We start from the raw sequence: 72,089 nt of genomic DNA, 5'->3' as shown, positions 1-72,089 counted from the left end.
TTGTACAAGGACTCAGACATTCTTTGTTTGTTTCCTTGGTTTCCTTTTGGCTCTGGCAGCATTCATTGTCGAATGGTTTAGAGGTAAAAACTAGTTTTGTCATCTATTTTTGTTTGCTGGGTTTTGCAAGGATATTGCATAAATTACATTTTGCTTGCTTTTGCTAAACATGTTGATATCGCTGTTGTTTCAAAGAAACCATTTGTGGGAGCGTCTGTTGGTTACTTTTCTTTCTTGTTTCTTCTTGCTGGGAGAGCATTGACTGTAAGCTGCTTTTGTATTTTTTATATAATGTTTTAAATGTCATTACTTTGGGTTCATTTCTTATTTCTTTTTGATCCATTTTCTTTGTTTCTTTGCAGGTTCTTCTTTCACCACCTATTGTAGTTTACTCTCCCCGAGTTCTCCCTGTATATGTTTATCGTTCTCATGCAGAATGTAGAAAGAATGTCACGTTAGTCTTGATGATAGCCAATGTCATTGCTATCTTACTGATTGATCATATCACCATAGACAACACATGATGTGACATTATTAGTTATTGATGTGTTCTCACTTGAATTCCTTTTTAGTGTTGCATTTTTTATGCTCTATGGGATTGCATTGGCAACCGAAGGCTGGGGTGTTGTTGCCAGTTTGAAAATTTATCCTCCATTTGCTGGTGCTGCAGTATCAGCAGTACCCTTGTTGTTTCCTTTGGTTTTGTTGTGTCCCGTCCCTACTTGACTCTCAAGGTTTGTTCACATCATTCTCAATTTGAAAGCTCAATATTTCATCAAGTGGGATGTATTACCAGTTGTTCACCTTTATTAGTAAAATAAATATTATACAATTCAATAAGTTTGTTAAAATAAATGTCATTTTATTTTATATTTTTATATGATGGAAGATGTCGTTCACTTCTCAGCAAGGAAACTATTATTCAAGCTATTGCTAGATCTGCCACAAAGGTACGAATACTGTTGTGAGATACTCCAACTTGCATGTTGAAGAAACTATTCTTCCGTGCTTGTGTGTGCACGCTTACTTTACATTTTGTTGTGGTGCACATAACTTTAGTTCAAGGTCCTTAATTTTATAATTATGGTATTTTGGTGCTAATGTTTCCAAAGGATGGATAAGAGTGTCTTCATCAGTTAAGAATTGTATCTAATACCGTTGTCAAGATCCATATCTTTCTTGTATTTTTCCTTTTACTTGCGTGAGATGGAATTTTGATATGGAATTACAGCATATATTCCGATGGCAGGAGAAATTTTCTTGATTTTGAATGCATCAGAATATATGTGAACATGTTGAGTTTTGACACTTGAATTCAAGTATTCAACTTTTCTAATGTGCAAGTAAATACGTGTATATATTTTTACTTACCTTCAAATGCTCATAAAAGGAAAATCGTTCTTTTACGATGTATGAGACTGTGCAGTGTCTTGTGCAAGTTTCTAAATACTCTTGTATGTACCAATTTGCAGTTACATAAGAGAGAAAGAGATGGAAGAGGAGTTATTAATGCAAAGACGTGAAGAGGAGGGTAGAGGTAAAGAAAGACGAAAGGCCTTCTTGGAGAAGGAAGAACGTAAATGGAAGGAGATAGAAGCTTCTCTCATATCCTCTATTCCTAATGCTGGAAACAGGGAAGCAGCAGTTGTTGTTAGTGCTGTAGGAGGTGATTCTGTTCTTGATGATTCTTTTGCTCGAGAGAGAGTTTCTAGCATTGCTCGCAGGATACGTTCAACTCAGTTAGCTCGTCGAGCCCTTCAGGTTTGTTTATTATTATCACTATATAAAAGTGTTTAAGCTGTGTAAGACACTTGAGACTCTGTAATTAGTAAGTTATACATCAGCCTCTTCAGCATGCTATTGCTTAAATTTTCATGTTTTAAATCAAACAAGGTGCGATTGCATTAAAGCTCATTATTTCTTTCTCGCATCCACATACTATCCAATGGGGTTTGAATCTTAATTAGCCATCTCAATACTGACTTGAACAAATTAGCTCCAACAAATTTTTGGCCCTAAGAGCATGATAATCTCCACTCTTACCTTTCATTTTGTATGTGGTATTTATGTTGCCTCCATCTAGGATAAGAATAGATAAGTGGACCTAATGTTGTTTCTTCAATAGTGTGCAACTCTTTTTATTGTCTATTTGTTTATATCCCTTTTCTTTATGTATTTTTTTTGGCCACGTTAATGGTAATTAGTAAAATTTATTGTATTTATTGACAGACGGGTATTGCGGATGCTGTTTGTGTTCTTGATGATGAACCAACTATAAGTGGGAGACATTACGATCCGATTGATCCCAGCATATGTCAAACTAAAAAAGTTAGTTTTTCAATTGCTGTGATGATTCAACCTGAGTCTAGACCTGTTTGCCTTCTAGGCACTGAATTTCAGCAGAAAATTTGTTGGGAAATCCCTTACTGCAAGGGGCGAAACACATTTTACTGATCAGGAGTTCCCTCCAAGTGATCAATCATTATTTTTAGATCCAGACAATCCCCCTCAAAAGTTACAGGTAAGTTTATGAAAAATATTCCTTTTTCTTTTTTGGTACTTTGAATCTATTTTCTTAATCTCTAATTTTTGTATTTGCTTGTTATCTATGTTGTTTCTGATTGGATGAGGCCTGATGATACAGCAAAGGAGAGCCAGCTTGATGCTTGACCATGCTTATTTAAAGGGGTTGCCAATCCTTCTGATGTTTTTCAGGTCCAGATTGTTTTACAACTTGACATTGAGGTTTTTCTTTGCTTAACTTCTTCTATAATAGGTTTATTTGTGTTGAAACAGGGTCGATTGGGTGATTGTGGTTTCTGAGTGTTGTTGCTGTTTTAACAGAAGTTTCACAAATATTAGAAGTAATTATTACTTCAGAGTACAACGATGAAGGGATCTACACTGTTCGTTTCTGTATTCAGATATGGATTCTATGACCAAGGTACCTTTTGCAAGAGAAAAAAAGAGGAAAAGCCCTAGATTCTGTAGCAAACTTTCACTTGCAAAATGGAGCAGTATGTCATTCTATTAAAAGTTCTTGGATTGTAAAAAAATTTTGGCTTAAATTTTTTATTTGGTCAAATGGAAGAATTCTGAGTCAAGACAGCGGTAAAATATGTTGCAATTACTATATTGACTTTACACACGGGCAAAATTATAAGCATTTATAAAGCAAAAAGTAGATGTTGTTCAAGTTTGGTAAACACTAATTGAATTCTGTTTGCGCAGATGATTGAACGAATAAATTGGATGGATGATCGTTCAGAAAAAGGCCTACGACAAAGTGGGGGAACCATGGTAAATTTACAGGTAATTTTTCTAATCACAACGAACTTTTTTTTTTCAAACTGGGCACATCCAAAAATTTTGTTTCTCTGAAAAAGTTTATGTTCCAAAATTATCTTATGAAATTGAATGGGACCCAACTCATTAGTTATTATTGCTTTCATGGAAGGTCTGCTGCCTTGTCACTTGCTAACTATATGCTTTATATTAACTCACATTGGATTGGGGCTAGACTAATTATTTTGATCTTGCCGATATTTTTTTTCAAAGTATGAACTTTACTTAAAAAATATATTATCAGGAGTTTTCCTAAAATATTTCGAACAATGCTTTGCAGGGTAGAGAGCATTGAAGAATATGCTCAGTCATATTTCAGCACAGGGCACATACATGCTTCTAGCAACCTTCGGCACTATGTTGAGGTATGCATATGTTATGGTTGAGGTATATATATTTTTTTTGTTACATATTGTTTTTAAGTTGTTGAAATATTGTTTATTTTAGTTTTTTAGTAGCTGAATTGAAGATAGAATGAACGGAAATGATGATGATTATGAAAATGATGATTTTTTTGGACATTTGAGTTGGAATATGTTTCTTTATGTTAAGTTTGAACCATTAATGAATATAGTTTATGATTTTAAGACTCGTAACAAGTAATTTCATGAATTTTATGGTTTTATTATATCATTTAATTTTAATTTTGTATTAATCTTTTAGGTATTGATTATATTCTTTAGGTTGTGGATCGAATTGGCGAGGAGCATAGCAAAGTTAATTAACTTGATTATTAATTGTAAGAGGTACGAAAGTGTGTTCTCTTAACTCTTTTATTAATATCATACAAATGTTAGAGGAGTTTGAATATCTTAAATATTCATTCATAGAGAAGTAGGTTCTGAGATTAAACTTGTGTGCTGCGGTGATAACGAAAGGTTGAAAACTTGTGTGTCTTAGAGAAGTGGGTTCTGGAAAATTTGTTTGTGTGTTGCGATGATATAAGGAAGAAAACTTATTGTGTGTTGTTTGAATTTTTTCACTTGGTATTGATAGATGGTTAGGTAATCTTTTATATGGGAAATGATGTCAGATTTTATCTAGAATTAAGTATTATCTTCTTACAAATAAATTGTGTTTACTTGAATTGGTTTGATTATATTGATAGATATCTCACCTGGGGTGTGAATAAGGGTAGTTTTCATGTCCCCAACCTTAGGGTTTGAATAATAAAACATTATACATATGAGTTGTGATTGGAAAAACGCATAATCTGATAATGCCTCCATGAGCTCTTCACACCTAACCCTGCTTGTGTTTAAACATGGCTAGTCTAAATCAGATAATGAACATTCAGTTATAGAAAAACTGAATGGAAACCATACCAAATTTCAGGGATTTTTGTACACATAATTTCAGGGATAGAAAAACATGTTTGTAGTAATTGTTATCATATATACATAAGAACTCTTATATTCTTTAATTTTTATCCTCTGTAATGTTCTAGCACTGTATCATATATACATAAATGCCCACAATATTCCACAATCCAACAATATTCCTTCTCCTAAGGTAAATCTTCAAAAAAAAAGTCTTTATTTTTAAGGAAACAAATACAAAAATTAATATACTGTCTTCAAAATTAAGTTTGTACAGTGTTGGAGTTAAAAAGGGCCATAACTTTACAGAAGCAAGGAATGCTTGCTAGTTGCTCGATTGGTCAGATGCAATTATTGCTGAAGGCCGTTGGGATTCTAGTGATCCAAACTTAGAGGTGCACGGAATTTTTCTTGGACTAGATTTTATGCGTGTATGGGTTGATGTTACCGTTGTGCCTGGTGCTTATTTATTTCGTCTTAACTATGCGATGCTTACTATACGAGAAGTTGTTGGTTCAACAGTTGCATGGCCTTCTCAAAAGGTTATTCCAAGAGGTATTTATTTGGTTATTTGATTATATAATGCTTTTTCAACATTAACCGATATGCAATCCAAGATTATGATAGCGTTATTGACTATTTTAGATGAATGATATGATATTTCATGACCTCATTAGTTTTTCTTTTATGTTTTATTTACCAGATTCAACAAGTCAAGTGCAAAAGAAAATCTGATCTGGAAGGCTTTGGTGTGCTGACATTTCGAAGATCATGTATTTCTACCTTTACTTTTGAATATGCAACTTTTTAAGACTATTTTGTTGACTATTGTGAGAATGTTTTGTTTATGTTAATTAGGAAGTGTTGAATATCTTAAGACTTTTGGATTATTTTTTAGATACTCTTGAATGTATTTTGACACAATTATTTGGTTATATGTGTTATGAACCATATAATTGGTACTCAAAAATATATTTGTACAATGTTAAGGGTGTCTTAAGTATATTAAATGAAGCGGGTTTGAATTAAAGAAATAAAAAATAATTATAATGTATAGGTTTATATAATAATAATTCAAGCTTATCCAAATATTAGAATAATACAAAAAATGTGTTATTGCATCTTTTACAATAACATTGGTTTATAAGCATAAAATTATGTTATGCAAACAATTTTCTACAATGCAGAAAGTGTGTTATTATAAAGTGTATCATAACACTACTTTATAAGTACAAAAAAGTGTTATATAATCTACTTATAAATAGCATAATGAAATACTTATCTAGCTATTAAAATAACACAACAAAAGTGTTATCGTAGGCTATACCATAACACATGTCTATAACTATGGAAAAATGTTATGCAAAGTGCTCTGACTTACTATAACACCGCTTTCCTTAACACATCAAAAAGTGTTATGGTATAAATTTGATAATACGTTTTCGGTCTTATTGAAAGTATTTTTTCTTGTAGTGTTTTGTCATAGCCGTCGTCATGGACCACCTTCGGATCAACCGGTGGAGGTGGTCGGCTTGGTTCTCCTCCCTCAACGATGGTAGGAGGAAGGGTTTCTTCAATAACATTGTGCCTAATAGTCACCATGGTCGTATCTTCAAAGCTTGCTTCAAACTCTCAATGAAAGCACCAAAATGTTGACTCACTTTTTTGCTATCAACTAATTGAACAAAGCTTTAAAGAAATGCAGTAGAGAACATAGATTTTTACGTGGTTCAGGTTATTAATTAACCCTAGTCCACGGGTCACTTAGGATTTGAGAAGCTTGGGGTCTCAAGCTTCTGAGTTCATGCAGCGTTTTAGTAATGCTCTGAATATAAAAAGTGGGGATCGGATCTTTTACAATGTGTTCCTTACCTTTATTTATAGATGGTTGAGGACAATTAATTCCCTTAATCGTGAGTTTTTACAAACATTCTCCCTCAATGGGATATTAATGAATAATAAATATGCATTCCCTTAGTTAAAGAGCTGGTGGGCGGAAGGGTATTACAGTGGGCACATTTATGAGGTTACAACCCACAACTTTTTGGGCTAGCACGCTTTCCATTGTAGGCGATGTCAGAAGACATCCTACTTGTCGCTTGTACGGACTCAACACCATGACTTGGGTAACAATGAAATGTCAAATAGTTGCTTGTTGACCAAGGTCGCTCCGCTTTACACCTGGCACTCTACTCCAGGCCTGAAGGATGGTTCTCGCAGACCTAGAGGAATTGGATGGAGAGGACATGGAGGGCATCCTATCCGTAGGCCTCGAGACGTAGTCCTCCTTTAGGACATACTTATCCAGAGGCGGTGAACGGTCAACAAGAGGAGAGGCTTTCCTCCCGAGGAGCTCTAGGCAAGCTCAAAAGGGCTTCATTTTCTTCTTGTGGAGCTTAGTTACTCCTTAATGAATGCCAAGTGTCACTTGGAGAAAACACAGACAACAACATTATTTTTATGACCAAAGAGTTGAAAAAAACTTCATTGATGGCTTTGTCCAAACATGCATGATTCTTTCTTTCAACACCTAACCACAAGCCCAGCCCTGGGCATAGGCGGGCTGAGCCGGGCCAGGCTTGTGCCTAGGGCCCCTACACAATAAGGCCTCGAAATTTTAAAATAACCATTTTTATTACATATAAAAAGGTCCCAAAATTTTAAAAATTGTCACTTTATATATATTTTTTAAAATAGCATATTTTGTGTAGAACCCCCATAACTCAAGATCGACCTTGCCTAACCATGCGTGTTAATATATGTGGGTATGTCTACACATGGGTTATACATAGACGTAATGTGATAATGTTATTATGCATTAAATTTTAAGTTTATGTATATAAAAATATATTATTGATGGGATGTTATGTTATGTATGCATTAAAATTTAATGTATTATATATATTATGGATAGAGGAATTGTATAGAACAAACCAAACCGATATATTATTTATCAAAGAAACTTTAACAAAATGTACCCAATTAATATTTGGTAGTAATTGTATAGTTTATTTTGAGTATATTTGGCCCTTTTGTGTATGTGTGAGTATTTGTGTAATTTGGTAAAAAAAATTGGTTGATTTTTTTGTTTTAGTTTAGCTTAAGTTTTTTTTTAATATACTTTTGCTATACCTTGGGTAGATTTTGGATATAGTCTTAATTATTTTTTTTTTGTCAAGCCTCGGATATAGTCTTAATTATTTATATTAAGCATACATTGAGTCGATTTTTGGTCCTTTTTTAAAGTTTAATTTAGGTATATTTTGAGTATATACTAATATAATTTTAGTTTAGTTTGAGTATACTTTGAATATATTTTTTTTAATTTTTAATTTTTATGTCTACTAAAAATATGGATTAAAATAAAAATATTTGTTATAAATTAGGGAGGAACAAAAGCTCGGCTTGGAGTAGAAGAGTGCTTGGGTAAGATTACAAGGATTAGAGTATACTTCTAATAAGGTTTAGCTTTTTGATTAGCGTACCAGGAGGGCACGTGGAATAATTATGTGAATTATATTATCATATAATTGAGTATGGATGAATATGTGTATTAAATGTGTTTAAAGACTCGATTTTGCTAAAAATTGGCATTTTTGTAATTTTGATCAGTTGGTGGTATATTTGTAAATATTACTTGTTATGTGCATTGAGACCACATCATTAAGTGAACATTTTTTATTTTCGGCACAAGTGGATCATTTCGAGTAATTTTAGCGAAAAAGTCACAACGGGGATAAATACCCAGATCGAATCGAGCCTAAGGAAATTTTTGAAATTTTTTCGTATTTTGGAGAATATTGATTAGATTAAATTATTGGGTGAAATAATGATGTTTAGTAATTCTAGTGATAATTTGGAGAATTTTATTATATTAGAATTTAAGATAAATGACTAAACTACCCTTGGGGTTAATAAAAATAGGGAATTAGATGGAGGGCAAAATTCTAGTCGGGTTTGTAGAAAATTATGGTAGGTTGTGGTTTAAGGAAAACAAAACCTATGTTATATCATTGTGACTAGGGTTTTTTAGAGGCTCGAGAGAGGATTGCACTCGAGGTCGTCTTTGCTCTAGCGCAGGACCTGAGGTAAGAAAACTGGCATATGCACATAGAGCAGGGTGTTTGCTCGGCTATATTGGGATACGGTTATAACCGTATATCTAAGTTTGTTAGGGTTGAGTTTCCCTTCATGCATAATATTGTTTACTATGCTTATTTGTGTTGATTTGTCTCTAGATGATCGACACGATCTGTATTCGGCAATCGTGCGGAACGTTGGCCGTGATGACGGGGTCAACATGAAGGTGCGGTACCCACTCACCGGGCATGGACCGTAAGATTGGTGTCAGGAGATGCACCTGTAGGATCTTGGAATTTAAATCTAGATGCATGATTCCTATTAATTTTTCAAATACATAATAGAAACATAGAATAACATGACATACATATGAACATTAGATTCGTAAATTAACATAAACACAATGATGTAGAAACTTACGAATACGCAGCGGAACTGGAACAACTCCATCCTTCAATCTCTCTAACCCTTGATTCCTTTCTATAGCAGAGTATTATCAAGAGATTGAACAAGATCAGCAACACAGTCTTCCTCACCAAGCCTTTGATCAATCTAGAACTAGTGTGGGCTGGTTCTCAACACATGAGATAGAAATCTTGCAGAGAAGAAGAAGAGAGAATGGCCAATAAAGGTTAGACTGTCTAGGTTTTCACTTACCAATCAACTGAAACTCACTTCCTTATGAAAACCCTAGATATCATATTCCTTATATAGGCAACTTAATGGGATTTATTTAAATTTAAATTAATTAAAAATAATAAACAAAAATAAAAGCCTTGGGCTGCCATAAATGGACTTGGGCCAAATCTCTTTGTTTTGAATTTAAATCCCAACTGAGCCTAAATTCAAAAACCTTTTATTTTATTTTTTTAATTAATTAATTAAATCCTTATTCAAATTAACTAATTATAATTTGAAACTTGATTTAATATTATTTATTTATATTGATACCAATTTATCAATATTAATAAATTTACCCAAAGATTCTCTTTTATTCTCTAAATCTCATATCTTTGTAAATTTTCCAAAATTGACCTAGTCAACTTTAAAAATCGTAATTGATAATTAAATCAATTAATTGAGACATTCTAGATGATTTACTCAAAGGTGATGCGGGGACCATGGATCCATGAAATCAAGCTCCAACAAGTTACCGTGAATTTATTTACGAATAATTTCACTACCTTATTAATTCCTCGTGACTCCACTACAGACTTGGAATTGAACTCTTGAATTCATAGAACGTATTTTCAAAACCATAAATACGTTATCCATTGTTATAACCATTACAATCAGTCAATCCTCTATCGATGACTTGCTAACGAGCTGGGTGCAAATTACCGTTTTACCCCTCATCAATATTTTATCCTTAACTCCCACTAAGTTCCTTATAAATGATATTTCTGTGAACTTAATCACAGAAATGAGATCTCAATCATTTAACCTTTTGAACAAAGCAATTAAGGAAATCATCTTTTCACTTCTCATACAGAAGTTATAGATTTCGTATCTATGAATAATACTCCCACTCAATTACACTAATAAATCTCCAAGATGTAAGTATGGGCTAGACCGTAGGGTAAGCTGGTAACGAACAAGTCAAAAGATTTAAATAATATAATTAGTAGAATATTATCACTCAGAATTAAGATCGACTTAATATATGGTCAACGTTGTGACATTGATTAGATTTGATAACAACGATACTTATTTATCAATCAATAATCAATATCGGTCCTAGTCCGATGTAACTAAATACATCTGATCTTATCTACTTGGTCGATGCCTTGGACAAGACATCATACCCTGAATGTGTAAGTAGATCATATCGTAGATTGCCTAATCAGTGAAAATCCAATGCACTGATCTAATCTAAGGACTCGTTCTTTTGAACATATAATTAAAACTATAATCCACTGTGACCTAGTCACTATAATTGTAACTATCCATATGTTCGAGATTTTATAAATGTTTGTATCATTTCAATAATCATGTAATAAAACAAGCAAGCAACACAGTTGTCAAACTAAATGATTTCTACTACTTTTATTGATAATATGAAATCGTGCTACATGTTTGACATGGTTTTATAAGGGCATAAAACCCAACAGCACCATGCTCGATTGGGCCGTTCGGAAAGGCTGCTTGGCTTGGCCATGTAAATGGTTTATGCGTTTGAAATGAGCATATTTATAATTGATAAATGAGTTTTAGGCCCGTTTAGGATTTAGTTTTTATGAAGGTTTTCATTAGTTTAGGGCTATTTTATTGTAGAATTACACTCGTTTGTTCATGTTTCGGGTTTTTCACGCTAAGATGGTGAAAAGAGTGGAATACAGTGAAAGTGGAAGAAAATGGAGTTATTTTGGGGAAATTGGCGTCTTTCGGGAGCATTATGTTCGACTAATGATTCTGTAAATAGAACTACAGCGCTAACAAAGTAGCGCTACTATTGACCTAGATTTTGGACAACTGACACGGAGTCAAAATATGCTTGATGTGAATGAATGCGTTGAAAAGAATCCAATGACAAAAGTAATAAGAACACGATGTTTTATAGTGGTTCGGCCCCAGGATCTGGTAATAACCTACGTCCACTTAGATTGTTATTGATGTGAGAATAAAATGAGTGATCAAAGAACAAAGGTTCAATGAGTTTCACTAACCTCTAAAGAACAATACAATATTTCGGGTAGAATTACTCTAGTCTAAAATAATTCAAAAGCCAAAAGTCCCTCCCTTGAGCTATCTTTCTCTATTTATAGGCTCAAGGGGGATTACACGAGATTGTTACAGATATTCTCTCCTGAATAATCGGATACTCAGGAGATTGTGTGAGTTAATTTCTGGATTTACAAAGATCTTTATTGTAACATTATGTTGTATGCGGAACCATCCACCAGACTGGTCGCAGGAAAGACTGGGCCGCCTCCTGCTTATAATGTACCTTCTGGTCGATACACTAGCAGAGTTCCTCCAGATGTCAGCCACATGTCCAGGGATCACTTGCCACGTCATCAATGCCAATTTTTTGGATAACATTTGCCCCCCAAGTTTATTTATTACGAGCAATAAATAAACTTCTGAGCGAACGACCCTTCGGTGACCCCGCCATACGTGTCAAAACCCTTCGTGTGTTCTTGGAAAAAGCAACCTACTCCTGTCTAATCATGTTTTTTCGGTTCCCTAGTAATAATTCGACGGCTATCCCGCTTCCCCATACTTCGAAAAAGGGAAACTGATGATTACACCTTTTTAATGCCACAGACAAACTTATATAACATCTCCGAAGTTTTCTTTTTCTTTTTACGCACGCTATTACTCATTTCAGAAACCCTAAAACCAGAGCTTCCATCATCTCCTGGAGACCGCTCTTCTGCACTTTCAAGACTCGGCCAGAGAGTTCCTCGATTTCCGAAGACCCTTTACCAATCTCCACGATCTTCTTTCTGGTAAGTTTTTGAATCCTTATGCTTCATATTTTCGTAATGCATGCTTCTGTATGTTGACTGTTTGAGTTCATCTTCTTCTGGTTTGAGATGTTTGTCAGTAGAATGACTTTTAGGCGAAAAAGGTTATGAGTTAGTTTGATAGTTGGGATCATACTTTTAGGATGTAAAACCGAAGTAAAAATTCAATTTTTAGGCCAGCCGAAAAATAGATTTTTCCCGCCCTAAGGGGAGTTGAAAAAGCTTTTATGAAAAAACTGTTTGCTTTCACCCTTTGATCCGTTTCTCAAATTGTTCGTGTGGAAAATTTTAATTTTTGTTAGAATGCTACTGTATAAAAGCTTGGCTTTTATACTCGACCAGCGTTATTCTAAAAAGCCTTTTAAAAATTCTCTGTCTCACCTCCCCATTCTTCTGTTTGCAGACTTTGATGCCAGATTTTTGGGGAGGTGAACGGCCCATCGACGACGATCTTCTCACCCAGCTGCTCGAAGGCGAAGAACAACCGACCAACCGAATCCACGAGATTCCTTTTTCACGATCTTCATCCAGACCTCGTCCTTCTCCTCCTCAAATGGCTCGTTCCAAATCCTTAGGCAAGAAAAGACCTGAATCCGACGATAGTCCAAACCCTCCTGCCCAACCTGATTCACAGGCCAGGGTTCCTTCGACCAGTGGCCGAGAAAATCCTGCTCCTGACCCTAACATCCAAACTAGAGCCCGCCCTCGCCATTAGAATCTGCCTGATGTCGAGTGGTATTTCTCCCCGACCAGCCTAGTGACTCCTAGGATGCTTGCTAACTACCTTAGGAAAGAAATAACTTCTGATAATCTCCGTTAAAATATAGAAGTTCAACATTCATAAATTGATGGTCATTTAAGACTTGACCTCAATCCTTAAGTGAGTAATGAACTCCTATTTGTGCTTTTATGACTTTTGACTTATCAGGTAAGGTTCAATATTCCTACGACCGAATTCCTGATATCTTGGAGTCATAGAACTATAATTGGCTGGGAACATACTTCACAGATATGGAATCTACTTCTTACTTAAATGAAAGAAGATTAGATGTTCATTTTAGTGTTGATTCGGGGCTTGAACATAGAGTGCTCAATTTCTGTTGGAGAACAGAAATTGCATTATGTAATTAAATTTATAGAATATTTTTCATTAGAGGATCAATGGAACTAATTGATAAAACGTAATTAGAGAGGTTAACGAACATTAGCTATAATTATGAACAACTAGCAGATGATCATAACTCATGCAATGAGTAAATCAATGGATGGTTTTATAGTTATAGCTTCTAATAATATAAGTGTAGTTTGGAGAGTTCAACTATGAATTTCTAGTGGAATAATTCATAGTTAATAAATTAATTAATGGAACTTAGAGTTAGTGAAATTAATTAAATTATTAGAGTTTAGAACTACGGGTCCATTAGGTCCCCGTACTAGCTTGATAACATAGAGGTATGATTTTGGTATTATTATAAAATAATTAAAAATACTAAAGTATTAATTTTAATCTCACAAATTAATATTATTTGTGAAATAATATTTTAAATGTTATTTATGAAATAATATTTTATGGCAAATAAATTTATATTAATAATTTTGTGAAATTAATTTTTATTGAAAATTAATTTAATCATATTTAATTTTGTGGTATAGTGGTATACTACATAAAATAATATGATAAAAACCCAACAAATAACATTTTATAGAGATAAAATATCACAGAGCCCAAAGCCTTATAGTTGGCGCCAACCACAGTCCAAATGGATTGTGACCCATGCATAGGCCCAATGAGATTAGGGTTAGGTATTATTTCTATTGTTATATTAATAGAATATATCATCAAGAGAAGACATTATATGCATTTCACGTTATTTTTGCAGGAGAGAAAGATAGAGAATTATGTTCTCTCAATATTGTGAGAAGAACACTCTCTCATGTGTTGAGATTAAAAAAGTGTGTTCTTGTGTATCCTACCAAATAGCATAGAAATTCACCTCTCTCCTTCTCTTTGTGCGAGCCATGGTATGGAAGATGGTGGGTTAGGAGGCTAAGAGACTATTTGATCTACAAGTGTTCTACATCTACGAAAATGTATTTGTATTATTCTTTTTATTCAAATTCATGTCACATGAGAAAGATCTCATTCTAGTTATGGTTCCTAGAGTAATTCGTTCTTATACTTTAATTATTATTATTATTATTATTATTGTTGTTGTTGTTGTTGTTGTTGTTGTTGTTGTTGTTGTTGTTGTTGTTGTTGTTGTTATTATTATTATTGTTGTTGTTGTTGTTGTTGTTGTTGTTGTTGTTGTTGTTGTTGTTGTTGTTGTTGTTGTTGTTGTTGCATTTAAATGTTATCTCATGCTTCCACTGCACTATCAATCACATGATCAAAAACCAACTGTAAGGGCAAGGGAAAAGTTAATCGGGCATGAGTTGCGGGGCATTGGAGCGACACATACATGTTCAACCTGCTCGGCCACCTCGGTCGGGATATTTGGAGGGACTTAGAGTAGAAATCCACTTTTGTCGCTTAGGTCCACTATTTTGAGAACATTAAATGTAATTGTATTTTATTTGAACTCTTTTGGGATCCCCTATAATTGTTTAAAGTTTTAATGGAAAAGTTTATACATTTTGACCAAAAAATTTAGTACCTAAACCTTTATTTTACTTTTAATTATACTTTTGAGTCTAAATGACGCATTTAACAAATTAAGTACTATTTTAAACACACAGTGTAGCGGTACTGGATTAGTAGGGTGTTACAGTGATTCTTAGCTGAGACAAGGTAATTAGCTCTCGAAACCATGCTCTAGAAGCAACCAACAAAAGATGAAATAGTTTAAGCTTGACCACACAATGCAATCTACATTCATTAGCATTTAGTGTCTTCTTTATTGTTGCTTAGTTAAGTGTGTAAAATAGGAAAATATTGTTTAATATGTTTAAATGTATGAGATTTAATTACCCGAATTCGAATGTTTGAATTGTAACAAATTGGGCTAACATCTTTCTTGATCATAGAGAAACCTAGTACAAATGTCACTCTATAAATAGGGATGTGATTTTTTTTCTTCAAAATTTGTAAAATAATTAAAAAAAAAATTAATACTTTTCAAATATAAAATAATAAAAATAAAATTATATCATTAGAAATATATTTTTATATATAAATTATTATACCATCTATATTTTAAATAATATTTATAAAAAAATAAACTTAAAATATAAATAGGGAGAGTTTGGGGTGGGTGTCATGTCCTTTGCTCTCACCCCATTAGGAGCGGGTATCCGCGGGTTAAATGACAACCCAATTTATAAATAAGAGGGTCTTGGTGAAGAATGTAAGTCAATTTTGAGTATTAAAACATACTGCCAAAATTGCACTATAAAAGCAAATAAAAATCATCTAAGCACGTAGGTCACTTTTAATGGTCGAACTACTATATATTTGGTATCTATACATCTCTTGAATCTTTATGATTCATAAACTATATCTTTTATAATTTTTGGCTTGATGAAATTGTGAATCAACAGTATTAAATTGTATTTTATCAATCTTAAACATTCAAAATAAAAATAAAATAATCTCCATTGAAAAAATAATTAAACCGAAAGAAAAATAAGAACACCCACAATTTACGTGGTTCGGTGGTTAAAATTCACCTAGTCCACGAGTCACTATTATTAATCTGTTTAGAAACTCAAGGCAAAAGAATTTATGGCAATTTTAGCAGAGTTTTTGCATACAGAGTGTTGATCTCTTTTACTATCCATTCCTCTTGTATTTATAGAAATTATGGTGGACAATATTGGGTAACCGTAATAAAAATGGTAACGTACAATATTGGGTAACTTCCCAAGTTAATGGACATTTAAATATCCTAATAAAGCCTATTTCTATTTTACATCAATCTATAAAAGTATATAGCGGTAATATGCATTTATTTCGCATATTAGGCTTCCAAGTCTATAGGGATTCTCCCATCCGAGCAAGATGTTATTCTCGAGCTGGATATGACTGGAACAGGATAGTTTGACTTAGATAATGTACGGGCTTGATGTAGGCGATCTGGATGCTAGGTACTTCGATCTCCGTCATTTGCATCTCTGACGATTTGGAAGATCCTAGGCTGTTCCGGACTCACTGACACAACCTTGAGCTATTAGGTCCGGGGTTAAGGAATCATCTCTAAAGTCTTGCCTCCTTTATTTATTTCGCACCAGCTGTACCCCGAGCTAGATTGTTGAGCTCATGTTTTTATGGTACAACATTTTCCCCCCCAAGCTCCTGCTTGTGCATTACATCACTTCTGACACGCACGATAGGGGCTTTTCAGGTTTTGTCAAGAGAAAATGTGCCCACCCACTCACTCGAGTATGGGACACATGTCTGCTTGTTATAGGTGACTGTTCGGGTTTTGAATACTATGAAAATTGTCTTGTCAACAACTTTTGCCACTTTTTGGTTTATTTAATTCTGACCATCAGATCTCTTCCTGCTTTAATCGTATGGCTCAAATTTGTCCCCAAAGTTTACGTATAAATAGAAGATCAGAATTTGTGTCTAGCCACCTTTGCACTCAAAATTTTCCTTTTGTCTCTCTTCCTCTCAAAACATTCAAACTCTCTTAAATCCTTCGGTTCCCAAAAATTTTCAGGTCCACGCTTGGATTTTTCAGGCATTTTCATCTCTTACTCACTCGTCCATCAAAAAACCAATCTATAAGTATGCTTGCCCGTAGTTTAAAATTCATTCTCTCATTTTTCAATAAGTTTTATGAAATTTTCCAGCGCGTTTTCCTTACTTTGGCTCTGTATTAGTTTAGTGTAGGATTTTACTAGGCCAAAAACAATAACACTAGAAACGATTAGAAACAATGATAAAAAAAATGAGCTATTTTCTGGGTTTTCTGGGTTTAAAAGATGAATGTTTGAATTTCTAGGTTTGAAGATTCAAGGGTCTTAAGTTCAGTTTTTGGTAGCTTAAGGGTTAGGGTATTGGAGCGGTTTTGCATTAAATTGCCTCTCGAAACCACTGCGTCTGACACACGAATCCTGAAATGTCAATACCTTCTCGAGATTCATGAACATGAACTAGAAATGTGCGTGGGACCACGCGTTAGGGTATTAAGCCTACGCTTGACTTGTAGATGCCTTAGGTCAAGTGATAAAGCCATGGGATTTCAAGTCGCACTTTCTTCCTTTAATAGAAGTATGGGCTAGGCTTTGGGGCTGTGATCTTTGGAGTAATTGAAGGAGTTCAGCTGGAAATTTAGCTCCCAAGTTGAGGTAAGGTTTAAGATTTTTGAGTTTGCTGAGTTTTTGTTGAGGTTGATTTCTGAGTTTGGATTTTGGATGGAAGTTTAAGGACTCAAGCTTGGGAATTGGAGGGATTAAAGCTTGGAAGGCCACTGAAGGCAACCTAGAGTCGAATTCATCCAACTGAGGTAACAATTTATGGCCTTAATTGTCTTGGGTTTTCTGGTTTTAGTTAGTGTTCTTGAGCTTCAAAGCTCAATTTTGATTTCTGTGTTTGATGAGGTTGTTAGCCAAGTTTTGGTGTTATTTGGGTGTTCTAGGTGAGCTATAGTGATTTATGGGTTCAATTTTGAGTTTGGCTAAGGTTTGGGGAGGATATTTGAAGCTTTGGCTCAGGAGATGCGAAGGGAGAAACCCAGAAAAATTGCATGTTCTGGTTGCAGCGCTGTAGCGCTAGGTTGGGAGCACTACAGTGCAAGGCTGTGTTCTTGGGGGGCTGGAGTCTTTGACTCTAGCACTGTAGCGCCCATCAGGTAGCGTTGTAGCGCTACTCAGCTTTCAAAACTTGGTTTTTGGGTACTTTTTAGGGTTTTTACTTTGGGGCTCGGGGGACGGTTTCACCACTTTGTTTGGTGGAATTAGAGGTCTCGAGAGTGTGAGTTTGGTCCCGGGATTGTCCTTTGGAATATAAACTCATCGAAGTACCATTTATGGATTGTGACTAGGTGTACGCTAGGGCTCGGAATGGGATCGTGCTTGAGGGTCATTCGTAGTAACTAAAGCACTCGGAATTAACGGTAAGAAAACTGCACCCTTATGTGACTATGTGGGACTGAGATTCCCTGTATTTGAATGCATATGTTGTGTGATTGTGATATGCCATGTGAGCATGAAATAAATGGCCTAAGAATGCCAGAATTGATATTTGCGCACAGGATGCGGCTCAGCCATTGGTATCTGGGGACAGCTAAATAATCACTGAGCTCAGCTTAAGCGGGTCGTAGTCAGTGGGTTAAACACTGGGCTCGACCTAAGTGAGCCGGAGACAATGGGTTAAATAGAGGGTGCAGCCTAAGGGCGTCGACCCTGAGTATTGTATGATGAATATTGATATGTTATCATTGTTGTCTATTGTTTATAGATTGTTTAATACTAAGATGAATGGTTTGTGAATAATTGATTGACCTCTCTGATTAGATGACTGTTATGGCATGCTGAATACATGGTTAATAGCTTTATGGATTATTTGATTGTCTATATTGTTTATGCTCTGCATTATGGTTTTCTTGCTGGGCCTTGGCTCACGGGTGCTACGTGGTACAGGTAAAGGCAAGGGCAAGGTGGACCAATCTTGAAGTTGGAGAGCTCTGGGGCAAAATGTACATAGTCAGCTCCTCGTCCGCCACGGCCGAGGGATAGTGCAGGGACAGGAAAACCTGAAATCCGTATTTTGCCATTAGAGTGGCTTGTGGTTGTATATAACTTTGAAATTTTTTGTAAACTTCCCTTTAAAACCTGTTTTTGGGATCCCATGTACTAAATGTTTATTTAAATGAGAAATTTCCCGTTTATGACCAAAATCTGTTAACCCTAACCTGATTATAACTTTAGAATCACGTTTTCAACTATATGACTTGATTAGCAAGTCTTGCACATTTATAATCACACTATGTAATGGCCTTGATTATCCAGGGTGTTACATTGGACCTGGTTTAGTTCCAAGATTCTTTTACCTAGTTAAATTTTAGGATTTTGTTTGTTATGCTTTGAATTTTCTTAACTTAGTTCATATTCTGAATTTCTTTGAAAACTCGGGCTTGAAGAAGCCGTAGAGTAATCAATTTTCCAAATTCTAAGTTGCAAATATTTTTAAACCTAAATTTGTCGAATGTTGCAAAGAATGTTCGAGATTTATATGCCCCCCAAGCAATCAGAATTTATAAATATTTTAGATCGCTTTTACATAATTAACTCATGTTAAATTAGAAGAATAAAATGAACTGATACCACGTTTAAAATGCGTTGCAACTCTTTATTATTCAAGTTCGAATAGAATGAAATGGAATTTACAAATAAGCCTTACAAAAAACAAACCTCAATAAATCTAACAAAGACATCCCATTACTGATAATACTTATTTAGATGTAGAGCGTTCCAAGTTCGTGAAACTAATTCTCTACTTAGCCGAGCTAGTTTTAAGGTTCCTTCCCGTAAGGTCTCCGCAATCTGATAGGGTCCTTCCCAATACACCGTCTTTAGGGTCTTTGTTAGATAGAAACACCCTCCGAAGCACCAAATCCCCCAGCTCGAGTCTACGCCCTTTGACTTTTGAATTAAAATACCGAGCTACTCTTTGCTGGTAATGGGCGAGTTGGAACTAAGATTCCTCCTATTGCTCTTTAATTAGATCCAGGGATGCATTAAGCAGGTCATGATTCTGATCCTAGTTGTAGGTCCATTGCCTATGTGACGACACCTGAGCCTCAGCTGGGAGAGGAGTATGCCTAGTAAAAGTGTGATGTGAGGTCATGTAGGCCCAGAGCACTTGCGGGAGTTGTTCAGGCCATAGCTCTTTAGCATCTTCTAGGCGCTTCTTTAAGCTTACCTTTAGGGTTTTGTTTACTGCTTCGACCTGCCCATTGGCTTGAGGGTATGCCACTGAAGAGAAACTCTTCATTATGTTGTATTTCTCGCAAAAAGTTGTGAATAGGTCGCTATCAAATTGAGTTCCGTTATCTGACATGATCTTCTTTGGGAGTCCAAAACGGCACACGATGTTTTTCACGAAGAAATCTAGCACTCTTTTTGAGGTGATAGTAACCAGAGTCTCAGCCTCAACCAACTTAGTAAAATAGTCGATTGCGACAACTGCGTAGCGAACTCCTCCTTTTCCAATAGGCAACAAGCCAATTAAGTCTATCCCCCATATAGAAAATGGCCATGGTGAGGAAATCATAGTTAGCTCCATGGGTGCAGCATGGGCAATGGTGGAAAAACGCTGGCATTTGTCACACATAGGAAAAATGAGGTCGAGTCCTTTTTCAGTGTGGGCCAAAAATAACCTTGCCTTAATACCTTTAGAGAAAATTTTTGTCCCCCAGTGTGGTCTCCAAAAAATTCCTCGTGGATTTCTCGAAGGGTATCCTAAGCTTCCTCGGGCAAAATGTACCTTAGGAGGGGCAAAGAATGACCTCGCCTGTAGAGAATTTTGTCGACTATAACGTACTACAGTTGTTGATACAACAACTTTCGTGCATTCTTTCGATCTTCTGGCATCTTTTCAGTCGTGAGGTATTCAACTATGAGATTCCTCCAAGTCAATTTTTCACAAATCACTCCGACCTCTACTAGCTCTTCATTGATGCTTGGTTTGTCCAAGAATTCTACGGGGACCACATTTAATGTGTTCTCTTCTTTTGTTGTGATGAGTCGGGTTAAAGCATTTGCATTCGTATTCTACTCGTGGGGGAACTGCTTGATGGAATAAAACTAGAATTCTGATAGTTCACCTTTAACCTGAGCTAGATAAGTTTCCATTTTGATTCATCGAGCTTGGTATTCTCTTAATACTCGGTTAACCACAAGCTGAGAATCACTAAAGCATTGGATTGCTCTTGCTTTCAGCTCCTTCGCTACCCGAACTACAGCCAATAATGCCTCGTACTCCTCTTTGTTATTGGAAGCATCAAAACCAAATCTGAGAGCAGTATGGAAGTGATGTCCTTTGGGTGAGATTAGAATTATTCCAGCTCTAGATTCGTTCTCGTTGACGATCCGTCAACGAAGTGTTTCCAAAATTCTTGTACTAGCTCTTTCATTGGTTCCTCCTGAAACCCAATACATTCAGCCACAAAGTCAGCGAGCGCTTGGCCTTTGATTGTTGTTTGTGGTTTATGTAGTATCTTGAACTAACCGAGTTTGATGGCCCACTTTAACAAATGTCCCAATGTCTCAGGCTTTTGTAAGACCTGCCTTAAAGGTCGATCAGTCAAGACGTGTACAGTGTGGGATTGGAAATACAGCCTGAGTTTCCTCGAGGCCAAGATCAAACAGAATGTGAGTTTTTCAATTAGAGGATATCTAGATTCAGCTCCCAAAGGCCTCTTACTCACATAATACACTGGTTTCTGTGTTCGATTTTCTTCACAAACTAACAAAGCGTTGAGCGCATTTTCTGTTACTGTTAGGTATAAGTATAAACATTCTGTAGGAACTGGTTTTGATAACACGGGGGGCTTAGCCAGATGAGTCTTCAGATCCTAAAATTCCTTTTCACATTCTTCTATCCATTCATATCGTTTATTTCCCCTGAGCAAGTTGTAGAAGGTAAGACAATTGTCTGCGGACTTCATTATGAACTGGTTTAAGGTCGTGACCTTTCCAGTTAGGCTTTGTACTTCTTTTCGCTACCTTGGTGAAGTAATTTCTAATAGTGACTGGATCTTCTCTAGGTTTGCTTTGATCCCCTTTTCGTTGATTATAAAGCCTAAGAACTTCCCTGACGAAACCCCAAAAGTACATTTATGGGGGTTCAGCTTCATGTTGTATTTTCTCAGCACGCCAAAACATTCTTCCAGATCAGATACATGTTCATTGGAAATCTTTGACTTGACGAGCATGTCGTTGACATACACCGCCATGTTCTTCCCGATCTAATTGACGAACGTCTTATTGACCAGCCTTTGATACATTGCACCAGCGTTCTTTAGCCCGAATGGCTTGACCTTGTAGCAGTATACGTTATGTTCGGTCATCAAACTGGTGTGCTCTTGGTCCGCCTGGTTCATCACGATCTGGTTATATCTAGAATCAGCGTCCATGAAGGACATGAGCTTGTGGCTGGCTATGGCGTCAACTAGCTGATGTATTCTCAGTAGTGGGAAACAATCTTTAGGACAAGTTTTGTTGAGGTCAAAGAAATCAATGCAGGTCCTCTACTTTCCATTAGGCTTCCGTACCAAAATGGGGTTGGCAATCCAGGTCGGATACTTAGCCTCCCTAATGAACCCGCATTTCAATAAGCGAGCTACCTCTTCTTTCAGAGCTTCTCCTCACTCTTTTCCCAACAACCTTCACTTTTGCACCTTCGCATGCACGTTTTTGTCCAGGTTCAAGGTATGCATCATTATGCTTGGACTAAATCCTACCATACCCTCATGCAACCAGGAAAAGACATCGAGGTTCTTCCTCAGAAACTCGACCAATTTATTCTTTCATTTGGTGTTGAGAATTTTTCCAACCTTTATTACCCTCGAAGGAAATTCTAGGTCGAGAATGATTTCCTCTAGCTCCTCCAAAGCTGGAAGCTCATATCTGTCTTCTCCTAATCTCGAATCAATTTGTTCGGGTTGGGCAACCACATTTCCAACTTCCTAAGGTTCCTCCACCTTACCATTTCCTAGAGTTCCTCATTCTCTTCGATTATTACCATGGCTTGTTGCCCGGGTTGTGATTTTACCTTCATGGCAATGCTCTAGCATTCCCTGGCAGCGAGCTAATCTCCTCTTATGGTACATATTCTTGATGATGATGGAAAGTCATGGCCAAGTGGCAAACTAAAGCAATAGGTTCAAACGCCATTAGCGCAGGTCTTCCAAAAATTGCATTGTAGGTAGCCAGACATCAATTACCATGAACTCGAGCATCTTGGCGACAACTCGTGTCTCATCACCCAATGTTACTACAAGCTCGATGGTTCCTATGGATGTCATTCCCTCTCCTGAAAATCCATAAAGGATCATAAAGGTCACCTTAAGATCGGCTACAGATAGCCCCATTTTTTCAAGGGTGGGCTTGAATAACACATTCATGGAGCTCCCATTGTCAATCAATATTCTTCGCACCCTCCGATTAGCGAGTTGAATAATTATCACCAGCATATCATTATGAGGGAATTGGACATGGCTAGTGTCCTCTTCCGTAAAAATGATTGGTTGTTTATCCAATCGTTGTTGTTTAGATAACCTTTGCTTCGGAACAAACTCGGTGCCATCATATGTTTTTAGCTCATGGATATATCTCTTCTGAGCTTCATTGCGCATTCCTGCCAAATGAGGTTTGCCTGCAATGGTTATTATGTCCCTCTTTTCAATAGGGTCGGGGGGATGATCTGATTTCCATGAGCTTGTGCTAGATTTACTTGGTTATCCTGAGCTGGTTGAGGGTTCTGCCCCTCCTCTTGGTTAGGAACTACCCTGTTCTCAGCGTATTGAACTAACGGTCTAGCCCAAATGAGAGTCTTGATTTCTTCTTTTAATTGATGAAAATCGCTTGTATTGTGGGATGTCATCTTCGCCCTTTGATGCTTCATGGGCTTAGGCTTCTTCCTTGAAAGGAAAGTTGAATTAGCTAAATAAATACGCTCTCGTGTATCTGTTAAATCAAAATAGGCAGTGTAGATGGAGCTATATTTCTCCTCGTGATTATTTTTCTTGGACCCGTTCTGTTTGTCCTCACCATTCCCTTTTTGTTTATTGCCCCCAGCCCGGTTATTCTAGGCAGTGGGCTGAGCCGTAGCCACAGCATCCGCCACCACTTCAACGGGTTGAACGAGGGTCTGGATGGTTCATACAACAACAAATTATGCCTCTTCTAGGTTTATCAACTCTTGAGCTCAAGCCAAGAATTCATCTACACTTTTCACTCCTTTCATTTGGAGCTCCTTCCATAAATCTCACCCTACATTGATTCTGGTTCCCATTGCCATGAGCTTGGCACTATCGTTAGCGTCTCTAGCTCGGGCCACTACATTAGTAGATTGATTGAGGTAGGAATTCAGGGACTCATCGGGATGCTTCTTAATGTTGGCCAGTGATTTGGCCTCCACTCAAACCTCTTTTGCAGCTCAAACTGTCTCTTGAACTCAGAGGAAAACTTTTTCCAGAAGTTGATTGAGTGTTTCTTATATTTATTGAACCATAGTTTGGCTGGTCCAGTCAACGTAATTGGGAATAGAACACATCGCAGATCGCGGCTCACATTGTTGGCCATCATCAAATTGTTGTAGGTCCCAGTATGGTTAGACAAATCAGTGGTTCCGTTGTATGTGGGCACAGTTAGCATCTTGAAGTCAACAAGATATGGAGCTGGTGAGATATGAGGAGCAAAAGACTCGAGCTCCTCATCAGAATCGCATTCGTCTATATTTTTTCCAAAAAAAATCCTTTTCATTTGCTCTTCCATTAGGGCCAACCATTCGAGGGATGGATCCCTAGTCCTACCCCTGCGATGGCTTTCCGTCCAATAACTACCCTCACCGAAGCTTATTGCAAGTGGTTCAGGTTGAGGAGCTTGATTATTAGCGCAAGATCGCGGGGCATATGTGTCTTCTGCATGTATAGAATGCCTCATTTCATTCCCGCACCCTGGAGCATTCCTCTATGGGTGTGGGGGTGTTGGATGACAAATATTTTAGGGATGATGTCTTATTGGTGAAGCAATCTATATCCCCTCAGAACTAACCAGATTGGTGCGCCCATTGTCTACTCAATTTCTCAAGATGGTGGCAACACATAATTATTACATGGTACCTAAGCAGCTGGCTGAGGCGCTGGTGGATTCACAGGGACTTCCACCCTTCTCGATGTGATCTTAGCTCGCCTTGCATCTCCAAACTGATTTCTGTGAGTGTGAGTCGTTTGTCCATCCCTAAGGTTATTAGTAGGAGGGTTGTTCCTAGGAATCTATTTAGAAGGCACGGAGCTTGGTGTTGCTGTTCTAACAGAGTAGCTTACATTAGGTCGATTATTTCGATGGGACCGAGATATGTGGGACCCACTTTGCCTCCTTCCGACATTCTCTTCGGTTGTAGGAGGAGGTAGTTGAGCCATGATCTCATTTATTGGCCTATTAGCCCGGGCAAGGTGGCTCCTCAGCTAAGCATTATCCATTTAAATGAAAGTTAGGTACCCAGGATTGGGGTTCGGTGGGTGTGAGGCCGAACTTCCGGCATCGTCCTGATCCACATGTTGCTTTCCAGGGCAGCACTGTGCGGGCGTGCCTTCTCAAGTGGGGATGGTCGTACGGTGTCCTCCTTGATCATCAGGTTGCTCTGTTTCATTGTCGCGCATGGAATGAGTAACCACCATGATGATTGTTGGGTTCAATATCATGCAAGATTTCAAGCTTAATCTGCTCTCAATGAAAGCACCAATCTATTGAAGGGGATTTACGAATATGAAATAAAGAGATTAAGCTTATTGTAAACCAAATATGATGAAATATAAAAACACCCAAAATTTTATGTGGTGCAGTGGTTAAAATCCACCTAGTCCACGAGTCATTATTATTAATTTGTTTAGGAACTCAAGGTAAAATTATTTATGACAATTTTGGCAGAGTTTTTGCATACAGAGTGTCAGTCCCTTTTACTCTCCATTATCCTTGTATTTATAGGGAATTATGGTGGACAATATTGGATAACCGTAATATAAATGGTGACATACAATATTGGGTAACTTCACAAGTTAATGGACATTTAAATATCCTAATAAAGCCTATTTTCGTTTTACATCAATCTATAAATGTATATAACGATAATGTGCATTTATTTTTCATATTGGGCTTTCGAGTTTGTAGGAATTCTCCCATCTTAGCTAGATGTCATTCTCAAGCTGTATATGACTGGAACATGATGGTTTGACATAGATAATGCCCAGGCTTGATGCAGGCAATCTGGATGCTGGGTACCTCGACCACCGTCATTCACATCTATGATGATCTATAAGATCCTAGGATGTTCCGAACTCAGTAACACAACCTCAAGCTATTAGGTCCAGAGTTAAGGAAACATCTCTGAGTATTGTCTCCTTTATTTATTTCGCGCCAGCAGTACCCTGAGCTAGATAGTTGAGCTCGTGTTTTTAGGGTACAACAAATATTACTTTCATTCATGGATTTATTTGAATACATTTTTATATATAAATATAGGGTAGGTAACCATTTGGTACCCTGTGTTTTTGCAAAATATCATTTTGGTACCCTCTGTTTTCAATAATGCTCATATGGTACCCTGTATTTTAAAATCGTACATATTTGGTACCCTAAACTCAAATTTAATTAATAAAATTTTACCAATTTAATCAAACTGCTGTCAATTATGTAAGTTTCAAATTTAAATTTAATTACTTAATTATATATAACTGATGACAGTTTGATCATATTGACAAAATTTTATCTATCAAATCTGAGTCTAGAGTATCAAATATGTATAATTTTAAAATACAGGGTACCATATGAGCATTATTGAAAACAGATGGTACCAAAATGATACTTTGCAAAAACATAGGGTACCAAATGAGTAAATTCCCATAAATATAATCTCTATATATAAAAAAAGTTACCAAAAATTCAAAAATTTATTTGAGAATAATACAATATTATCTTTTTTTTCTATTTTTATTTTAGTTTTAGTAAAAAAAAAATTAAAATTTATTTTTATTTTTTAAATGGATTTAGAAGAATTTTTTATTTTATTTTTAAAATAGACAAATATAAAAATATGTATAGAATAAATTAGTATTTTTATCATACTTATTCAATTTTGGATCACACTTATCAACAACAATAACAATAAATATTTGACAGAAGGTATACTTTGTTGTCGATAAAGTTATTTAAAGTGTAATTTTTAGAACAAATTAAATATTTTTGGTGTAACTGTGTAAATATATATTTTTCTATAGTAAAGGCATACATATGATACAATTTTTTTTAACAGAACATATGATACACATGATACAGTTTTTTTTTAAGGTAAGGAAACTTTCACTATTAGGTAAATTGGACACAGTCCATTACATGAAGATAACACTCATAGAGCATGATTAACAATAATAGACTTACCAAGTCGTTTACAATAAAAATGAAAAAAACCCTAATAACTACCCTAACTAAAGGTCCAATAAGCCGTCAGTTATCGAGAATCAAAAGAGTGTGAGGTAAACTAGGTTTCCAAACCAAATGAGCATAAGAAAAGTTTATCCCACTAATGAAAATCAACCAAAAGTCTTCCAATAAAAATTGGAAAAAAACAAACTCGTTATTCAAATAAGAAATAAGGTCAACATAGTAACGACAACCCATGCTCATGAACCACGACTCAAGAGAATGGTAATTCATGAAGCACAGGGTCAATAAAGATAGATATCGAGGAATCCCTCAAATCTAAAGGCGAAGGAAAGCATGATCGAGATCCCAGCAAAAGCAAACTAAGCAACTAGATGAAACACCAACCACCCAATAGGACTCAAAGTTATCCTCCCTTGCCATACAAACTAAACCCCCACTAATCTAGCAATACAATGGATAAACTCCACCTTTATTCTGGAAATAAAAAAAAAAGACAATAAAATAAAAGAAACCTGAGATATTAGAACACAAATAGAGATAACTCCCAATGCAATCCAACACCGACCCAACCTTAAAGTCCCTTGCTTTTCCGGTGCCAACCACTACCACTGAAAAGTTATCTACCATCCCCACCAACGCAAGCCCAACTAGGCGCCCACACCTCTCAGACGAGAAAATCACAGCCCAGCCAAGTCGAACCAATCGAAGGAGAGGCCCACGCACAAGAACACGAAAGCACTGGCCAAAGAAGAGAGCCTGACGACCCAAACAACATGGGAGCCACGAAGCAGGAGAAGAGAGAAAAAACCCAGGGTAGAGGTAAACAATCCGGACCATGGGAAGTCCGGATGTGCACATAGCAACGCATCCCGACCAGAGCCACACCCAGACCCTAAAAAGGGTCGGCGAGCCCTGGCCGGAGGCAATGAAGAAAGTCAGTGGCGAACTAATAAAAGGATAGAGAAAACTAGGGTTTTCTCATACACATGATATAGTTAAATGTTCATTTATAGGGTTTACATATTTTTCATTACATTTTTGCATTATACAGGGTAAAAAAAAATACATCATTCCACGGGGAAGTGGCTACCTATATGCGTGCATAAGATGTTTACATTTTCTTAATAATATTTTCTATTTTATTAAACTAATATTATTGTATACTGCAATATATATTATTGTAAATTAATAATCAGAAAAATATTCAGCGGATGTGGCAATTTTTAAAAATTCTTTATTGGGTCCGCTATTGACTATATCAGTGATTGAATGATTCTAAATTCATTATTTTTTTTCTTTTCAATTATTGGTTAAAGATTTAGCAGCACTAGGATACAACCAAAAGACATTACTTGTAACAAAAGCATCCATATATGTGACAAAAGTTTAATTATTCAGAGATAGTGAAATGTGCCAAGCTAATACTCTAGTGAAGACACTGTTGATTGGTACAATATGCTGAGCAATATCATAAATAATGACTAAATTGAATCAGTGTGGAGTCGATAAGCAACAAATATCTGTTAATTGGAGAACTTATGACACATAATACAGTGTACACACTTGACATAGAACTTCTTATTATTGTCTTTTAATTAAGCTTAGAGTGTTTGTTATTTGGAAATGGACTGGATTAATATAGATTAGACTAGAAATGATAAGATTTGATTGTATCGTATTTAATAGTGTTTGGTAAAATGTTGAATTGGATTAAGTATTACTTAATTTTTTATATTTTAGGGAAATATTTATTTTTTCTAAGGAAAATGATAATATTATTTGGATGATAACATATTACACAAAAATGAACTATGGCCAAGCACAGGCTAACTTAGCCAAAGCATGCGCAATGCCATTAGAGTTTCTATTACAATGGTGAAAGAAAACAACACGGGAAATATTTAAAATATTAATTTCATGTTTGTTATTGCATAAAATTGGACAATTTTTTTATATATAATTTATAAAAGCTTTTTTTAGAAACTTATAAAAGCTTAATTAATATTTTTAAAATATTATAAATATATATTTCCTAACTTAAACATAATTAAATTATCTCCTAAAAAATAATGATTAATTTAGCTTTTTTTTAGTAAACATTATAAACCTTAATTAAAATTATTGTCATCTTGAAACTTTGGTATGAAATAAAAACAAAATTACATCTATAATCCAAATCATTTCACGGTTGGCTCAATATCACTAGCATCTTGTTGGGTCAAATCACTGAGACATTGACCAAAAATAGTAAGGGTGTAGTTGGCTAGGCTTCCAATGACACTTTTTTTTTTTACTTTTTAAATAAACTATTTTGGAGGTTGGTTAGATTTACTCTATAAAATAGCATTTTACTTTGAAAAATCATTTTTCAAGAAGCAACAAGTAGGAGTTTCTCCAAGAAGTGCTTTTAAAAAGCTAAAAGCTTAAGGCCGACCAAGTCTTAAATCTGCCCAAAGACCAAACTGCTTGGTAGAAGAAGCAATTGAACCTAAGAAAAAATAAATAAATTGCTTCATAGAAGCAGAAGTACCGAAGGACCAAAAAGAAACATGAAAAAGAAGAAGAATACAAATAAAAAAAAAACAGAGAACCGAGTAATGGGCATTACAAGGCTGGCATTCTATGATCCATTACCTTTTAAAAAAAAACAATAGGTAATTTCTTTGGTGGGATTAATTCAACAACGTACATAATAGGTCCAATCACTTTACAAAGAAAATTCAAATGATCAACTTGGGCATAGAAATCTTTGTACAATGTTCACCATTAAAGATATATCAACCCTATTAAAAGCTTAAAACTTATAATCAAAACAGAAGATTAAGGTACCATTATTAAAAATAAAATAGCTACCCACAAATTTCATGGCCACCAATGCATAATGCGATAGAATATAGATTAAGGGAACAATAACCATCTAGATAAACCTTCAAACCGAATCTGAAAGCAATCCACCCAAGTGTTTTCCATAATAAATACATTGATTGACTTTACTAAATTAGCACAATAAAATACTGACAAAAGAGCCACTATCCCCCCCACAATGAGAGAGTGAGACGAGACGGTAGGTGATAGACACTATTATTATGAAAATTAAGCAAACTAACAAATTGACAACAAAACTTAAAAACACAATACAAAAACTAAAACATTGCAAAAAAGAGAACATCACAGCAACCTCTACACCCAACCACCTCTGAGTTTTCCATCTCCCAAAGAAAATTGACCAGCCTCTACATCTCCCAGCCCACCCGCGTTGAGCCAACACCACTGCCTCCCCCACCTTCGTGAAGAAAGAGTATTGCCCAGTCACTAAAGACAGAGTTGACAACACCAATCCTCTCCAACCAGAAGTAGAACACAATCGGTAGAACTCGATGCATAGATATGTGGATGGAACATACTGGCCACCAAAAATAAAATCACTATAGCGTTAACTCCCCCATCTTTGTCCACGCATAATATCCTAAATAAAATTACTATAGCATTTACTTCCCCATCTTAGTCTATTATAACCAAAATATAATAAAACATTGAGGCTCTAAGATACAAAATTATCCATCCTTAAACAAAATCCAATTAAAACTCCCAACTAAGCTTAAACCACACCTAGTGAATTATCCAATCAATTGACAAAATCCTCATTTCCTTTTATCTTTTCCACATTTTCTGTCAAAATAAACAAGACCCAGTTGAGATTTCCGTCAAATAACCAAAAGAAATACCAATGAGAGTCAACAAAACATCTTCTTACCTTTGCATTGAATCTCGTTAGGACGTTTTAGAGGGCAATACGAATGTGGTTTGGGATTAATCCTAAGAAAGCCATTGGGAGAGATAGGAATACATAAAGCGAGGACAAGAAGTCGTTCACCAGAATCTCTACTCCACCAAACTCATCACTAATATTTCTCAACTCACAATCTAAATTACCAAACAAAAAAATCAGAGTACTTAAAGAAGAAAACATATTTTATACGCCTCATTTTCCTTCACCATAGAAAGTGCTCCTAGTGACTGGTGAGGCCATTGGTTTTCCCATTTGGTTGTTACATTTATTTATTTATTTCAATCAGTATTGAATTTGAATCGATCATTGAGTGCTGAATATATTATTTTTAGTCAATTTTAATCGATGTTGAATGGGGTGGATTCAAACCTACTTTTAACAAATTTTATTGTCTACATGTTAACTTAAGTGGAAAATTAAGAATTTCCTTTTAACTAAGAAATGTCATCTAATACAGATATTATAGTGTTATCCCTATGAATTAGCTTGATGACGTGGCATTTGGTTGTGTCGTTAGCCGTACAATATTTAATTATATTTTCTTTATTAACTTTCCAACTACTTCAATTTAGTGGCAAACAAAGGTCGCACCCACGAGAACTATTATTTAATTTATTATTCAAAATTATAAACAATAATGAAAATAGAGGATTTTAAATTTTAAAAATGACATTATCACAAAGACCTAGAACTCCAAACGATTAGGTGAATAGAAACCTTAAGGTGATAGTAGAATAATGCAAAACTATAATTAATGACCGTCTATACAAGCTTTCACATTAATCATAATATTAAGCATGGAACAATCTAAGCAATTCAATATCAAGGAATAAGTAGAATAATAATCATTGAAATCAAGAAATCATGTCTAGGGTTTTGAAATAACCCTTATACTAGAAAGATACTACTCCATATCATCAAACACAATCATACTCATAATTAAAAATAATAGAGTTTAAGAAGAAGAAAAGCTAGAATGTTGAATGTAGATGTTGAGCACTTCTCCTCCTCTCTCTATTTCTCTCTGAGTTTACCTCTAAAAAACGTGATAAAAGTTCTTTTAGAAATTCCCTTCAAACCCCCCCCCCCCCCCCTTTATATCCCCTTTAATTACATTTAAAAATTCAACTTAAAATCTGAAAAAACATCACATGTCGCGGCTGTAAATGTGCACCGCCATCATCATAGTTGTCGATTGGCAAAACCACAGGCACAGGTCACAGCCTACAATATCCATCATCGCGACCTAGAATGTGTCTGTCGCAGTCATACACACTTTTTATGTTTTCTTCATTTTTCTTCAATTTCGAAGTCGATGCCTCAATTTCTTCTACTCTTGCCTCAAGTCTCGAGTTTAGGGACTTCTAAAATACTTCAACTTTATCTTAACTTCATTTTCTTGAGCCTTCTTGTCTCCTATCAATATCTAGCCACAAAATGCACATAATTGGTAAATTAACTCTCATAAAATGTATTATGGCCTAAAAATCAAAGAATCATAAAACACTAAGAATCAACAATATCTAAGTGAGAAAGAACCAAAAATATATAATCTGAAATGCCCTTATTAATATTCTTGAACGACATGTGGCAAAAAGAAAATCACATATGACATCGAATACTGGTTGAAAGAAAAAACCAGGATAAGTGAATGCACTACGAAAGACTTGCTACAATAATATTGTTGGTCATTGAAAATGTAGTTGTTCGAGTAATATGTAGCTAGTCGAGTATGAAGGTCAGAACGTGTAACTTGAGCATCTTATTACGTAAATATCTATTTTGAATGTATTCTTAAATCATTTATGTGTAAATATCATGATAAAATATTATTTAAAGCCCAAGGCCCGTTATGTAAGATCAGAAAGTCTATAAATACAAGACTGAATGACTCTTTTTTTTTTCATGCACACTTAATTAACATACAAAAATTCCAATATTTTGTATTCTCTCTTAAGAAACTCAGTTGAATCTTGTTCTTCTGATCTTGAGTATTCAATTCTATTCAGTAAAAGTATCAAGTGGACAAAGGTTATTTCCAATTCATGGGGTCAAACCACTATGAAGTCTTGGTGTTCACCCTAAGACATCATATCACCATTGGTGCAATTTAGTAGCGGGTCCCAAGTAGGATCTCATGCATAAATGTTTAAGACAAGGTTTTCATATTTAGAAACAATCAAAACATGAAAACAACAAGAACATGTTCATATTGAAAACTTAAACAGAAATACATGTAAATCACTTACATGTAGGCAACGAAAAATATGAACACCTCCTTTTTGATTCTGTAACATTTTGTCATTGTTGAATGCTAGGTATTGTCAAGAATAAAAAAAACTACAATAACGAAACCACAATCTTCCAAGTCTTTCTCTATATCAAACCTAATTTAGTGTGGGCTTGTTCTCAACACATGAGATAAGAAAAACAAAGAGAGAATGTGAGAGTATGAGGGTGACAACAATGAGGGGATTTGGAAGTGTCACTTACCCAAAATTGTGTAACCCTAATCCTCTCATAAACTTCATAGTTATAGGGAACATGTAGGGCATTAACTTATACATTTAATTACCAATTAATAATTAATAAAAAATAAATAAAAGTGATATCAGCCAAAATGCCAACCTTTGGCCGCCCCTTATCGAATGGGAAACAAAAATATCGGTTTCGAATTTTTGTTTCAAATTTGATTAAAAATTTCAATTCTTTATTTATTTATTTTAATATTAATTAAACCATTTTCAAATTAAATAATTATAATTTGAAAATTGATTTAATCTATTTTATTAATATGAATATTAATTTATCTATATTAATAAAATGGCCCAAGTGGCTATAAAATTACTCTTATGAGAATTTGCAATTAAACCGTCAATCTTTCTGTTATTTCTTTTCTCATAAAACATCAATACACTACTACAAAACACAGGCTTTTAAGACACTTTTTTAGGGCACTCACCTAGATGCAAGCCCTAAAAACAACTACTGGACTTTTTAGGACACTTATTGAGAGTCTTTAAAAAATTTCTTTTAGGACACGCGGTGTGAGCCCTAAAAATTGATGTGTGTCCTAAAAGTTTGATTTTTTTTTAACAAAAGTTCCTGGACTTTTTAGGACACTCATTGAGAGTCCTTAAAAAAATTCTTTTAAGACACGCAGTGCGAGCCCTAAAAACTTATGAGTGTCCTAAAAGTTTGAATAATTTTTTTTAACAAAAGTTTTACTATATATTAAATCAAAAAAGAAAAAAAAATAAAGTTTTATTAATAACTAAATTTTAAAAAAAAAACAACAACAAAAAATCACTCAGCCCCTTTTTCTCTCTCTCCTCTGATCCCTCTCCCTCTCTCCCAAAGCTCCTCTCTCTCTCTCCCCCTACGTCATCTTTGCCAGGGCCAAACAGCTGCCCTCTCGTCGCAGGATACCGCCACGCGCCAGCCCAGTCGACGCGCCATCCCCCGAAACTCCCAACCCTCGAAGACCAGCATCTCATGTGTGGCCTAAGGCCTTCAATGGGGCACTTGAAGTTCTATGATTTGGGGTTTCTCCCAAACTTTCCGAGCACTTTTCGGCAACCTCGAGCCACCACGAGCTAAACCACAACCACCACCATACTCCTTTCTTCTTAGGCTTTAAAACCCACTAAAGAATCAGACTAAATGGTCACTGCAGTTGGAATTCAATGTTTGTCGGAATCTATGGTGATTTCTTAACCTTCAAGCATACATCCGAGCTTTTCTGAGTCATTTCAAACTAAACCACTACAACCACGACATTTCCCTTGGCTTGGGCTTTGAAACCCATTAATTTGTTTTTCGAACCACCAGCTTTGAATGGTGGCGCCGCCATCGCCTGAGCTCCGTCGAGGGTCTCGGTTGGCGACCATCACCGTGCTTTGGGCTTCAAAACCCACCAATTAATTTTTTTTAAATTAAAAATAAAACTTTTTAGGACTTGCAATGCTCACTAGCCTTGCGCCTCGCGAGTCCTAAAATCTTTTTTAGGGCTCGCTAGCCTTTTTCGTAGTAGTGATAAATAATGTGACATTATTTCTTCCCATTGACCCAGTCAACATGATATTTATAGTTGATAAATAAATTAACTGTTTGAAACTATTAGGTTTGATTTCATCAGAGACGACATGGGGACCATGGATACATGAATGCAAGCTACAATTAGTTCTTGTGATATCATTCAACAAATAAATGTCATCACAACTTATTAATTTCGAATGACTAACTATAGATTTGAAATTGAACTCTTGATTCATAGAATGTATTTACACGTATAAAAGCGTAATCCATTGTTATAATCATTTCAGTCTGTCAATCATCAATCAGTGACATACTAACAAGTTGGGTGTAAATTACTGTTTTACCCCTCATTAGTATTTTGTCCTTAACTCCCACTAAGTCCATTATAAATGATAAATTTGTGAAGTGAATCACAAATATGAGCACTCAATCATTTAACCATTTAGACTAAGTAATAAAGGAAGTCGCATTTTCCCTTCTTATACGAAAGCTATAGATTTCATAGCTAAGATAGATACTCTCTTTCAATTATATTATTGAATCTCCAAAATGTAAGTATTAGCCATATCAAAAGGGCAAGCTTTAACAAACAAGTCAAAAGACCCAAATAATTTAATCAATAGAAATATTATCGCTCAGAATTGAGATTGACTTAACCAATGATCAATGTTATGACATTGATTTGATTAGATTCAATAATAACGTTACTTATTTATCTATCAATAATCAATATCGTTCCTAGTCTGATGTAACAAAATACATCTGATCTTGGTCTACTTAGTTAATGTCTTGGTTAGAATATCACACCATTGTGTAAGTAGACTGTAATGACCTCCTTACTAAACATACACACACACACACATATATATATATATAAATAAGTGTAAAACAAAATTTATACTTGAATACAAAAATTTTGAAATTCCGAATTTACAAAAAAATTATTAAAAATACATAAATTATTATTCGTAACTTCAAACCATACAATACTCACACCCAAAAACTTTATTTTATATACTACTTTTTATAATTTTAGTAATAATTTATGTGACGTTATTACACCTTATTGTACAACAATGGTTGTATCTAGCCAATAAACTTTAAATCTTTATGTATAATATAAAGTTCACAAAATATTTTAAATAAAATATAAATATAGAACAAAGTTTCTCGTTTATTCATAAAATAGCATAGCAGAACTTCACTTCCCTCAAGTCAGCCCCATATGTACAGTCATGTTGGCTCCACATATACTCATCACCAATTTATACTTTGGGCATCTTACCTACAACCCAAACATTATTTGATGTGCTAAAGCTCAGTAAGCAGAATAACTACCTCATATGCATTAAAATAAACATGCAACTACAACAATATTTAGTATATATTACATTAAAGAATAGCATATATTTAGAAGTGCTATTATTAAGTGGGGGATTAAAAACACACGGATCTGAATAAGACATATTTTGGCGCCATATGACTAAAACTCAGGCGCCAAAATGAATTTCTGCCAAATTCCCTTTCTCTCAGCCTTTCTCTAAGTTACCCTTTCTCTTAGCCTCCATCTCTCACTCACGAAGACTCACTCCGCCCTCTCCGCCCTCATCGCCCTCACGAAGTCTCTCCGCCCTCAACTCATCTCTGCCTCACGAAGACTCGCTCCAAAGTGGAGCTCTTTCTCCGCCTCACGAAGTCACGCTCCAGAGTGGAGCTTCTCTGCCTCACGAGTTCTATGCCTCACGCCCACTATCTCAGGTTCGTTTCTCTCATCCCTGATAATACAAATTGTTGGTTGAATGTTGTAGATTGATATGATAAAAAACCCATCTTTGATAGAAACTAGATTGATATGCAATTTTAGATATTGTTATGTTCAATGTTCAAGAGAAACAGCTATGAAGATTATAAGTCAAGAGATAAAAAAGATGTAGAGATCGAGTCATTTGAACTTGCAGTCTTGCAGGTCCCGTAGCTTGCTCTTGCAGGTCAGCCCTCTCTTTGTACCAAGTTCTCCTTTGCTCTATCAATGGAGGAGCCTCTTCTGTTATGAGAAATACCTCAAACCCACCAGTTGTTTCACTCATTCTCAGGTACACAAATTAGGCACCTTTACTGTTTTCATGTTTCTTTTGCTTAATTAACTTCTTTTATGTTTTTTTTTTTACTTTGTTCACATTTTTCTTTGGTGTTGTAAATCTTGTATATGATAGAATACAGTCTTACTTGAATGGAAAAAGAAAATTGCACTCTTGTAAATGAATCAGGTGGTCTCAGAATTTAGTAGCGTGTCGTACTTGCTTTGCTATATGATGACTGATCATATGATGGTATTCTTAAATTAGGTTTTTCTTGTTTGACCTTTTTAAATCTGGTCTAGATGAAAAATGGTCTCTTTTCATTTCCAGATCCTAATTAAATAGTAAGATGTGATCGAACAATTCAGTCTTTTGCTAAAACAGGGGAAGGTTTATGCTTAAAGTATGTATTAAATCTGTGTTGGTACATGCACCTCATAAATGTATACATGATATTCTAGTGTAAGGCACGTGTGCACGGGTTCTTGGTTTCCTTTAAGTCTGATATCTACAAATAATCAATAATATTAATGACCACATAATGCCAACAAATGTATACATAAATAATAACCAGGCAATTAAAATATAACTATATGCTCCTTGTGGTGTTATTATATAGGAAGGAACACTAGTCAATACCCATTTCTTGTTTTCTATTATTATGTTCTTCTCTGTCCTTTGACCAGGTGGCTCTGGCTATTGCAAATACGGTTGGAGCAAGTATGCTGCTCCATCTGTGCGCTCTGCTACTTTCTCGGTCACCTTTTAACTACCAGCTTCAAAGTTTCATCATTCATTCATTCATTAACCACAACTGTGTGTAATCCCAATTGTCACTTTCTCATATGTAGGAATTTGGTAACATTGAGTCTCCAATGTATACCAGACTTAGACAGTTTTTTTCCACTATTTATAGCAGGTAGCTCCTCTCTTTTTCTTTGCTTTGGCTTTCATGAAATGAGCTTCTTTACTCACATATGTATATTTGATATGTCTTTTACAGGATGCAGGTAAGAGCACCATCACAGCCAGTGGTTGTGTCTATACCAATATTGCATTATGATGGTCAGCTTCTATATATTCATTGCCTTTTCTGTAATTTAGATAGTTCAATTTTTTTGAAGTTTGGTCGTGTAATTCCTTAGTGAGACACTTGAGAATTGTGTGTTTTTCTTGTTTGAGACACTTTCTGTCCTTATGATGTGGTTTCTGTCTTTTTATTGCAGATACTGAATCTACAAAAGCATCAAGACGACAACTCAAGGAAGTTATATATACAACACTATTTAACATGAATGTTCCTGCTGTTTGTGCAATTAATCAGGTAAATTTCGCTAAGCCTTAACTTGCCGATGCTGTTTAATATTCTAAAATATTTAATTCTAAAATATTTATACTAAAAGAAATAAGAGTAATTTTTTATTTTTTTAAAACTAGGATTCCGCTAACAATTGCTATGTAGGTATCCAAGAGAAACTTAAACCTCATACCTTGTGATATAGCAAGCCATATGCCTTATCATTTGAGCTACCCCTCTTTGGTAAAGAATTAAGATTAGTTTGTTTCATGCAAAAATGACATTTACCATCGGATATAGATTTCGAGGCCTTGATCCAATTTTCATTCTTCATTTTCCTTTTGTAAAGCAAGCTTCTGTGACTTGAGTGGTTGACAATCCTGAACAGTCACCAAATTTACTTATTAACACTATAAGCTGAGATGCTTTATGTACTTATGCTTGTTTATGAGTAATTTGGACCTTTTGCTTTTGGCTTAAAATGTTCGATTGATTCTTTGATAGATGTTTTTTATTTGTAAGATCTTATCCATTTTCTGTTTTTGAAAATGTAGGCAACTTTAGCTTTGTATGCTGCTAGAAGAACTTCAGGAATTGTTGTAAATATTGGGTTTCAAGTCACATCAGTTGTTCCAAGTAAGGAGTGATAGTTTCTCTTTGATCTTTTATATGCTTTATGCTTCCTTAAACTATCAACAAGGTTTCATTTACCTATGATATATACTGATTAGCCCTGCAGTATAAGTTACAGTTTTAACTTTCCATGCAGCCTTGCTGCTTTTATTCTTCTTTTTTCATTTTCATTCTATGGATTTTCCAGTGCTTTTTTTTTATATCATATATTGGTTGCATTCAATGTTTGGGGATCTGAAATATACTCTTTTCTTTTCTTTTTCAGCTTCTAGTTTTACATGGTAAAGTAATGCGCAAAGTGGGTGTGGAGGTTGTGGGAATGGGAGCACTAAAACTTACCGGGTTTCTTAAGGAGTTGATGCAGCAGAACAATATTAGTTTTGAATCGCTGTACACCGTTCGCACTTTGAAAGAGGTACAAGTCTTGCTTGTTTCTTGAGTGCAGAATATTGTTGTTGAATATTTATCCTCATTTTTCCTGACTGTAGTTATTCTGTTTTAATACTATCAGCTTTGCACCCTCAAAGAAAATATTTTTCTCATGGTACATTAAACTACTAATACCATTAGTATCCTATGTTTTAGTGGAATGTTTCAATTTTGTTTTCTACTGCTCTTCTCTCTCATTTTTGTAAGGAGACCTTGCTGAAGCTGAGTTCTATTTATGACCTTATTTCTATACATAATCTCTATTATGTTGCCTATGATTATGAGGCTGAGCTACTCAAAGATACACGAGCATCATCTCACGCAGCAGGAGAAGGTCAGTTCACTCTTTCAAAAGAGCGGTTTCAAACAGGAGAAATCTTATTCCAGCCACGAATGGCAGGAGTGTAAGTTCTGGAACTTATAATATTTATTGCTTCACGAGCACTGTCAGGAAAGTTCCAACTATGTGGATGCATGTGAGTGTGTGTGTGTGCTGCAAGGATATTAAAACTTCTACCATATAATTCATCGAAAAAGATGTCTAGAAATGCTTTATATCTTGATTCTAGGCGTTAAAAATGTGACGAGAATACACTTCTTCTAAGAGAATATAATTGAGACTTCATGAAAGTATAGTGTTTAAATTGTGAAAAACATATGAATAATATGCATATAATCAGGTAGTTGTTTCATTATTCTTCTGCAAATTTGGTACAGCTAATCTTGTTTTTCACTAGAATTGGAACTCTATAATATTGTAGTTTTTGTAAGTTACTATTATGTCTAGAATAAGGATAGTGGTATTTGTATATATCATGTATTAATGTATACATAAATAATAACCAGGAAATTAAAATATAACAAGTTACAGAAGTCTACTTGACACATGTTTATCTTATAAACCAGAAGTACAGTTGATGAATTTATAAGTTACTAATTTGCTCTCGACAACCTTTTGTTTCTTGCTAACTTACATGCAGTAAAACACTTTACTTGAACCTGGTTAGGCCATTGTAACCCATGAACACTATTTATGTCTTCCCAAGTTGGTATCCTAGTGCAATATGAACCTTAATATCAGGCCATCAAACAACAAAACCATTTGAACAATTTCATAAATTTCAAGTCAAATTCTTTAACTTAATTCCACCAAATAGAAAACCCAACATCATGATTGCTTCAGATCTCAGGAACCATGTAGAATAAACCATTATAGCAACAGTGTATTCCATCTAGTATTCCAATTTATTACTGACAAGTCTAAAAACCAGCAATCTTACCAAATAGAGTTGATAGGCTGAGGAAGTGGTAAAGGTCATGAAAAGTTAATACAAAATAATATGTACCTTTAATCTTAATTTATAGGAATGCTGATCTAGACTAAACCCAACTTTGGGTCTTTCTTTTTCTTTTTCATTTTTTTAAGGGGAACCCAACTTTGGGTCTGCTTTACACTAAACACTTATAGAAAGCATCCACTGAACAGTTTAAACAGTAAGAAAAATCTCTTCAGATTCTGAAAATGAAAACAATAAGAAAAATAGAAAGCCCAATATTTCAATGTAATATTACTCTTGTAAAGTTTAAACCCATCCACTGTACAGTTAAGCCTTATTCTGATTGGTCATATTCCAACTTTTATTTTTGGTTGTTTGAGCTTGCTTGCCATGTTGTTTAGTTTGTTAGTTTATCATACATGCTTGTTTAATATCTATTGACAAATTTTAATTTTGTATTAATCTTTTAAGTATTGATTATATTCTTTAGGTTGGAGATCGAATTGGCAAGGAGCATTGCAAAGGTAATTTGCAAGAGGTACGGAATTTGTTCTTTTAACTCTTATTATTAATATCTTTAAAATGTTAGAAGAGTTTGAATATCTTAAATATTCATCAATAGAGAAGTAGGTTATGAGATTAAAATTGTGTGCTGCAGTGATAACGGCAGGTTGAAAACTTGTGTGTATTAGAGAAGTAGGTTCTGGAAAATTTGTTTGTGTGCTGCGGTGATATAAGGAAGAAAACTTATTGTGTGTTGTTTGAATTTTTTGACTTGGTATTGATAGATGGTTAGGTAAGCTTTTATATGTATAGATTAGATTTTTCATTATACGTATAGATTAAATTTTTCATTTAGTCATATTGTTTTCATTATTTTCATATGTATAGATTAGATTTAATTGCCACAACCCAAGCTAAAATCTTGTCTTTGATCCAAACCCAATTAGTTAGTGGCTACCATTTTAGAATCTCTTGAAAGCTTAATGAAACTAAAGTACTAGAAATTAGTAATAGATTTAGACCAAGATATCTTCAGTGGGACTAAGAATCATGGTACTAGAAAATCAAGTAACTGCTATAACATACAATTAAAAATCTCAGCACTAGAACAATCAAAACCATTTGAGCAATAAGGAATGAATTTTAATAGGTAAAAAAAGAAAAAGAGAATATATAAACTTTAGAATGATTGAATATTTTGAATTGATAATGATTGATGGTTGGTTAATAAATATGGCTGGAATGTTTTCTGATCTTCTGTTAGTTATTTGATGTATATCTAATAAACTTCAAAAACCATAGAAATTTGAAAGTAGAATCGAAACCCATGTGGGGAAATATATTAGAATAATTATAGAAATAGCTTCTTGCAATTCAAAAACATGGGTAATAAAATGTAAAACATTTTTTAGTGCAAGGCCAGTACATAAAAAATTTTAGTTTGGATATATACATAAAAAACCAAATACAAAAGAAAGAGTAACATCCCATTAACAAAAGTACTATTTATGAGAAAATTCTTTGGATATTTTCCTGTTTAAAATTTATATATTAAGTGCAAGTCTTGTAGAATACCAAAAAAAGTAGTTCTAGCATATGAAAAACAAATGCATACATTGAAAATAAAGAAAAGAACTAAAGAAGTTAACATGTTCCTTTTTATTTTTATTTTATGGAAAGTAAAGAAAAGAACTAAAGAAATTAACATGTTCCTTTTACTTAATTATTTTAAGTCATAACGGTACTTAATAACGCTATGGTAACTATATATAGTTTTAAAAAACCAATGTAGTCTAGTACAGACAGATTGATAATTCCATAAGAGTGGACCCTATTCATTTGATAATATGTTTTCAAGTGGTCCAGAAGAACATAAGATAACAGTCTAGCTTCAATCATTTTGGTTGGATCATTTTCCATTTTTGACCCTTTGATTCTTCTTTCTCAATGATTGAATGCTATTCATACGTACCTACAAATTATGATTACTACAAAATCAAAAATAAATAAATATACAGCATTTGAACCTCAAAATTTGATTCAAAATATCTAGTGGATCCATCCAAAACAAATGTATATTCACAGTTCATGTCAACACTAACTATATATCTATAACTAACCATCACACAGTTTCAATTTATTGCAATTGTTATGGTTTAATTTTAGTTTTTTTTTTAATTTTAAATAATTTAAATTTTACTTTTAATTAATTATATTAAGACACATGTATATAATTAGTTAGATCACATATTTTGTCAAGTATTAAATCATCTCAATAAATTTGAACCCTTTAGTTAGGCCTTCAAATTGGGATTTAACTTCCTTTAATGAGTTTGAAACCTCTGTAAACAGTAGTATCCCTTTTGTATACACCTATAATAGATTAGAGGATCAACTTAATGAGTGAAGGAACAAAATAGTTCAGTAGTTGATGAAAAATATGTTAAAAGCATCATAACAAACAAACAAAAAAATATTACAAGAAAAAATTTACATTCTCGATTTCATCCCTAAGAACATCATGCTTAAGTGAATGGCTGAGGTTGTGGTGCCACTTAACTACATTGAAAAGAAATGGTGCTTCGAAACAAAACAAAATAGCCCAACTCAACATAATATAAAAACAACATTTAACTTTTATTAATTCTTTGATCATTGAACCGCCAAAAAATTCAACCCATAAAAAAAGGTAAAAAGCGAATTAGCACATAAGCACTTAATCATATCATCTCATGGCTCGACCATTTTACAATTTGTGCTTTTAGTCACTTCAATCTTACAGTTAAGCATGATATATAATTGATGGGGGATTCCAATTTTAGAGTGAAACTGCCAATATGATATGATAACCCAGTTCGAAGTTTTATCTTCTACTATATAACCTAAATCTTTATTTTTTTAAGGTGTCATTTTAAAGAGATAGCTTTAAGGTGGTCTGTAACTTCAACAACAGTAGTCATCACAATTTAAAACTGGTTTCCAAATGCATTTTTCAAATGAAACATTAACAATAAAACACTTGGTTTATTCAAAAGAAAAAAAAAACACTTGGGATGTGTCTCGAGGTCTAGGTGTTGGGTTGCATGCGGTAACCCTAATAGAAACAATAAAACATAATATACATTTATATTAGAAATTGAATATTGTAAAATTTGTCACAGGTAAACATTTAGGCTTGTCAAGTGACAACATCACAGCTTCAAACGTAAGAACTAACATTTCCTAATACATGCAACGCTTCAAAGATTCAATGAATTAATTTAAAAATTCTAAGCATTTTTTGGAGGAAAAAAAATGTAATATGCACTGTTTGATGTTTTTGGAAAAAAAAATGAATTAATTTAAAAATTCTAAGATTTATTTGCATTTTTTGGTTGAAAATGGAGTGATTATGTAACAGAATTAATGATCTAAGATGAGTACTTCTTCTAAACTCTTAAACACACCCAGTAAAGCTAAACTGGTCACAAACAACCTCAACTATCGAATGAATCCCTCGGCCTAGTGAAAACTGAATTCTGTCTTCTCTTTGATGTAGAAGAGAAGAAAAGAGAAGAGGAAAACAGAGTGTTTCTTGACTTTTCTTTGTCAGTTTTTCTTTTTTTTAATTTTCCTCCCAATTTTTAATGACTAAATAAATGAGTTTGGAGAAAACCTCTTCCGTGGAAGATTTCATTATTATTTTTCTCACTATTTTTTATATTTTTTTCAACACTATTTATATTTCCACATTAGCTTTAATAGTTGATCATAAAACACATAAAATAATTTTCTTAACAAAATATTTCTAAAGAGTAATAAGTGTAATTTGACTCGTAATAATTAGCATCAAAATAGGCAAATTCTACTCGTTCTAAATTTGTTTAACGATTTATTGGTTAACAAAAAAAAATTGTTTTAAAGGTTAAAAACAGAGTAACAAAGTAGGTGTTATTGTACTATTGTATACGTATTAGTACTTAGAAAAAAAAATCATATAATTCAAAAAGTGATATATGTTATGTCACAACCCGAGCCCTAGGCCATGACAGATTTGTAATATCCATAACTTGGGTGGTCAAAGGTCAAACTTTGACCCTCGTTGAAAAATAGTCTTTATAAATGATCATTTAATTTATATTAAATCGTACTATAATTATAAGTTAAAATAATGAAATAACTCCTATAATTATATATAAAAATATTAGTAATAAAAGTATGATCACTTATCATTATACATAAAACAATAATATTCCCACAGTTATGTAATCACCAAATAGTTAAAGTTAATAAGTCATAAACACCCAAAATAATACCTAGCATCCACCATTCCTCATCCCTAACTGTTTCATAACTCATTCAGATATACCGATCATTAGATTCGAAGTCGAATACATACATAATGCTCAAAAGATAAGACAAAGATAGGAAATATACATAGGCTAAACACATTGACTCCATCGATAATTCATCTTTTCCACGTTCGCGTCACTAGGCTCCTGGAATGGGAGAGATAGGGGTGAGCTTATAAAGCCCAGTAGGAAAGTAACTACTAACATAGGACCCAAAAGTTTAATACAACCCCTGCATGGTTAGCTTTGAAAACAAAACATACATCATCATGTATAAACCAAAATAGAGAGAAACCACAAATAATCATAAGAGCATAGCTACAAGTGCACATCACACGTCCACTAGATCCCTAGTTCCCGTTACCCACCATAGAAAAACCGACATCCTAAACCGGGTAGCCGGACCTGATAACCACCACAAGGGGAGGCTCAGAACACTTCCTGTATACAGATGCTAGGTCTTTACACCTACAGGTGAGTGGACACCTGATCTACCTATGATGACACAGAGACTAGGTCGTGAAACAACAACGTGCACCAATCATGATCACTATGGCTCTCATCGGTATAACCAAATGCAGATAAACATGAAAAGAAAGAAACATATTCCCTTTATATTTTAGAAATTTGGGCAGCATAACAACTGCATTTGAATAAAACCCAAAAATCATAATCTGCATAAATAAGTGAACAAAAATATATTTGGCACCCAGTGCCCTCAGAACAGATCAGAAAACATGCAGATTAAGTTTTCAATTTTTTCAAACATTTTATAAATATCGAAATTGGAATATGTTTAATGCAATTCAATACGAGTAAAATAAGTCCAATAGTCAAGTTGAGTCCCTACCTCTTTAGATACCTCCTTAGAATTTAATCCGAGCCCAAAGCGACGCTCCTAAGCTTAACGATGATCTTAGAATGATTTAGTCCGATTTTAATATCACGTTTTCCCTACGTGCACCAAATGAGCAAACGATTATCATCATAGCATTCTTTATTAAAAATCGTGTCCAATGACATATAATATGACCATATTTAAAACTTCAAGTTTCGAAACCTCACCCACGCAGTGCACAATAGCGGTTGGTGGCAGTACCGGAACGTCAATGAATATATGCATGGCATATATCAAAACAATCCTCTCGATGAGTACATCACTAAAGTACAACTCCTTCGCCCAAATGACCACCAGTGTCACCGGAAAATGCTTCCAAAGGGGCGGTGATACCCAAAATCTCGCCGGAGAAAAATGGCGAGTTGACTGGAATGACTTAGTGGGCGATGCTCCTCTTGCGACGCTGATTCCAATGGTACCAACCACTCGTCAAATGGAGGTCGGAGCTGGCCGGAATGTCGCCTCAAAGTTTCGACGGTGAAACTTCGGAGTGACTGTACGAGCACGTCCTTGATCCGATGGTCACCAAACTTTGGGGTTGTCGTCGTCGTCAGCCGGGGAAGCTGCAGCACTGGCGCGTGTCGGAAATGGAGCTCCGGCGAGGTCTGTTTGGGTTGTGGTCATGGCTGGTTTTGAAGAGAACGAAAGAAAGAAAAAAAAATGAAGAAGAAGAATAAGAAGAGGAAGAAGAAGAAAAGCTCGGCACGTGGGAGGGCGAAGAAGAAAACAATTTGAATATATATATATACATATATTTATTTTTTGACCAAGTCAAACCCCTTTTATTTTAAAAAAATATTATAAAATATTATTAAAAAAAATATGGGTCTTACATGTTATAACACTATTTATCATTTTTAATTGTTTACTGGCCCACTTATGGTACTATATTTGAAAGACAAAATGCAACACATGGAGCAACTCATTGTTTCTTTAATGAAAAATCAAGTAAGTATTTTGATGCTGAAACTATATTTTCATGTGGCTGAATTGCAATAATAACTAAGATTCATGTTTAATTTTTTGGTTAGTCTTTACTTTTGTATTTTTTTTAATTTTGATGTTGAATTCATGTCTTTCTATCTTACTTGTAAATATAATACATCTACTCAGAGTGAGGAGCAATCAAATGTCAATGTTCAATCAAATTCTCATGTTCATTCCACTTAGGTAATTATGATACTAATTATATGAAAATGATAAAATCTAAAACATATAATATTCAATATAAAATCATTTACTGCTGCTGAATTTGTTATATTGATATATTGTTAGAGTGTCAAGAACCACACATTTGGCTCAAAATGCAAAATATTAGATTGGATTGGATCTGGAGAAATTATTGCAGAAGGTAATTTTATCTCAAGTGACCCAAAGGATGAGGTTCACCATGTTCCTCTTGGGCCTAGTGCTGTGAAAGTGGGGATAGATCTTGTGAGAAAGAATGATGCATTTCTGTGGAGGCCTTCAACAATTATGTCTACTATAGAAGATGATGTAGGTAGTATAATTGCATGGCAAGCTGATAAAGTTATAATTAGGTAATTAATTTTTTTTATGTACTCTTTTAGTTTACTATAACTTTAAGTTGAAGCATTACTTATTTAAATTTTGTTGTAGCTAAACAAATGGACTCACAACAAAGACAAGTGCACAAAGGATGATGAATTGAAGGATGGAGCAAGTTTCACGCATGGTTTACTTTTGTGTATCTTATAATGTTTCTATTTTTCATTTTTGAAGTAAAAATTGTTCAAGATTATAAAACTTTATTATGTTATGCTTTCAAACTTAAGTTAGAACTAAGATCTCATGAAGTAGACACATTCATGGTTTGAATTAGTTATTGTTTAATGTAATACTTATGGTTTATCAATCTATTGAGAATTACATTTTATGATTAATTTTGAATTTTTTTTATCAAAATACAATAATGAAAATATTTTAATTAAAAAAAAAAACCATATAAGTATACTTATCAAAATAAAATTTAAAATGTTATTACTATATGTTATGATTTAAAAACATATTATAAGCGTAAAAAATCGTTATGGTTTATATAATATAACAAACTAAAAATGTTATCAAAATAATCAAATGTGTAACAGTTGAAAAGTGTTATGAAAAAAGTATAAGATTAAACTTCAAATTTATAACCAAAAACTCTATCTAAATGTTATTATTTGAATATTATAGCACCTAAAAATGTGTTATTGAATAGTTTAAAATAACACCGAACATAACATTCAAAAACTGTTATAGAAAAGACTGGACTTTTAATAGCAGGGGCTATGTTAGCATTTTCAGAAGTGCTATCAATAGTCCCGGTTAGCAGATTTTAAGTGTTATGAATACTGTTTTTTCTTGTAGTTGTGTATTTTTCTTTCTTTCACTTTCATCTTTTCACTTTCCTTTCTTTGCGCCCTAGAGGATGTTGTTGTCGGCATTATATAGGGAATCGCATTCCCACCTAAACATAAACATGATAATAGAGACTTTTTCCCTCATAAACATTCATTACATAGGGAATTAAGTCCCCCTTGTTACATTTTGGGACATAAGTCTCCCAAGCAGACCTCTAATTTAGCGCTTTCCATAACTTATATGTAAACATTAAGCATCCTTATGCACAGTAAATATAAATGCATATAAGACACATAAAAGACTTGTGTTGTAGATGAGGATTCTACTTACCTCGCGTCCTAATAAAATAACTGAAATTGTTAGCTTCCTGATAAAAACACAAACTATTAACTTACATAAAATCTACATGATATCATTTTAGTTTATAATTGTTATTATTCTATTTTTCCTATTTTATTTTTTTTGTTTATTTTATGTCCAAGCATATGGTCAAACCATAATTGCCCATGGTAAGATCTCAGTCTAATAGTCGTGGTCATGGTCATGATCATACAGAAATGTCTAGGTCACAATACCATAGCATAATAATAGGGAACAAGGTTATATAATAAAATTCTATATAATAGTCCGCAGTGTGACCGTAGCCTATATACATTTTAGTATTATAATGATACATTAAAAATAGTTTATATTATAATTTTTGGCATTGTAACGTCATAGTAAAATAAACTATATATAAATTTTGGCATTATAACGGCATAGCATTATAACGGCATAGTAAAATAATCGTTATATAAATGTTAGCATTATAATGGCATAGTAAAATAATCTATATATAAATTTGGCATTATAATGACATAGTAAAATAATCTATATATAAATTTTGGCATTATTATAACAACATAGTAAAATAATCTATATATAAATTTTAGCATTATAATGGCATAGTAAAATAATCTATATATAAATAATAGCTAAATAGAAATGTTCGGGAATGAGCTTACCTAAAAAGTCTTCGTAGGCTTGCACTACAGACTGAACTTCGCTTAGATCATAGGTAGTATTTGGTTTAAGGGAAATGAATGGAATGGAATGGAATGAAATGTCTTTTTATTCCATTCCATTGTTTGGTTGGTAAATTGAAATAGGAAAGAGTTTTCCAATGGAATTATCATTACACATTTTGATGGAATTGTTATTACACTCAAAATTGGGTGGAAAAATCATTCCATTCCATCATTTACATTATTATATTATTGAAAAAAATATTATTCTTATATTAATTACATTATGACCCTTTATTTATTTTAACAACATTTTTATTATATTTGAAATAAGTCATTCCTTCATATGTATATATATATATTATATAATATTTTTTATAATAAAATTTGATAATAAAATTATATATACATCAAGCTTGAAATGGCATTATATCTTTTTTTTTCTACAAATTTGTGTATGTATAACTTGTGAATTTTTAAACATGGAAAATACTATATATATGTATATGTATTATATGCTCAAATTATATATGTGTGTATATTATAAATATATTTTTTTTTAAGAAGTCAGGTTAAAATTTTAAATTATTTAAAATATAACATCAATTTGAATTTAAAATAAAATTAGATTTCAATTTTTTAAGAAAAAAAACAATATCTTTCAATTAAGTACAATTTTTAAGTATTAATGATATTTTATTGTACTTTTTTCTACAAAATATTTTTGTTTATAAGGATAATTTAATAAAAAAAATATGATTTAGAATAAAAATGATAATTAGGTATATAATAAAATCTAATATTAAAAAATAATAATTTGATTAACAATTATTTGTAAAAATAAATGTATTTTGGTTAAAATAATATAAATTTTATAGATATTTGTATTATAATAATTATATAATAAAAAATGTAAGCAATGATAACAAAAATCATTTCTATTTCTTTATTGATAATAATTTGTGTTATTACACATCAAATTTGATTTACCGAACAAAAAATCTAATATCCCACATATTTTAATTTAAATTAAAATATGTGAGACTCGATATTTATTTGTCCTAAAAAGATATAGAGTATTGGATAGCCTAAGATGCTCATTAACATTTCTTCCTATTATATTTAAAGATATAATAAAATTTACGTTTACACGCAATCCCTTCCAATTTGTAATGAAACAAGTTACGTATACCAACCACGAAACAAACATAGGAGAAATCTAATGTTACGTATCCATCAACGGATAAAACGAACTTTGATATTATAATCTACAAATCATTCACAGATTTTTCATTGCATATGGAAGAATTATTTAACTTGGATATTATATTATACACAACTCTCACTCAAGGCCCCAAAGGAGTTTCCTCTCCCAAATGCCTCTACATCATTTCATAAGAAATAATACCTTGAGTACATTGCCACACATGCAGTTTAAAATCTTACAAGTGAGAATACAAAATCTCATGGAGGCCACTTGGTAGAAAATCACTTATTCTTTAAATAAACATGAAAGTTTAAAAACTCTACAAATGGGTAACACAAACCTAGCCTTGATACCCACTTGGCAGAAAACCAGTTATTCTGTAGTAATATTTTTGACATGTTGCGAATGTCAGTGACTTAGAAAGCGAATACAATATGAGATGGAGAAAGACATGTCCTCACTCGCTTTTCCATGAAGATAGTGGTGGAGTATCAGACTCCTTCCAAGTTCCTGAGGAAAATGCGTACCTGTCACCCTTTACAGCGTCTGCTGAAGCATAAGATTCAAGCTCAGCCATTTGCTCTGGTGTCAGCTTAACTGATAAGGCTCCAATATTTTGGTTGAAATTTTCAATCTTGGTAGTTCCAGGGATGGGAACTACATCATCTCCTTGGTGATGAACCCAGGCCAATGCTAGCTGCGCAGGAGTGCACGCCTTTCTGGCTGCCATTTCATTGACTTTCTCGTATATAGTCTTGTTATGTTCAAGATTTTCACCTTGAAACCTTGGAAGATGCTGCAAAAAAAAAAAAAAAAACCAACTTAAGCACCCGCATTGAAAAACAACTGAAAAAATGATAGTACATGAGATTGCAGTCTTGGGAAGAAAAAATAGGAATTTCCGCCACACATCTTTAGATTCAGTACCCCAACATGATATTTTCTCAGCAAGTTCCAACAGGTGCTATTTTATTAGTCATCACACAATATGTAGGTTTCAGATATAGTCATGGAGATTCTCTAGAATATAATAAACTATGCTTTCATGACAAACACCAAACACCAACTACAAGAATATGTGCACAGGATTCATGCTTGATAATTTTGTTGGCGATCAACAAACCTTGCGGAAGTCACTATCATGCAAACTTTCCACAAACTTGGGTCCTGATGAGAGGAAACCGCGTCCAAGAGGGCTGTATGCAACAATACCAATGCCCAATTCCCTGATACATACAGAAAACAGCATAAGATCGTGTTGAATTACTAACCATATAAGACATACATTCTGGTTATTTCCATTGAGCCTTACCTGCATGTTGGAATTATATCTTGCTCAACATCTCTAGACCACAAGGACCATTCAAGCTGCACAACTGTTATTGGATGAACAGCATGTGCCCTTCTAATTGTTGATGCTGAGGCCTCTGACAGACCAATGTACTTTATTTTGCCCTCTTCAACTAGTTTCTTCAGCTCCCCAATCTTTTGAGAACGAAAGATAAAATGAGAAATTTCAAACAGAAAGCTTGTACAAAGTATTTAAAATGAAAATAAGCAAAGCCAAGTATGAGTTGTGTGATTTTGCTACGTCTGGATACACAATTTACGATTCAACTAGCAGGTCCTCCTACCGAATGCTGGTCAAGTATGTTTGATAAAGTTTGAAAATTTTGATTTCCTATATAAAAAACTTTATAACAAGAAGGCAGCCCATTAGTTGTACCTAAGAGACAACCATCATATTCCATGATGGTAATTTGTAATCCCAACCAATTGCAATCTGCGATTGCTAAATTCACAAGAATAAACTTATTTAACAAATAACGAACAAAAACAGAGATAGAGAGAGAATACAGGGTAAACGAAGATTCATGAGGTAAGGGAAGTTAGGTGAGTTACGCTAGCTGCTGGCCAAATGAGGAGAATAATTCCCTCGCCACCCATGTGTTTATTTTGTCTAACTATTTTACAGTCCGTACTGTATTTTAGTCAAAGAAACCATATATTTATGTACATAAGTTAAACAATGTTTAGACTTTTTTCAATTGAATAATTAATCAAAGTTTCGTGTATCAATTTTTTAATCTTATAGAATAAATTTGTCTTCAGTTGTTCTTTTTGGTAAACAACTGATACAGTTAATAGATATAGAGAAATAAAAGACTTGGAATTGGATACAACTACTTTAATATACTTCATTAAAATCTACACTAAAGCTTTCTAAAATTAGTGATACGACTTCTACAATTTACAGTCTTTGAGGGTCTGATTGGTTCGTGATTGGAAAACTGTATTTTTGAAAAGTGAGATTCTGAAATGAAAATCTGAATTTAGTGACTAAAAATATGTTTTTGAAAATGTGATTGGTTCAATATCTGTAAACTGTTTGTGAGTTTTAAAAAACTGAATCTGTGATTAATATTAAATTTGAATGCGTAATTGGTTCGTCTGAATCTAAATATTATTTTAATTTTATATATTCTATATACATAGGTTATATAATATTAAATTTTGATTTGTCAATAGATTTAATTAAGTAAAATTTAATAATAGTACATTGATTAAATTCATAAATTTGCTTCAGCATATAAGTGTTTTATTGCTTCAGTATATATATATATATATATATATAGAAAATTTTTCAATGATTACTACCCATAGATGTGTATTAACAATTATGATGATGTGATAACATAGTGACTTGGTATAGTAAATCACTAGCAAATAAATATATTTTTTTCTACATTAATTTCAAATTTAGTTTTTGTTTTTGTCATAATTAATGTTGTTTCCAACTAATGAGAGACACTAGCTATATTTAGAAATTGACATGCATTTGAGAAATAAAAAGTTTACAATATTATATTTTTATAATAAATACACGTTTTTCTTCCAGTAACCCTTCTAAAAATTTGAAAAAAATCAAAATTTATGTTTAGAAATATTAATTAACAATTATAAATATGGATTATTGATTTTAATCTAATAATATTAAAATAATTATCTAGTAACCATTCAAAATACAATCATATATATAAATATATATTATAATTGTTTTATGAAATAACTAACCATCCATGGATTATTGGGTCCACCTACTTTTAGTTTTTGAAACATAAAATTGAATCATTATCACATACCAATCACGCCGTAAGATTAAAATGTGATGCTAGCGCCTAATATCTACACTAAAATTTGAGGTCAGATCTTAACAGAGAAGAAGTGATAATTTTTTGGTAAACAACGGAAAAAGAAAGAAAGATGAAGCAGACCGTGACTTCAATGGGCAAACGAGTGTCGATCCGGTGCTGGTAATAGAGATCCACACAATCTACATCGAGCCGCTTCAGGCTGGCCTCGCAGGCGGCTCTAACATACGCCGGGTCACCTCGAATCTCCCGCTTGCCGTCGGCTAAGCTTATTCCAAACTTGGTTGCTAACTCAACTTTCTCCCTCACTTCTTTAAGCGCCTGATCCTCAATTTCAATTTCAAAAATCGATCAGTCCCAAAATCCCAGACAAAACTTGAGGAAAGAGTAAATATATACATATATAAATCAGGAGAAGAAAAGAACCTTTCCGAGAAGGATTTCGTTAGTGAAGGGGCCATAAATGTCGGAGGTGTCGAGGAAGGTAATGCCGGAATCAATGGCGTGGTGGATGAGAGCGATCATGTCCGTATCGGGCTTGGGTGGGCCGTAGAAGGCAGACATACCCATGCATCCCAGGCCCTGAGCAGAGACTTCTAGACCTTGTGAGCCCAGCTTAGTCCTTCTAACCGTCGCCATTTTTGATTTCGTGGAAGTACAGTGTACAGAAACTGGTTCTAGACAGAGTTAGAGTAGTGAGCGACTGAGAGAGTGTTGGTTGTCTGTAACCTGTTGCTGTGGTCTTCTCCATATAAAGATTCCGAACAAAAAGGATAGAAAGATGTCTGACGGCAGTTTTGGATTGAAGGGTGAAGTGACGCAAAAGTCAACCACATCTACAATTACGTTCTCGTCACCACTTACGTTTGTGATGTTTTCGTCACCTCTTGCGTGTTATTCATTTATAATTGTATTGCTATGATAGTTCTTTAGAGCACTAAAACTAAACTTGCTCATTTTTTAAAATATAGAAAATCATGGTAAAAATGAGCTTAGGTGAGCTAAATTTGAGTTATTACACGAGAATTTATAACAAATGGGCCAAAAATAAGTGCATTTGAAATCTAATGTTTCTATTTTAAAAATGGTAGAAAAATGAACTTTTTAAATTATTAGTTACCTAAATTACTCTTACAGTATCATTTCTATCACTTAACGACACTATCAAAAAATTTCTCACCAAAGAAAAAAACAACGAGAAGGAGAGGGAGAAGTCGAATGTATCCTTCTGTGGTCGTCGGCAATTGGAACTCACTCTACTTTCCTCCATTTTTTCCGGTAAAGAAGAATGTTTGGTTAACTTTCACTTGTTTTATATTGCCCTCTCCATCTTTACAACATTTTTCATTTTCTTTTTAGTGTTTTAAAACAAAATTTAGACTATATTTGCTTTATTTAGGCCATCATCCAATATTTCGGACCATTTTTCCACAAATCAAGGTGTTTCTTTTCCTTTTCATTCTTTTTTGTTTTTCTTTTTGATTAGTATACCCATTTTCCTGTATAAATGGTTTAGAGACTATTTGTTATATTATATAAACTGAAGTTGCTAACTTAATTGCTCAAATATATATAACTTGATTGGTGATATTATATAAATTGAAATGAACATTTATTTCTCTTCCATATATACTGAATTGATCACTCTCATTCATGCGATCTTGCGATCTTATATAAATTGCTTATTCCATATATACTGAATTTCTTATTCTCATTCATGTGATATTATGTATATTGAATTGCTTAATGACATTCATGCGATATTATATTGAATTGCGTATTCTCATTCATGCGATATTATATAAATTGAAATGAACAATTATTTCTCTTCCATATATTCTTTGTACGGTACAGAAATATTTTGTTTTAGGTGGCCATCAATCTAGCATTGATTGATTTTGTCTCTGGTATTGTTTCTGTGAAACCATTGTGGCCTAGAACTAAATGCATTTTCATAATTGTATATTTTTAATTTACCTCTACATATGTTGTATGTAGACAATAAGTGATAGCATACAACCCATTATGGATAGCAATTTTGATGAGGTTCAACAAATTTGGTTTTAACATTGTATTATTGTTATAGCCAAAGACTTAGATGTGTTTGCAATGAACTGGCCAAGGAGAGTTTAAAAGAAGTTCTTATAGCTCTTCAAGCATTTAGTTTGCATCTCATAGCTAAATGAATAAGGTTTTAATTTATGTGCAATTTTAGTATTTTGTCATTTGGAGTTACTATTCGGGATTCTTATCATTTTCTCTTGGAAATTGTATTGAGGTATACGAACAAATGCTTTCTGGTTATCATTTATGTGAGCATATGTATTTTATATCCTAGCATCTAATACAAATGGGATGATTTCTTGTGCCACCATTAGCTTTTTTGTTATTATTATTAATTTTAAAAGTTTTATGTGTTAAATATTAATGGGTCTTCATTACAAATTGGCAATTTAAGTCATTTGGATTGAAGTCTTTTGCAATCCCAGCTGTCCATTTTTTACTAATTTGCTTCTAAATACAAGATTATTAATTTTGCCTCACAATTGTTTATGATTATATTTTACTGAGTTTCTTGGAAGGGTATATTTATTTTTGAGAATCTTTGCCTTGATTATATGGTTGCTTTCTGAGTTCATAAAGTGCATAAACACATGGTGGTGTTCTAAATGCTAGAGTGGTCAAATAGTTTTGTGAAGCAAATATAATAAGACATGTCAATTTTAGTTTCTTTTCCACAACTCATCTCTTCCATCAATGAAAGTCTCTTTTAATTTGGTTTTGTCATCATATATTTGATCAAAATTTTGAATTAAATAGGCTATTTAACCATTGGAAGGTGCCCATGAAGTTTAGTTGCAGTATAAATTATTAAATGCACTTGCTAAAATTGCTGAAATTGCTTAAATGTATTAAATGAGTTTGTTGAAATGTATTTGATTGGTATATCTGTTTTGTGTGGTGTCATATACCATACTTGGTTTGCCAATATTATTCCAATTTGTTTCTCTTTTTTATGTTATATATAGTTTCATAATTTTGGTATTTGTATTTTAATATCTTATGTTATTTTACTTTCTGGCATATGTAAAATGTTGTGGTATACTAAGTTGTGTTTTCTAATCTTCCTTCTTTCTTATAATTTTTTTTTTCAGTTATGGGAAAGGTTCCTATTACAATATTGTATGATGGACATTGGAATGACAACAAAAAATTCGTGGGTTATAGGTTGGCAGCTATGTTGCTTAATGGCAATGCTACATTTTTAGATGCTTTAGAACTATTGTATAAAGAGTTGCCTCGAAAGTTGGATTGTCATCGCCACCACATTAGGATTTTTGTTGATATGAGCCTTGGAGAGAATGGAAACAATATTTTAGAGGTTATGGGTGATAGTGGTATGGCCAAATCTGATAAAGAAATGAAATACCCACTCATTGTAAGTTTTGAGGAGCGTCCAATGGTTGAACTAATTCAAAAGTCCATTGAGAATAATCATTTGTTGTTGGAGTCTGTTGTTGATCACTCCTCTATGATGGAATCAGATTTGTCTTCAAAGTTTAGCACAAACTTTGAAGTAGGTTCATCGTCCTGTTCTCATGGTGGGAGCAGTGGTAGTTCAACTGTTCTAAGTACCAACATGAACAATTCTCCAACTTCAGAAAACATAGACTCTATATTTGTAGATCCCATTGGATTGGAATATCTAAAAGTCAAATACCTCTTTGAAAATAAAGAAAAGTTGAAGACTGCATAAGGGTTGATCTCAATTAAGAATTTTTTTGAATTTGTAACTATTAAGTCTAACCAAACTAGATTGGTTGTCAGATGTGTAGTTCCAAATTGTGAATGGTACATGATGGCTTCAAAGTATGGAAATGGAGATTTTTGGATGGTTAGGAAGTATGTCAAGAATCATACTTGTCCAATTGATGTTGTGTTAAATGATCATGGTCAAGCTACTAGCAAATTAGTGAGTGATTGTGTAACTAACTTGCTAAGGATGATGCAACAACATGTCCTAAAAAGATAGTAGCTCATATGTTGAGAGAATATGATGTCCATATTAGTTACTTCAAAGCTCGTATGGCAAAGGAAAAAGCATTGGAGGCATTACAAGGATCTGCTAATGAGTCATGTGCTCTATTGCCATCATATCTTCATGCTCTAAAGCCTTTTAATCCTAGTATGTGGTTGTTTGGTTTGTAATTTTTTGTTTTGTTTTTGTGTATGTCTTTATGGTGTAGTTTTTTTATTGATATATCTATATATTTTTCTTTAATAAAATATGTTTATGATGTACTCAGCACATATTTCAATAAATAACACATATTTTTATATAATTTTTTTATTTATTTATTGTTTATCATGTTTAGTATATCAGTTCTTGTCATCAGTATATATATTTTTTCACCTATAGTATATGTGTTTCATGTACTGAGGGGGAAAAACAAGCCATAATTTTATATAAATTGTGTTTATGATTTGTATAATCATTTCCGTTTGTAGGCTCAGTGGTTGATTATCAAACTGATGATAAAGGCAGATTCTTATATATGTTCATGGCATTTGGAGCTTCAATTGAAGGATGGAAGTATTGTAGGCCAGTCATATCAGTTGACGGAACATTTTTAACAACTAAATTTGCAGGAACATTGTTCATGGCATGTGCCATGGATGCCAATAATCATATATTCCCAATTGGTTTTGGCATAGGAGATTCCGAGAATGATTCTTCTTGGATTTGGTTTTTCCAAAGGTTAAGAGGTGAATTAGGAACTCGAGATAATTTGGTTATTGTTTCAGACAGACACAGGGGTATTGAGAATGCAATATCTATTGTGTATCCAGATGCAGAACATGTTCTATGCACCTATCACTTGTTGAACAACCTAAAATTTGCATTGAAGTTCAAGGGTCATGATGTGCTATTTGAGAATTGTTCAAGAGCTTATTTAAAGATTGACTTTGAGTTTTATATGCGCCAAATGGAGTCCATCAAACCAAGAATTCGTGAATATCTTCTTCAAGTTGGATACGAGAAATGGGCTAGATCATATTCTACCAGAAGAAGATACAACATTATGACTTCAAATATATCAGAAAGCTTAAATTCCGTTTGGAAAGAAGCTAGACACTTTCCTGGTATATTTTTGTTTCAGATTTTTTTTTTGTTTCTGGTTTTCAGTTTTTTTTTTTTTTTTTTGATGAATAAGATCATTGTATTGCTCAAACAATCAATTACAAGCCAAGTCTATGAACACCCAACACAGATACAAGAACCCCAGACTAACCCGAACAGGGTTGCCAGAACAAGTCAACTAACCCCTATATAATTCTGTACATATCAATTCAAAACAATCTATTAATAAACTCTCTATCTATCCTAGAGGCTTTACATGGGAACACACTAAGTAAACGAAATTTACAGTCATTTTGAATTCTACTAACTGTATGGTGAACTTGCAAAAGCTTGTGATTCCAAAGTGCATCATTTCTTACTCGCCAGATATGGTACACTGTCGCAGCAAGAAAAGAGAACATCATGCTTTTATATGTACTCGATACATGCTTGGCATGAGAAATCCAATGCTAGAGACGGGTAAGATTGATGGATTGTGCATTCCAATGAAGCCAACTTTTGATAGCCTCTAAACACCTCTTACTGTATGTACACTTGAAAAAGAGATGGTCAATGGTTTCATTGTCTACCCCACACAAAAAACAAACCTGATCAATATTGAGATTATATTTAACTATTCGATCCTTTGTGTGCAGACGCTCCCACATGACTAACCACATAATAAATCGATGCTTGGGAGTAATAAATCTATCCCAAACAAATTTCCTCCATGGCACTCTAGATTCTTGAGGGAACAACAAGTTTAAACCAAGTTTGATATTATATATCTGAGACAAAAAGAATCATGAGAAATTTTCGCTTTGAAACTATCCTTCACAGCAACTAAATGCTTCCAGTACCAACTGCAATCCGTGGGACACTTGTAATCCCACCAATTTTGATTCAGCAAATAGACATTATTTATCCACTTGACAAATAGATTATCTATCTTCTTGGAAATTTCCCAAACATACTTTCCCATGGCAGCCAAATTCCAATCATGTATCCTCCGAAAACCCAAGCCACCAGCAGCCCTTGATAAGCAAATATACTCCCAAGCAATCAACCCTGGCATATGAGAATCTGAGATACCTTTCCAAAGAAAGGCCCTACATATTGCTTCAACATCTTTGAGCAATTTCTTGGGCAAAATCATTATCTGAGCCCAATATGAATGAATCGAGATAAGTACTGAATTAATCAAAGTGACTCTCCCCATATAAGATAGATTCCGAGTGCTCCAAGTTCGAATCCTACTAGTCATCTTCTCCAAAATACATTTACATTCTGCAGAAGAATTTTTTTTTGAACAAATAGGTATACCGAGATACCTGAACGGGAGGTGGCTGCGAGAAAAACCAGAAACCTCCAAAACTCGATCTACTATAGCATCAGGCATTCCATGACAGTAAATTGCAGATTTCTCAGAGTTAGGGAGCAAACCCGAAGAAGAAGAGAATAGCTTTAAGCCCCTCAGCATGAGCAGAATTGAAACAAAATCTCCATTACAGAAAATAAGTAGGTCGTCCGCAAAACATAAGTGATTCAACTTCAAATTTGAGCATTTATCGTGGTACTTGAACCCAGGAAAAGATCCCACCTTACACATAATTCGGGACAAGTATTCCATTCCAAGAACAAATAACAAGGGGGAAATAGGATCCCCTTGTCTAAGTCCTCTTTTTGATGCAAAGAAACCATGTAACGAACCATTGAGAAGCAAGGAAAACATGGGAGTTGTTACACACGCCATTATTAAATCTGAAAAGGTTTGAGGAAAATCAAAAGCCTTGAGCATCTCTTCAATGAACCCCCATTCTATGGTGTCATATGCTTTCCTTAAGTCAATCTTGATCATACAGCTAGATTTGCAATTGTTCTGCCCATATAATCTCACCAAATCCTGACACACCATGATATTATGGGCAATATATCTACCATGTACAAAACCCCCCTGGTTTTCTGCAATTAAATCAGGCAAAACTTGTCTCAATCTCGAGCAGATTACTTTTGATGCAGCCTTGTAAATCACATTGCAGCACGAGATGGGCCGAAAATCACTCACACTTCGCGGAAAATTACTCTTAGGAATAAGCGTAATGGTAGTCGTATTAATTGCCTTGAGAATTCTACCTGAGTTCAAAAAAGAAAGAACCGCAGATATCACATCAGGCCCAACCAAATCCCAGTTATCTTGGTAAAAACTACTTCCAAAACCATCAGGGCCTGGAGATTTCAAACCAAGGATAGAGAACATAGCTTCTTTGACCTCCTGAGCTGTGTACTCGGCTTCAAGGCTACTAGAATGCATCTCAGAGATTTTTTGTCCAAGATTGATAATACATTGCTTCACCCGATATCTGTTTTGCATCTCAGAGCCATGGAGCTGCTGATAATAATGTAAAAAATCTTCCTGAACAGCATGAGGTGTATCACACCAGATCCCCTGCGCATCTTCTATTGTATATATTCTATTCTGAAGCCTCCTTGCCCGCAGAGAAGCATGAAAGATTGCTGTGTTTTCATCACCATTTTTAGCCCAAGAAATTTTAGCTTTCTGAGCTAGAAAAAGATAATAGGCCTTGTATACTTTAGCATATTTTTCCCGAGCAATCTGTTCCTCAACCAGTAATCAAGTATCATGGGGGTCTTTACTCACTTTTGCCTGCAATTCCATCAGTTCCTCCTTAGCAATCATTTTTGCTTTGTGTATATCATTGAATCCTTCTTTATTAATACACTTAAGAATCTGCTTCAAACGCTTAAGTTTTACTGTCAGCTTATACATATCAGTATCAGAAGCTCCTTCCTGCCAACTCTTAGCAATTCTTTCACCAAAATCATCTGCATCTTTCCACATTCGAAAATATCGAAAAGGCTTTTTGCCACTAATCATATCCTGGTATAAAGAAACCAAGATGGGAATGTGATCAAAGTAGCCCTCAGGTAAGAAAATTGCCTCTGAATGCTGAAAACAGTCTGCCCATTTAGAATTAACCAAGGCTCGGTCTAGTTTAGAGAAAACTCGATCCTCTGGCTTTTGTTTATTATTCCAGGTATAAAAAATCCCAGAATATTTAAGGTCTTCCAATTGGCACTTTTCCACACAATCTCAAAAATCTTGAGTAGGACTTTTAGTACATCTTTTTCCCACTCTTTCATTAGAGAACAGAATATCATTAAAGTCACCCATAATTATCCAAGGCCCCTGTATTTGTGTTGAAATCTCCTCCAACTCTACCCAAAGTTGAGCTCTCTTCTTATCTTCATTAAAACCATAGACAAATGTAACGTAAAACCTGTCTTGTTTCTGTCTCGGGTGAACAACACAATGAATTAATTGAGCTGTACATAAGCTAATATCAACAGTAAACAAACTTGGTAGCCATGCTACAACTATCCTCCCTTTATCAAGCCAAGGATTATTATTTGTAAAACACCAATTCGGAAAAAGACTAGAGTATAGAGAACCCATGCTTTTATTCTTTACCTTAGTTTCAAGGAGACTAACTAGCCCAACTTTTTAGAAAAAATCAATTGCTTGATTTCTTGATGCTTTTGATGGCTATTGATCCCCCTAACATTCCAACACAGTATCTTATCCATTGGAAGTAGAGGGATCTCCCCCTATTCCATATGACAAATTAAAGCCTCCTGCTCCTGACTATCCAGTAGATCAAATCTATTAGCCACCTTAGTCATAACTGGTACAGCTTCCTTTTCTACTCTTTTCCCCTTCTCAACTCTTTGAAAACCCTCCTTATCCACAGTTGGTACCATTTTCTCCATCTTATTCACTTTTACTTTAGGAACCCATTGTTGCTTCTCTGTTTCCTTCTCTATAGGCTTGTTCCTACAAAGCTTAGTTTCATGTCCCAAACCTGAACAGCTATAGCAAACAAGAGGCAACCATTCATACTTCACTTCCAAAGCAATGTCCCGATTAAACTCATCCGTAAATGAAATTGAAGCAGGAAATTCTTGAGCAAAGTTAACCTCTATTAACACACGAGGGTACATCAGCCGATCCCTGTGTTTGGTAATATTGTCAACTTGTAGAGGTGTGCCAATCTGCCCAACAATCTTGAATAAAAATTTTTCCCCCCAATACTTGATGTCCAATCCTTTCAATTGTATCCAAGTCGGCATGCTAGTAATCTCATCCTTAGAGAAATCATCTATCGGGTTCCAAGGCTTCATAACCACTGGTTTCCGATCAAAGAATATGTATCCTCCCTGTAAGACCTGATCTCGTTGCTCCATATTCTGAAATCTAATGATAAAGATCCCCCGAGCAATCAATCCCACCTTAACCACAGCCTCTTTCCACATTCTTCTTGCAAAACCATCAAGTATATGAAGTGGCAGATTGACTCCCATTACAAAGCAAACTATTGATGGTTGCCAATAGTTAACCTCCTCTGCAATATCATCAAAGCTAATTTTCACTTTAGAGCTAGTACCTCGCTTCAGATCACCATCGCTGCCAGAGACATTCAGACAATCGCCTTGCTCTTTCAACGGACCCATACCACTCTCACAGGCAATAGCCTCTTGACAGTCACCCTTCTCCTTTGATGATCCAACAAAACAGGATTCCAAATTCTTAACAATGTTAGATCGCAAAATCAGAGGAGACGTTTTCTTACCCTAATTTACATCCTGTGTCGTGCGATTCGCTATCGTTAACCAGTCAGAGAAGTCTTGTCGAATCTCACTTCGTTTCCTGAAAATCTCCTCCGTCTCTTCGGGAGAGTAAAGCGTCTCCACCCATTGTTCATCCGTCTCCTTCTCTTCATCAACCTCCAACTCTTTCACACCCAGTACCTCATCCATTGATCTCGTTTTGATGATCCTATCAGAAGAAGATGGACCAGTTTTCTTAGATTTCGGCTTCGATTTGGTTTTTCCGGTTGCCTTCGCTCCTTTCGCCATAGCTCCGGTGAAACACCAAAATAGGGAATTTTATCTTTTTTGTTTTTTGTTTTTTCAATTTTTGTTTGTTATCTGTTGTTTGGTATATTCATTTTCCATTATGGTATATTGTATTTTGTAACTGGTATATTGAGAAATATACAAGATGCAGCAACAAGTATTGTTTATTTTATTTTTTAAACTAAAGAAAAAATTATAAAGTTTATGGTATATGATTTCCAGTAGCATGTATATGTATGTAATATATATTGTTTTTATATGTTGATCTAATGTTGTTTATTAACTATCATTTGTAGCTTTTTTGGAAAATTTAAGGCAAAAGGTTCAAAATTGGTTTGATACACGTTGTTTGGAAGCAGCAAGCACATTTACAAGGTTATCAACATGGGCAGAAGGCCAGCTTGTTGAGCAAAATCGTCTAGGTAGAACTATGAATGTAAGTCAACTTTAGCTATCTTTTATTTAGCTATGTGTATAATTTTTACCAAGGACAGTATATATATAGTTCCCTTAGTGCACATGTTTCAATATTGATTAATGCTATTCATACTCAGGTATACTCTGTTGGTCATCAAATTTACCAAGTTGTTATGGTAACTTAGAATTTGTTGTTGAAATTCTAAAGCGAAGTTGCACTTGTCGCAAGTGGGACTTAGATGAAATTCCTTGCTCGCGTGCATGTGCTGCCATAAGAAAAGCAAACTTTTGCCATTATACTTATGTCTCTGACTTTTACATGAAGGATGTTTTTGTGAGCACATATAATGGAATAACCCATCCAGTGGGAAGTCAAAAGTTTTGGGATATTTCTGATATTGTCAAAGATCATGTTGTGCTGCCACCCATTGTAAGGAGAAGAGCTAGCAGACCAAAAAAGAAGAGGATTCCTTCGGCTGGTGAAAAAAAGAGGCAAATCAAGTGTGGTAGGTTCAATGAAAGTGGACACAATCGTAAAAGATGTAGAAATGTTATTCCTGTGAAGATAATCTATGAAGAGACTGAAATCTTGTGTTCGTGCTCATTAAACATTAACTTTAGTTTTGCCATTTTTAGTTTACTATTTGTTGGATTTGGAACATCAGGATGTTTTCCACTAATAATTTGACTACATTCAATTGGTTATAGGTCATGTTAGAAATATGAGTGTGTTGAATTAATTGACAACATTTATCTTTGAAAGTGTTATATCTCAATTAGATTTGATGTTTCAAATACATTATGGTATCTTTTGTAATCAAATTTAAAATAGTATATAAGTTTAAAAGTATATTTGTTATTTGAACTATGATATATGACAGTGGCTATTGCTTATGGTTTATTAAAAAAAATAGGGTACATATATTATTGTCTATGGTACATATATAATTATTTATTGTAGTATATCACAACACATGTTGCTTTTGATTACATATAAAAAAAAATTATGGTGTATAAATTTATCATAACGGTATATATGTTATTTGTGTTATAGTATATCAGATATAGAAATATCTGAAGAGAATTTTTTTTTTGTACATAATTTCATTAGCATGGTATATCTTCTATTTGTATTACGGTATATGTATTTTGTATGTATAACTTGCAATAGAAAAAAAAATCTGGTATGGCACATAAGTTTACAAGATCCGTATATCTATTATTTGCTTTACGATATACCACTGTTATTGATTTCTTACAATACGTCTCTCTCTCTCTCTATATATATATATGTATGTTGTGGTATATGAGTTTATTAAAATAGTATGTCTATAGTGAACACCGGTATATTAATTTTGGTTAATTTCAATTAGCTATGTTTTATGAAGAGAAAAAATGGTATATTTATTTGTGGTATATAAAAGTAAAAATATAGTATTTGTGATATTTTTATAATGGTATATCAGTGCCTCTATTACTTATTGATTGTTTATTTTATGGTATATTAGAATTAAATTTTGTTTGTTAAAAAATAAAAGTTCAGAAAGGAAACTTGTTTCTGTTAACTTTCAATAATAATAACACTATTATTTATTTCTTAAAGTATATCTCTTTGTATATATATGTTGTGGTATATGAGTTTTATATTATAGTATATTTGTTTTGAAAACTGGTATATTAGTTTAGGTTAATTCTATTTAGCTATAAAAAGAAAAAAATGGTATATATATTTGTGGTATATAAGTTTAAAAGTATGGTATATATGTTATTTGTATAACGGTATATCATTGTCTCTATTGCTTCTCGTAAATTAAAAAATGAGCTTATGATATATAAATTAAATAATTTTATTGGTATATAGTTTTAAAATGAGTATAAGATTATTTTTTTTCTATGGTATATTAGAGCTCATGAATGGTAATTTCTTTATGTTATGGAGAAATATATATTTTTTAACTATGGTTTTATTTGCATGGTATATATGTTATTTGAGTTGTAGTATTCCATATTCAAGTATCCATATTAATTAATTTTGTTAAAAATAAAAAATACATTTATATCTATTATTTATACTATGTTTTATTTATTATTTGTTTTATGTTATACCATATGATAAAAAATAAAAAATAAAAAATAAAAGCTTATGGTATATATGTTTAATAGTATAGCATATCTGTAATTTATATTACAGTATATCATAATTATCAATAGCTTGTCTTTGCATATATTATAGTATATAAGTTTACAACTTTGGCATATCTGTGGTTTGTCTCATGGTATATAAGTTTACAACTTTAGTATATTTGTGGTTTCTCTATATATGTTGTGTTATACGAGTTTATTAAAAATAGTATATTTATAGTGAACAACAGTATATTAGTATAATTGAATAACATCTTTTAACTAAGATATATTTTAATTACATATGGATGTCCAATTTTTTCTACAGAAATATCCAAAAAAAAAAAAGTTGTTCCTATGTGGTAAGTTTACAAAACCATTTCTGTATCTCTATCAATATTTCTCCTCTGTTTTTCCTTTCCCCAAGCATAAAGCTGCACAACTAACTTTTCACGAAAGAATCGCATTTTTTTTGTTTGTGATATCTTCTAAACTATTGTTCGACATCAAAGCTTCAGCTCTCTTGATGACAAACATTCCACAATCAAATCCGCATTAGATAATATACACACAAAAAAGTCATATTTTTTTTCTAAAAAAACAAGATATACCAGATGACAAAGCATATATACAACAAACAAAAGTGATATACAAGAGCTTTTGTAGTAGAGACAAACATCCCCATCATTTTAACAAAGCTAAAATGTAAAGATATATACTAAAAAGTTTGGCATATAGCCAAGAAGATTCATTTTTATTCAAAGTTTGCAAAAAAAATATATTTAAACTTACCCATTTTGTTGAACTTCCAGGTCTTCCACAAATTCCATATCAAAATCCCCTTCTTCAATATCTTTCCTTTCCTTGTAAAAATTTAGAGATTGTAAAAGCATGGGTATCATCACTGAGTATGCAGTTACAGCTATCATAACATTCTTCTTGTGCCCTTTCCCAGCCATGCTAACATATATTTTAATCTTTTTGCTCTTCAAGACGATTTCAACAAGCACCCAATGGTACATATCGCGTATGTAAATAGGGCTGTAAATAAAGTCCACATTAATCCATGGTGTAACAATTCTCATTTTCTTTCCATTTGCATAATTCTCATTTTCTTTCAATTCAGTAGGTAAGCATAAGGTTTTTTTTCCCAAGAGAATTGTTCGCTTGGATTGTTGATATATGTTTCCCAAACTTTGTTGATGTAGCGATCACATATGGCATCCATTGTTGTGTACCTTGTGTTATTGTGTCTAAATTGTTTACGCAAATAATAAAACACAACATCCATATGCTGAAAGAACAATAAATTAATATTATTAAATGCATCTATTAAGATACATGCATGGAAGAAAACATGACAAATATATCATTCTTCAATATTCATATATAAGAAAATAAAAAGGAGCAAGACAAATATATCATTCATCAAAAGACATACAAAAAAAAGAGCACAAGGAAAATATACCATCTTTCAAAATACATATACCAGAAATAAAAAAGAGCACAAGAAAAATATACCATTATTTAAAATACATATACCATTATTCAAAATACATATACCAGAAAATACAAAAGAGCAAGACAAATATACCATCCTTCAAAATACATACACCAAAAATAAAAAAGAGAATAAGATAAATATATCATTATTGAAAATACATATACCAAAAAAATACAAAAGAGCAAGACAAATATACCATTATTCAAAGTATATATACCAGAAAATAAAAAAGAGCACAAGACAAATATACTATTATTCAAAATACATATACCAACAAATAAAATAAATAAACTAATGCAGCAGCAATAACAAATACTCTAGTCCAAAGAATAAGTTTTGCAAATAAAAATATACATTATATGAGGCAAAACACAAAAGAAAAGAAACTTACATAATCACTGATACATTTTATCGGTGACCATATATCATAGAACCACATTTTGTGCTTCACAACATCTTCCACGAAGTTAAATGGTGGATCAATCGCTTCCTTTTCTACATATATCCTATAAAAGAAAAGATAAAATGATCATTATATGTAATTAAATTTTTAATATTTCTTAAATTAAAATAGTGAATAATTTTACCCTTTTCGTTCATCGAAACCTTCTTTCAGCCACTTTGCGAAATCCTTACATAATGTTAGTGCCAGTGGTTTGTCCAACTCATCTGTAAATGGGTGATTTATTATGTTTTGTTCATCTTCTAAAGTTAAGGCTTGCTGAAATGGTGAGGCTTGTTTAAGTGGTGGAACTGCTTGAAGTGGGGAGACAAGCAATGAAACTTGTTGAAATGGTGAGATTTCTTCAAGTTGTTGGACTGCTTGAAGTGGGGAGACAAGCAATGGAGCTCCCAAAGGTGATATCCCTAAATCAAAAGAAGGTTGAGAGTGTTTTGGTGTTGTGGGAGTGTCTGGCTTTGCTCTCTTTATCCGTGTACTCCCTCCTTCAGCTGACCCAAACTTTGTAGTGTATGGTGACTTTTCAGCAATTCCAGATTTTATTTTCCTTTTTCCAAGCTCCTTGGGTTCTTCAAAAACCTATAGCAACAAAAAAAATCAATATACATATTTTCATGTTAGCTAGTATATCATTCGATATACCAATCTTATATTTACATCATAAAAATATCATGTATATATTGATAGCTTAAGACATTAGCATATTTTAATAATCATCATATTTCATATATTATAAATATGAAATGAAGTTCATATATTTACATAATGTTATAAAAAGTATAGTGCAGCTACTAACATGAAGTTAAACAACAAAGGATATGAAGTTTTTCATAAATTAAACAACAATAGCTATTGATATAAAGTTAAACAATAGTTATTATTAAAGTATTCAATTATTAGTCTTCCTCTTCTTCTTCTTCTTCTTCAAGGGACCTACCTTTTTTTCTTCAACTTTCTTTTTTCTTGAGTACACTCCTCGCTTCTTTTCATTTTTTTTTCTACAAAATTAACAAAAAGAAAAAAAAAACTTATTTTTGCACAAATAGAATAGAGAGATATATATTAATATTGCAAGGGCAAAATTAAATATATCATTGAAATATTTCAAAGACCAAATAATTATATAATATATACTGATATATACCAGAATTTTAAATTTTGCTTCTATATTTTCTTGCTCTTGTTCTACAATTGTAGCTGATTGTTCCTAAATAACAATTGATAAGTTTAAATATTTTTGAAGAAAAATGATGCATGTATATAAATATATATACCACAGGCTATAATAAATATACAAGAGCAAAAACAAATATAAATATGAATTTATGCATATATATATAACCAAAAATAAATGAGAAACAATAGACAAATTACCAAATAATTGTATAACATATACCTCAATTTCAACCTGTTGTTCGATATTTTCTTGTTCTTTTCCTTCAATAGTTGTTGCTTGTTCCTAAAAACAATGGTAAAATTTAGTATTTTAGAAGAAAATTAAGGTATACACCATAGGCCACAAATGATATAAGAGCTAAAAAGATAATTGAACTAAATAAAAATATATATGCCCTATTCAAAAAGTATATATCAAATATACCTTATCTGAAATTTTCCCTTCAATCACTTTTGTTTGTTAGAAAAGTAAGTATAACATTAAATTATATATATATATATATATATATCAAAGGCAAACCACCAAACAATTACCTCAACTTCAATTTATACTTCAACAGGTTCTTGTTGCAGTGGTGATGGGCTGGTCATTATTGGTGATTCATCCTACAAATTGATTTTCATTTTTAGTATTTTAGAAGAAAATTTACATTAGTATATAAACACATATACCTTAACCCAAAATAGATATACCTAAGGTAAAAACATATATACCTAACACAATTATAAATATCTATCAAAGATAAAAAAAAACTTTAAATATTTTATATTGCATATTAAATATATATATATATATACTTCATATACCTCCATTGGTTCTTCTTGATCATATGTTTGTGCCCCTGTTGTTCTTCTTGCCGATGACATATTTGTATTGCCTTTGTTTTTTTCCAAGTTGTCTTCAAAAAATTTCTTGTGGATGGCACAAATTATCCCCTTCATGTCATTTATTTAAGATTCCAAGTGATCATTTTGTCTCAAAATCTTCTCATTTTGTCTAAGAAGCTTCTCATTTTGCTTGAGAAGCTCACTGATGTCGAAATTGTACTCAGCTTTAGAAGATTGTTCAGCTTCTTCTTGAATTTCCTCATTGAATTCAGCATCTCTGAATTCAACCATGTAGCTTTTCCTCATCTCTTTATCAGTTGGTATGATTTGAAATAAAGAAACCTAAAAATGACAAATTATATTTCAATTAGTCACAAAACATAGTAGACCGAACTATATACCAAAGTTGAAGTTTTATATACCAAAATAGAAATAGCATAATCTACTAAATATACACATATTTATTTGAAACATCATAAGAGTATTAAGTTTGGATTACTTACATTGAGAGCCTATAACACTTTGGTGGAAATGTTCTCAAAAGTTGGTTGCTCAGTAGATGACCAATTTGTTATTCTAGGGATTTGGTCTCCTATTTTGTTCGCATAGATGTGGGTAGTTCCTATGATCTCAAATGCAAAAATTTGTAAGGCAACTGGACATCCATCAGCAGGATAATTCCCCCTATCACTCGTCCTACGTGGTGCCTTTTTTAGCCCTTTAAAGGTGAGATCAAATGATAGTCTCCCCCAATGATAATCATCAAAAACAAAATAATTATCCACCATATCTATATGTTTTTTTCAATAACTTTTGTTGGTTGGCTCCCAAGAAGAAAATTTTCTACTAAATGTAACCTAGCAAGCTTCAACAACAAATCCTCATCACATCCATCATAATTTATAAAAGTTTCTTCCAATTATTTTTTTTTTGATCGATTTATTTTCAGGAAATAAGTTTGTCCAAATAGAACCCCGCTTAAATGTCATGCTTTCTATAGAAGGATCAATTTTTGTTTTCAATCCCATGATAATACTAAACTCTTTCAAACCAAAACTGTATACATGGTCATTCACCATGTATTTTAATTCATCATCTCCACTCTCCAGAGTCCTAAGCACCATATGGTGTACTAGTGCATTCATGGGTGTAATCTTTAAGTCTAATAAATGTCTGTTGAGCCCAAAAGAGGGTGTTTTAATATTTATGCTCGCAAGTGCACGAATCGTTTTGGAATATAATGTTCATGTAAGTACGAGGTCGAACCCATGGGAGTTGACTAACATCAAAAGAAACTATTTCAAACAAAGCAAGAAGATTCTAACCTAGTTCCAAATATTTGATGAGATTTTGTTTTAGAAAAATAAAAGACAAGTAATAAAAAGATTAATGATTAAATAGAAAAAATGGTTTTCAAATGAGATATGTAAAATAATATTATTAAGATATTAGAATCCACAAAATGCAAGTTCAATAATATTTATAAGTATATTGATTCCCAAGTTTAGATATAGTTGAAATAAATCACACTATATTTTTTTCAAAATACATTTTCTATTCAAGCACAAGTTACTTTAAAAAAGGTAGGATTTTTCTTCACTTATATAAGATATAATTTCTAAGAATTAGTTGTGTTACAACCTAATGAAACTACAAAAAATCAAAGAGATTATGTTTAGGCAAAATATGATACTTAT

The 72,089-nt window shown here is 33.5% G+C and overlaps 3 protein-coding genes and 2 long non-coding RNA genes across 5 annotated transcripts; 3 read left to right on the top strand and 2 right to left on the bottom strand.

Moving 5' to 3' along the window:
• Positions 1–37,800: 37,800 nt before the first annotated feature.
• LOC133816530 (uncharacterized) lies at positions 37,801–38,407 on the top strand. The gene is made up of 3 exons (XR_009885307.1): positions 37,801–37,991; positions 38,086–38,153; positions 38,238–38,407. It is a non-coding gene; the product is annotated as an uncharacterized LOC133816530 (long non-coding RNA).
• Positions 38,408–38,495: 88 nt separating this feature from the next.
• LOC133816529 (actin-related protein 8-like) lies at positions 38,496–39,626 on the top strand. The gene is made up of 3 exons (XM_062248977.1): positions 38,496–38,558; positions 39,086–39,167; positions 39,437–39,626. The coding sequence occupies exons 1-3, from the start codon at positions 38,526–38,528 to the stop codon at positions 39,601–39,603; spliced, it is 282 nt and encodes a 93-aa protein (XP_062104961.1). The 5' UTR covers positions 38,496–38,525; the 3' UTR covers positions 39,604–39,626.
• A 5,485-nt stretch (positions 39,627–45,111) lies between these two features.
• Positions 45,112–46,890, bottom strand: LOC133816528 (uncharacterized). The gene is made up of 3 exons (XR_009885306.1): positions 46,270–46,890; positions 46,055–46,158; positions 45,112–45,351 (listed from the first exon to the last, which is right to left on the bottom strand). It is a non-coding gene; the product is annotated as an uncharacterized LOC133816528 (long non-coding RNA).
• Positions 46,891–50,724: 3,834 nt separating this feature from the next.
• Positions 50,725–54,710, bottom strand: LOC133818966 (probable aldo-keto reductase 2). Its single transcript, XM_062252101.1, has 5 exons — positions 54,256–54,710; positions 53,953–54,150; positions 51,990–52,162; positions 51,801–51,903; positions 50,725–51,473 (listed from the first exon to the last, which is right to left on the bottom strand). The coding sequence occupies exons 1-5, from the start codon at positions 54,466–54,468 to the stop codon at positions 51,135–51,137; spliced, it is 1,026 nt and encodes a 341-aa protein (XP_062108085.1). The 5' UTR covers positions 54,469–54,710; the 3' UTR covers positions 50,725–51,134.
• Positions 54,711–57,688: 2,978 nt separating this feature from the next.
• LOC133815165 (protein FAR1-RELATED SEQUENCE 5-like) lies at positions 57,689–59,621 on the top strand. Its single transcript, XM_062248035.1, has 4 exons — positions 57,689–57,814; positions 57,925–58,015; positions 58,339–58,974; positions 59,608–59,621. The coding sequence occupies exons 1-4, from the start codon at positions 57,689–57,691 to the stop codon at positions 59,619–59,621; spliced, it is 867 nt and encodes a 288-aa protein (XP_062104019.1).
• Positions 59,622–72,089: the final 12,468 nt, after the last annotated feature.

Source organism: Humulus lupulus, chromosome 2, assembly GCF_963169125.1.
Source record: "Humulus lupulus chromosome 2, drHumLupu1.1, whole genome shotgun sequence".
Taxonomy (NCBI): Eukaryota; Viridiplantae; Streptophyta; class Magnoliopsida; order Rosales; family Cannabaceae; genus Humulus; species Humulus lupulus.
The sequence above is the reverse complement of the archived record's forward strand: the minus strand, read 5'-3'. Positions and strand labels throughout refer to the sequence as shown.

Bases quoted from the DNA above. Each gene is read 5' to 3' on its own strand.
- LOC133816529 (XM_062248977.1), top strand. From the start codon at position 38,526: ATGAATGTTCCTGCTGTTTGTGCAATTAATCAG. The intron at 38,559-39,085 runs GTAAATTTCGCT...TTGAAAATGTAG, and splicing joins CTGTTTGTGCAATTAATCAG to GCAACTTTAGCTTTGTATGC. The intron at 39,168-39,436 runs GTAAGGAGTGAT...TTCAGCTTCTAG, and splicing joins AGTCACATCAGTTGTTCCAA to TTTTACATGGTAAAGTAATG.
- LOC133818966 (XM_062252101.1), bottom strand. From the start codon at position 54,468: ATGGCGACGGTTAGAAGGACTAAGCTGGGCTCACAAGGTCTAGAAGTC. The intron at 51,904-51,989 runs GTAAGGCTCAAT...TGTATGTATCAG, and splicing joins GATATAATTCCAACATGCAG to GGAATTGGGCATTGGTATTG. The intron at 51,474-51,800 runs GTTTGTTGATCG...TTTTTTTTGCAG, and splicing joins ATGATAGTGACTTCCGCAAG to CATCTTCCAAGGTTTCAAGG.
- LOC133815165 (XM_062248035.1), top strand. From the start codon at position 57,689: ATGGCTTCAAAGTATGGAAATGGAGATTTTTGGATGGTTAGGAAGTAT. The intron at 57,815-57,924 runs GTAACTAACTTG...CGTATGGCAAAG, and splicing joins GCAAATTAGTGAGTGATTGT to GAAAAAGCATTGGAGGCATT. The intron at 58,016-58,338 runs GTATGTGGTTGT...TTCCGTTTGTAG, and splicing joins TCTAAAGCCTTTTAATCCTA to GCTCAGTGGTTGATTATCAA.